Source organism: Thamnophis sirtalis, unplaced genomic scaffold, assembly GCF_051295495.1.
Source record: "Thamnophis sirtalis isolate CommonGarterSnake01/CBP01778 unplaced genomic scaffold, rThaSir2_p1.2 scaffold_7, whole genome shotgun sequence".
NCBI classification, from domain to species: Eukaryota; Metazoa; Chordata; class Lepidosauria; order Squamata; family Natricidae; genus Thamnophis; species Thamnophis sirtalis.
In genome coordinates this window covers 7,050,779-7,111,726 of record NW_028261387.1, presented here as the reverse complement: position 1 = coordinate 7,111,726, position 60,948 = coordinate 7,050,779, and the positions used below count along the sequence as shown (strand labels likewise).

The window sequence follows — 60,948 nt, the reverse complement described above, 5'->3', positions numbered from 1 at the left end:
CCCCTAACCCTTTAGGGAAAAAAAACCCAGGCAGGGGTGTTGAAACTTGACAGCTTTAAGACTTGTGGACTTCAACTCCCAGAATTCCTCCTCTCGCTCTTCATCTTGATGATGTGCAGACGGGCGGGGGGGGGGAGGGAGCTGGAAACAGCCTTGTAGATTTGTCGAAGCTCTTCTATAGAAGAGCTTAGAACTGGCACAGAGGTGGGTTCCTACCAGTTCGCACCTATTCGGTAGAACCGGTTCGTCAAATCTACCGAACCGGTTAGAAGAGGTTCCACCAGTGGACCCGGAAAGCAGGCCACACCTACAGAAGAGGCTCCAACATTTTTTGAAACCCACCACTGGTCCTTGGATAGGATTATTCTACACTATCATGCTCATATTTATAAAACTCAGTGCCTCTGTGAAAGGTAAGGATGACTACTGCGTTTGTGGTGCAATCAGAACATTGTGTGTGTTGAAGTTGTTTTAACGCAAACCAAAGATGCCTTTTAAAAAACAAGTTTACATCATATTCTTATGCATGCCGGTGCTGTGTGTGAGGTAATTTAAGGTGGTTCTGACAAGTGTCGTCGGCATCTTCATATCCAGTCACATGGGTGGCAGCCACTCCCATCCGGTCACATGGGTGGCAAGCCACTCCCACAAAGGAGGCCACACCCACAGAGTAGGTTCGAACAATTTTTGAAACCCACCACTGAACTGGCAGGACCCCGCCCCTGTTGAAAAGTCACTAAGTGAAGTGTAAGCCGAGTATACTCCAGTGTTTCTCAACCTTGGCGACTTTAAGTCCTGTGGACTTCAACTTCCAGAATTCCCTGTTGAAAAGTCACTAAGTGAAGTGTAAGCCGAGTATACCAGTGTTTCTCAACCTTGGCGACTTTAAGTCCTGTGGACTTCAACTCCCAGAATTCCCTGTTGAAAAGTCACTAAGTGAAGTGTAAGCCGAGTATACCAGTGTTTCTCAACCTTGGCGGCTTTAAGTCCTGTGGACTTCAACTCCCAGAATCCCCCAGCCAGCATAGCTGGCTGGGGGATTCTGGGAGTTGAAGTCCACAGGACTTAAAGTCGCCAAGGTTGAGAAACACTGGAGTATACTACCTGTGTGTACAAATACGAGCTTGGGTGGGTGGTGGGGGGAAGAGGGAGGTAAGAAACGCCTCCGGCAACCGGCAGGGGGCGCTACTCAACGCTCTTTCCCCGCCTCCCGGGAAAGCGGCGAGGAGGACCCGTTGCAAAACCCGTCGCAGCAACCACGGCGCATGCTCGGGAGGTTCAGGCATGCGCCGACGGGCGAGGCATCGTCGGGGGCTGCGCTTTCTCTCGGGAGGAGCTAAGCAGCCTGGCCGCTGGGCGCTCGAGGCTCTTCCCGGCAACGCGCCTTCTCCGCTGCCCGGAGCGCCGCTGTTGCTGCTGCTGCCGCCGCCTCCGCTCCTTTGACCCGCTCGGCCACCGGCCCCCTTTTGTCCGCAAGCCATGTGATTGCGGGTTGACCGGGCGCTTTTCTCTGCTTAGTCATCCCGCTCCGAGGAAGCGGCTCGCGGGCGCTTATCTACCTCCCCCGACCGAGCGAGCCCGGTGGAGCAGCGGCTCTTCCCCCGTCGAAAGAGAGGCAGAAGGGCTCCTTCCCGGCATGGGCACCGAGAGCGGCCGGGCGGCCGTCCTGCTGAGACAAGCGCGCACCCTCAACCTGCAAACCGGCAACCTGCTCAACTGGGGCCGCTTGCGGAAGAAATGCCCGGCCAGCCCCAGCGAGGAGGTGAGCGGGAAGGAGAAATCGGGATCGGGGGGAGTCGTGTGGATGTGGGGGCCGGGGAGGAAGAGGCGCCCCGTGATGCTTTTTTTCCCCGATGGGCGAAGGTGGAGTCCGGGTTGCACGGAATCACATTCCGCCTGTATTTTGGGTTTTCCCCCCATGAGCTTCGGGTGAATGTGGATGGATCTACGGCAGAAATCAAACCTCGTGTTGTGACCGACTTCACTGTTGTCAATAATAATAATAATACTCATAATAACACTAATAATACTAATAATAATCATAATACTAATAAAAGTAATAATAATCATAACACTTATAATAATACTCATAATATTAATACTAATAATCATCATACTAGTAATAGTAATAATCATAATCAACACTAATCATAATAATAAGCATCATAACACTAATAATAATATTCATAATAGTACTCATAATACTCATAATATTAATACTACTAATAATAGTAATAATCATCATAATCATAGTAATCAAAATCATAATAGTAATAATAGTAATCAGCATAACACTAATAATAATCATAATCAATCAATAGCAATAGCAATAGCAGTAGACTTATATACCGCTTCATAGGCCTTTCAGGCCTCTCTAAGCGGTTTACAGAGAGTCAGCATATTGCCCCCAACAATCTGGGTCCTCATTTTACCCACCTCGGAAGGATGGAAGGCTGAGTCAACCCTGAGCCGGTGAGATTTGAACCGCTGACCAGCTGATCTAGCAGTAGCCTGCAGTGCTGCATTTAACCACTGCGCCACCTTGGCTCTAATAATAATTAGAGCAATTATCATAATAATACTAAAATAATAGTAGTAATAATAATAGTAATCATAATACTAATAATAATACTAATAATAGTACTACTAATACTCATAATAATCATAATACTAATACTAATAATAGTAATAATCATCATAACACTAATAATCATAACACTAATAATAATACTCATAATAATATTAATACTAATCATCATCATCATCATCATACTAGTACTACTAATAATGATAGTAATAATCATAATCAACACTAATAATCATAATAATAAGCATCATAACACTAATAATAATACTCATAATAATATTAATACTACTAATAATACTACTAATAATAGTAATAAATCATAAGCATAGTAATAAAATCATAATAGTAATATTAATCATCATCATAACACTAATAATAATCATCATCATATTACTAAAAATAATAGTAATAGTAATCATCATAATACTAATAATAATACTAATAATAGTACTACTAATAATAATCATACTAATACTAATAATAGTAATAATCATCATAATAACACTAATAATAATCATCATAACACTAATAATAATACTAATAATACTAATTACTAATAATACTAATAATAATACTATAATAATAATAATAAATGGGTGGTTTGGAGTCCCCAGAATTATAGCAATGGTTACCGTACTTTGATTTACTTAAATTGGAAGCACTGAAACAAATAGAACAGTTGAGATAAGTTTGAAGCTCAACCGATCTTCATCTCCAGCTAACTTTAAATTAATTAAATTAATTTAAATGAGCTAAACTCAGTTTCCAAAGGTTTGTTCCTCTCGCTAACTGCAAAACCAGCTAACCGAGTCTCTTTAAGCCTGAATCTAGCGAGCCATCTATATAAAACGCTGCTTTGTAATATACAGTATTTTTGCTGGCCCTTCCCTATCAAAAGAACTCTGGACTTAACTATGACACAAAATGTTTGGTGGGGACAGTCAGGTAGAGTTCAAAGGTAAGAAACAAGCTGAAAAATGGCTGTAAGGGCTAAAACGCTTAAAAAGCTGGGATATGAATGATTTTTTTAAAAAATCCATCATTCAAATGATGAATAAGATATATACCGTATACAGATTATATTTATATTTATGTTGTCTTGGTTGTGTAATAGATGTATACAAACTTTCCAAAGATCTGATTGTGGTATCTGTCAGAATAATTCAAGGCCAAAACCTTGAATGGATTGAAATTAAAACTCTCGGATACCACAAAGATTAACATTTATAAATGGCATAAATATTCGAAGAAGAGAGTCCAGGTTCATAAAGTGTTCTACTAAATTACAGGAATGTGGGAGTGTGTACTTGTCTGTACATAGACATGAGTGTGGACATAAACAGTGCCATAAAAAAAATATAAAAATAGTAGGGAATATAGTAAGGAGTACAGTAGTACTAAACTTCTTAGCAGTATATATTCATTGTATGGTTGTAAAACTGATTGCATGGGGTGTAATTAAAATAGTTTATCCCCTGTTCAGGTCACAAGAGATAAAAATTGAACCTCTTGTTAAAACATAGTGGGGGTATTCCATATTGCAGCCTCCACTTGAAGCTCTTTTGCTGCTCCTGCTAGTGACAAATGTTCTCAGATATTTGAGGTGATAAATAAATATTTAAATGTTGCTGTACTATTGTTAAAAGAAATACAGAGGCTTGGCTTTTGGCACTGCTGCAGGATACACGGGGACGGAGAGTTGTAGCATGTTAATAGTAGTTGCTTACCGGAGGGATCGCTTCAGAAGTGCAACCAGCCCATTGTTCTTGAGATATAAATTTTTGCTGCATGAGGAAACGCATAACTTATTCTCATTGGGAGAACATAGTTCCAATTCCTTTGTTTCCTCTTTCTGGCTTGTCCTATCGTAGGTTATATCTCATACTGTACACATGCGTAACATACCTTCTACAAGAGGTGTGTAGGGTAGTTTTTTTTTAACTTTAAGAAATACTTGTTATAACCTGATGAATCTTAATTGTGGTGGTCTTAGAGTTTGATTGAGTTTGTGATAAATGGAAAAATTTCTATTATTAGGCGGTGCTTTTGTACACCGGCAAAATAGAATCCACAGTCAACAATGTTCCATAACTTTGAGGTTAAAGTTCTAGTAAAACTTGAGCGGTGCTTCCTGCCCATGAAACAAGACTTAGAAAGGTGCCTTCAAGGTATTTCTGGTAAAGGGAAAACGCCTTCAGGAAGAGAAGGTAAAAGAGTATTTTCGTCCAGCCACAGAAATAGTGGCGTGTTATGGAACATGGAAGGGCCAAATTGTTGGTTTGGAATTTTATATTTCAAGCCAGGAATGCGAACAGACTAAAATTTGATCAACAATTATAATGAAAGTTTAAAAAAAAAATCTGCCTTAATCTGGGGCTCTATAAACATTGCCAAAGATAATTCCTAGTATCATGGTCCATTGTATAATAATAATAATGATGATAATAAGGATGAGGATGAAACACAGTTCTCTGCCTTTCTTTTAAGACCCGGCTTAGATTGTTATACTCAAAATAAAACCTGCAAAGATATTTTTTTCTGGTTTATTTTTTCATTTTAAAATGTTCTAATATACCTCTAGCTTAATATAAAATGAGTGCAGATTTGTTGCAGCTTGTATCTGCTTCACCCTTGTTCTAATTGCACAATGGAATCCTGATATAATTAAAGCAGGAAATCACATTCTACCCCTAGGTCATATGTGGAAGTATGACCTACTATGAGATGTTAACATTTGAGACACTTTGTGGTGTTTTTTTTTAATTACCTAAATATGGCATGTTTTAGTTAAGAACAAAAACCGCAAACAAAATTGGGTCAAAGTTACTTGATCAAATATGTTCAAGTATCTTATATTTACTGCAAACTTCCTTTGGTCCAGTGTTTAAAACTCATTCATTAAAAGTTTAGCTTACTAATCAAGAAGATTTTGAAATTCTTATTTTATAATATCATAAAGGTTTGTGAACCCTTTTGCATTTTCAATATTTCTGCGTAAATATGACCTTAAATGCAGTCTGCTTTCCATGCAAATCCTAAAACTAGTTAAAGAGAATTCAATTAAACGTCTTAAAAACCATTGCACTTGTTCATTTATTTATTTATTTAGGAAAAATGATCCAGTGATATATTACCCACATGGCGAATTTTCAGTAACTTTTGGCCAGCAATAACTGCAACTAAACATTTATGATAAATTTTAATCACTCCTGCACATTGGCTAGGAGAAATTTTAGCCTATTCCTCTTTGTAGAACAGCATGAACTCAGAGGTTTTAGAAGAGTTCCTTAGGTGAAGTTCTTTCCTTCTTTTACATATAGGATTAAGCTCAGGACTTTGATTTGGCCTTTCCAAAATATTGATTTCCTTCTGCTTTAATCTATCTTTGGTCTTATGACTTGTATGTTTTGGAATTTGTTAATACAATTCCGAATTCCTAGTTCTGTTAGTGATATAGCAAGTCAAGAGGCAGCAAAACCATGATATTGCCATTATACCATGTTTCAAAGATTGGTTCTTAGGCTGGAATGTAATATTTACCTTTTGACAAACCTTAACATTTTACCTTCAAGGCAAAAAAAAAGTTCTATCTTAGCCTTATCTGTCCACAGAACATTTTTCTCAATAGCCTTCTGGCCTATTCCTATAATCTTTTGCCAACTGTGGACAGGCAGTAGGGTTCTTTTTGGGGTTCCACCACAAAACAGCGTTCAACTAAAGGGCGCTCGACGAAACCGCGTAGCTGACGTCATCACAGCGTGACAACAGCGCGGAGAAAAAAGCACGCTGTAAACGCTAAACCTAAAATTAACCCCTAAACCTAAACCTAACCCCCCTAAACCTAATCCTAAACCTAACCCTTAACCTAACGCTAAACCTAAACCTAATCCTAATCCTAACCCTAAACCTAAACCTAACCCTTACCTTAACTTGAATCGGCTTGCTTTCAAAGCGCTATTTAAAGCGCCCTTCTTTCTCCACGCTCGCTGTTGTCGCCCTGTTGATGACGTCAGCGTCGCGGTTTAATCGGGCGCGCTTTAGTCGAGCGCGGTTTTGTCGTGCCACGCTTTTTGGAGGGCAGTAGCTTTCTGCTTACAGCCATGTCATACACACCATTATTGTTCATTGGCTGTGTCGCTAATGCAAGAGAGGTCTTTCATTTCTTAGACAATATCTTTGAGACTTGCCAGTATTCTAATCTTGGCCTGCATATGCAGTCTTAGGATATGTTTCTTTTTTGGGTGTGTTCTTTCAGTTCATGAAAGCTAGTAATGAATGCTAGCTGCTTTGTCCAACTCTTCAAAAGCTGAGCGTAATCCTGGAATTGTTTTAACACGTTGAAGCTTCTCAGTAGATAACTGCGTGGATGGAAGATTCTCCCAAATTCAATATTTAGGAAAAAAAATCACTAGTCCAAACTGGAAGTATTTTCAACAGATAGGAGAACTATCCATGACCACATTGAATTCTGTGGGTATTAATGCACATTATAAAGCCCTTCATGGTATTGGACCTGGGTACTTGAGAGACCGCCTGCTGCCAATCACCTCCAATAGACTGATCAGATCCCACAGATTAGGCCTCCTCCAAATTCCATCCGCCGGCCAATGCTGACTGGCGACTACCCGGAGGAGAGCCTTCTCTGTGGCTGCTCCGACCCTCTGGAACGAGCTCCCCGTGGAGATTCGAACCCTCACCACCCTCCAGGCCTTCCGCAAAGCCCTTAAAACCTGGCTATTCCGGCAGGCCTGGGGCTAAAGAGCTTTTGCCCCCCCCCCCTCGAATGGTATGGTTGTTGTGTGCTTTTAAATTGTGTATTGTTCTGTTCGTCTTTTTTATCCCTTATCTGTACCCCCTTCCCTGACTTGGATTGTGAGCCGCCCTGAGTCCCCTTCGGGGAAAAGGGCAGCATATAAATGCAATAAATTCAATTAATATTTAGAGACTTTATAAGCCAGTGCAGAATGGTTCGATTGGAGCCACATTGTGAAGTGGTCAGCCTCGTAAGGTTGATAAACAAACAGATAAATGCCATGCATTAGAGCCAGTTAAAACAAGGGAGGACACATGAGATATAACTCAAAAGTCCAGAGGTATTATTTATTTATTTTTAATGTAGTTGAATCTTGGTAGGAACCGACAATCAAAGAGACACTTAGGTGAGATAGGTGGTATAGAAATGTGGGGAATAAATACAATAAAAACAAAGAGGAACAGCCTCCAACCTACCTGTGGCTTCAAGTACTATTTATTCGTTTCCTATTAAAGGAACCTACTGAACCCAAAGTGCCATCATTAAATAATAGACAAATGTGCTGCCTAAAATGAGTTCTTCTTATTGTCAATTTACCAATTTGAAGCTTAGGATTTTTATTTATTTATTTATCTATCTTATCAAATAATTTAGCTGCATCATTGGGAACTCTGGGCAGCAAGCGAGAATTAATAAGCACAAGAAATAAAAACAAAAAATTGCAATGTTTAAAAAAAAAACTTATTAAAAAGTGAAAATACAACCCATAGGAAAGAGATGATAAAACACCTCAACAACATGGAGCCATCCGAGTAGGTCCCTAGCAGAGATGGTATTCTACCAGTTTGGACCGGTTCACCCCAACTGGTAGCGGAAATCACGGGTAGCCCCGCCCACCCACCCTGGCTCTGCGGCATCCCATTTAGGCCCTTTTTTAAGGCATGGAAGTCTGTGTGCATGCACGGGGGTGGCACATGCGAGCGTGCTCACCTTTGTGAACCAGTAGGGAAGGGAAGGGAAAACCAGAATACCACCCCTGGTCCCTAATTTGTGACACACACACACACACAAACCCTGGACTGACAACATAGTGAAGACTTAAGGGCTTTGGGGAATACAATAGCAATAGCAGTTAGACTTATATACCGCTTCCTAGGGCTTTCAGCCCTCTCTAAGCGGTTTACAGAGTCAGCATATCGCCCCCAACAACAATCCGGATCCTCATTTTACCCAACTCGGAAGGATGGAAGGCTGAGTCAACCTTGAGCCGGTGAGATTTGAACAGCCGAACTGCAGAACTGCAGTCAGCTGAAGTAGCCTGCAGTGCTGCATTTAACCACTGCGCCACCTCGGCTCCTATAAAAGAGCTATTCTCATTTTGGAGGGAAGAATATCCCATAGGGCGGGGCACCACAGCAGAAAAGGCAGGCCTCCTGGGACCCATTAAGTGAAGGTCCCTGGCCAACGGTACCTGCATTATACCTTTATTGCCAGATCTAGTGGAGCAGGCTGGCATAACCAGGGAGCCCTGTTGCATGTCATGAAGAGTTTTAAAGGTTAAACCCAGCACTTTGAATCGAAGCAAACTGGCATCCAGTGCAGATGCAGATTGGATGTATTTATGAAACCCATGAACTGTTCTTTGACAACAATTAGTAGCAAGGAGCCGAGGTGGCGCAGTGGTTAGGGTGCAGTACTGCAGGCCACTTCAGCTGACTGTTATCTGCAGTTCAGCGGTTCTAATCTCACCGGCTCAAGGTTGATTCAGCCTTCCATCCTTCGTAAAATGAGGACCCAGACTGGGGGCGATATGCTGACTCTGTAAACCGCTTAGAGAGGGCTGAAAGTCCTATGAAGCGGTATATAAGTCTAACTGCTATTGCTAAGATAAGTGATAGGCCTTCCCCTCTTTTAAAAAGAGACATCACAATTCATTTTGGCCTGTGTCTGTCAGCTGAGAATAAATAGCTTTAGCTATTAGAAATAAACTTAAACTTGTCTTCAGATACGCCGCAGTTTGGGGGGCATCTAGAAAAATAAGCCAACTACCATGATTGACTAATGAGGTTAAGATATTATGTTCTTAAGAATGAATGCATACTTAATAGGTAAGTTCTGACATACATTGTGGTTAATCATGATTTTACACAATGAAGTTTCTGCTTCTACAGTTTCTCCAGTATTATAGTGAAGAAGAGATCAAATAATTCCAGTTCCCTAGTTGTTTGTCCTTTGATAAACTCCTCAATTTGATGGAGACTTTAGAAATGTAAGTAGAGTGGTAATAGATCAGGCTGATGGCCAATTTGGTTCACCGACAAATGCGCGCTCGACAAAAGCGCGCCTACGAAACCGCGGCGAGAAAACCGCGAGGTCGAAATCGCGCCGACAAAAGCGCACCTTCAACAAACAACTAATAACAACCTAATAACCCTAAACCTAACCCTGAACCTAACCCTAACCCTTACCTTAACTTAAATCGCGCTTTTGTGGGTGCGGTTTTGTCGGTGCGTTGTTGTGGGCGCGTTTATGATGTCGCGGTTTTCTCACCGCGGTTTTGTCGTGTGCGCATTTGTTGGGTCACGGGCCAATTTAGTCTAGTTACACATCCATAACTAACCAGATATGTCCAGGAAGTTCACAAGGATGGGCTTAACGTTGATGAACACTTCTTGGGGATAACAATGGAAGAGTATTCTAGAAAGCAGCATGCTACCTTTGATTCGGAACGTAGTTCCCCAAATGGACAGTTTATCTGCTCCCTTTTTCTAAAGTTTTCAGTCAAGTTCAGCCTCTTATAATTTCATAGATGTATTCATGCCATTTTCTTGACAACATTACCTAAGTGAAATGCCCTTTCTTTTGCCAAGAGCGGATTCCTTTGTTAAGCCCAGAGCCCTGGTATCCCCAAGTGATTACCCATTCAAATAGTAAGCAAGTACCATACCTGTTTTATGATTACTCACTTTGCTAAGTGCTGCCCCCATTTGGCACTAAAGAGAATATATCCAATTTATTAATAAAACCTAGGAATACCAGTTTAGAAATGTACCATCTCCTGCTTGCTCTTGTTGGTTATGCTATGTAAGTTATGATATCCATAATTCATACGCCTAAATGGTTCACCGACAAATGCGCGCTCAACAAAAGCGCGCCAACAAAAGCACGGCGAGAAAGCCGCGAGGTCGAAATCGCGCCGAAGAATACGTGCAGAAGTGCGCCGACAAATGCGCGCCAACGAAAGCGCGCCATCAAAAAACAACGAAAACAACGTAATAACCCTAACCCTTACCTTAACTTAAATCACGCTTTTGCGGGCGCGGTTTTGTCGGCGTGTTGTGGCCGCGTTTATGACGTTGTGGTTTTCTCACCGCGGTTTTGTCAGCGCGCTATTGTCATGCACGCATTTGTCAGGTCACGCGCCTAAATATATGGGCAGAAGGAATATATGAATACTGGAAAGTTATTTTTACACTGTTTTTTGTTTAATTTATTTCTTACATTGGATAACAGAAACCAAATGTTAATATCGGAATGTTATTTACAGCTGCGGGATTGCATTCAGAAAACTTTAAATGAATGGAATTCAAAAATCGGCCCGGATCTGATGCAGGTAAGTGATCCTTTCATATTTCTTTAATCATTACCACCAGCCTTTATTATAAATATTAACCAGTACAAAGAAATTACAAAACAAATAAAGATCTTTAGGCCAGACAGATAAGATTAAATTAAATAAAAAGGTAACTGAAAAGAATATTAGGAACAGAAAAAGTTAAAACAAACAAGTCAAAATAATATAAAAATGAAACCTAAAAATTAACATAAGAGCTAATAAATAAAACAGCTAAATCAATTGAAAAAGATTTAGGGGTTGCTGACTTCTACAAATATGCTTCTTACAAATTCAGCAGAAATATTGCTACTAAAATAAGAACAAAATAAATTACAAAATAATTATTATTTAAATAAATAACATTTCACTCACTGGAAATAGAATAATTTGCTTTTTATTTTAAAAAAACCCAGCTGTGGTGTAACATTCATCAGTTTTGAATTGTTACTACTAGTAGTCAAGATTTACACGATAAAATGTAAATAGAAAGTACCTCATTAAGGAACATGCATGAAAGTATGTCTGTCTTCACCTATCAGCAGTGGGCAACCTGAAGTAAGGTTTGAGGTTTGAGGTTTATTGGGATTTATATGCCGCCCTTTTCCCTGAGGGGACTCAGGGCGGCTTACAACCACAGGGGAGGGGGGTGCAAGGTCAAAAACAAAACAATATGTGCACAAAGAAAAAATAATAAAACACAACTTTCATTCAGCAATCAAACACTCGGGTGGGTAATTGGAAACCTATCCCCAGGCCTGCTGGGAGAGCCAGATCTTGAGGGCTGCGCGGAAGGTCTGGATAGTGGTGAGGGTACGGATCTCCATGGGGAGCTCGTTCCACAGGGTCGGGGCAGCAACAGAAAAGGCTCTCCTCCGTGTGGTCGCCAGTCGACATTGACTGGCAGATGGAATTCGGAGGAGGCCCAGTCTGTGCGATCTGATTGGTCGATTTAGGGAGGTAATCGGCAGAAGGCGGTCTCTCAAGTACCCAGATCCACTACCATGGAGTGCTTTAAAGATGGTCATCAGTATCCTGAAGCGCACCCGGAGACCAACAGGTAGCCAGTGCAGCTCGCGGAGGACAGGTGTAACGTGGGCGAACCGCGGTGCGCCCACTATCACTCGCGCGGCTGCATTTTGGACTAGCTGTAGTCGCCGGATGCACTTCAGGGGCAATCCCATGTAGAGCCCATTGCAGTATTCCAGTCTAGAGATCACAAGGGCTCGAGTGACTGTTGTGAGAGCCCCCGGTCTAGGTAGGGCCGCAACTGGCGGACCAGGCGAACCTGGGCAAATGCCCCCCTGGTCACAGCTGACAGCTGGTGATCAAAAGTCAGCTGTGGGTCCAGGAGGACTCCTAAGTTGCGGACCCTATCTGAGGGGTATAAAATTTGACCCCCCAGCCTAAGCGTTGGTGTATTAGCCAAATTATTGGGGGGGAAACACAACAGCCACTCGGTCTTATCCGGGTTGAGTACCAGTTTGTTAGCACTCATCCAGTTCTTAACGGCCTCCAAACCCTGGTTCATCACGTCCACCGCTTCATTGAGTTGGCACGGGGCGGACAGATACAATTGCGTATCGTCCGCATATTGATGGTATTTTATCCCGTGCCTCCGAATGATCTCGCCCAGCGGTTTCATGTATATGTTAAATAGTAGGGGGGATAGGACCGAGCCCTGAGGTACCCCACATGTTAGGGGCCTCAGGGACGATCTCTGCCCCCCGACCAACACCGACTGCGACCTGTCCGAGAGGTAGGAGGAGAACCACCGCAGAACAGTGCCTCCCACTCCCACCTCCCGCAGTCGTCGCAGAAGGATACCATGGTCGATGGTATCGAAAGCCGCTGAGAGGTCAAGGAGAACCAGGATGGACGCATAGCCTCCATCTCTGGCCCTCCAGAGATCATCGGTCAATGCGACCAAAGCGGTTTCTGTGCTGTAACCAGGTCTGAAGCCGGACTGGAAGGGGTCAAGATAGCTAGCTTCCTCCAAGGCCCGTTGAAGCTGAAAGGCCACCACCTTCTCAACAACCTTCCCGATAAAGGGAAGGTTGGAGACAGGACGAAAGTTGTTTAAGATGGCTGGATCTAACGATGGTTTCTTCAGGAGGGGTCTCACCACCGCCGTTTTAAGTACGGCGGGGAAGTGCCCCTCCCGAAGGGAGGCGGTGACAACCGCCTGGATCCAGCCATGTGTCACCTCCCTGCTGTTAGCCACCAGCCAGGAGGGACACGGGTCCAAAATACAAGTGGAAGCACTTACAGCTCGAATGGCCTTGTCCACATCCCCAGAGGCAACTTCCTGGAACTCAACCCAGAGCTGATGTAACAAGTGATCCTCCTGTGACTCAGCTGGACCTACTGCGGTGGAGTCCAAGTCCGATCGAAACCGAGCTACTTTGTCCGCCAAGTAAAAATAAAAGAAGAAATATCAAGTGTTTGCTCCTAGTTGTTTCAAAATTGTTTCAGTGTCTATTGTATGTTTTTGCATCTATTTTTGAATCATTGAAGATACAATAAGAACATCAAGTCTGTGTGGAGCAGGAATTGGCAGTGTTTCACATTTGAAACACTATTATGCACTCTGGATATTTTTCTCCTTGTATCAGTGGTGGGTTTCAAATATTGTTCGAACCTACTCTGTGGGTGTGGCCTCCTTTGTGGGAGTGGCTTGCCGCCCATGTGACCGGATGGGAGTGGCTTGCCGCCCATGTGACCGGATATGAAGATGCCGACGACACTTGTCGGAACCACCTTAAATTACCTTACACACAGCACTGGCCTGCATAAGAATAGGATGTAAACTTGTTTTTTAAAAGGCATCTTTGGTTTGCGTTAAAACAACTTCAACGCGCGCAATGTTCTGATTGCACCACAAACGCAGTAGTCATCCTCACCTTTCACAGAGGCACTGAGTTTTATAAATATGAGCATGATAGTGTAGAATAATCATATCCAAGGACCAGTGGTGGGTTTCAAAAAATTTTGGAACCTCTTCTGTAGGTGTGGCCTGCTTTCCGGGTCCACTGGTGGAACCTCTTCTAACCGGTTCGGTAGATTTGACGAACCGGTTCTACCGAATAGGTGCGAACTGGTAGGAACCCACCTCTGCCTTGTATCTAAAGAGGCCAAAGGTTAAATCTGAATAGATTCTGGTAGTTTTACAGATTATACTAAAGAAGCTGCAAAATTATCAAAATCTGATGAGATTTGGTAACTTTGGAAAATTAAAATTTCTAGCTAATGGGGAAGTTACAGATTATTTGCAGCATCCATATGTACACGTGAGGTAAGGATGACTACTGCGTTTGACAATCTGTTGGTATCCCACCCTGTCCTCATTTTAAAAAAGCAAACTTGTGAATGGATTTTAGGGTCTTCAAGGCCTCTTTGTGTTCATTAAAAAAACCCCAGCAACACAGATCTGTAGAAAGTACAGAATTATTGGAAAGAGAAATTGCTGCCTATTTACAGTACGGTACGTCTGTCTTGGATCTGTAAATGAGATGCATATCAAGATACAATGTGTTGCTTTTCCTGACTAATCATGCCAGTTTCACATAAAAGCATAATCAAATTGGGGGTGAGCCCCTCTGGATCAGGGGGATAACCTTAGACCAAGGGGAGTCATAATTTCTATCTTGGATATCCCCTTGGTTTTATAAAAACTGAACACAGAGTGAAAATATATTTTAAAGTGTCATTGTGCTTTTTGCAGCTGACAGTGTATTAGAAATGCTTAGCTGCCTCAAGACGAAAGCTGCTCATGTTTATTTATTTCAGGATACAAATAATATTCAAATATTTATTTCAGGAAATTCCAGACATTATTGACTGTACTCTCCCACAAGCAGTAGAAAAGATTAATTCTGAAGAAAGAGAAGAATTGAAAGTTTCAGGTAAAAATCAGTTTTGTGCTCAATGTTGCAGAAATGTGAATAATCTTTACTTGCTTTACTTAACTCGCGTTACTCCTTGGTTACAGAGCATCAAAATGTGGGATTGAAATGGACATTCATATAGTGAATTGGAGTTCTATTTAATATAGTTATGTCTAATAATGTCCCTACAAACTAGTGGCATTTCTATACAACATTAAATCAAAAGTTAGCCTGTGCAAGTCATCACAACTGAATATTATTCAGCCACCCAGAATGTGAGGGAAATGGGCATATCAAAATGTGATAAAATAAATAAATGATTGATTTTGATAGGTCCTATTACTAGGCTGAAAATAATATAAAAATAGGGGGGAAAATAACAGACAATATGCAAAGGAAATTCAAATTAGGGATAGGCGTAGAATGGGGGACTTCCGGATGGGAACAATAAATGGAAAAAGCATCTTGGAATTGTAATAAATCAAAAGCTGAAAAACCTGAAACAACAGCCAGAAAGACAAATACAATTCTAGACTGTGGCAACAGAAATATAATAATTTTGAACTATGAGAAGTAGTAGTTCTGAGCCCCACATTTTCAGAAGAATTTGGAGAAACTGGAACAGATACAAAGAAGGTTAGAAAAAATATCTAATGGTAAGTGCAGTGGAACCAAATATATTTGGATGTGGTTGGATTCAAAACATTTTTATCTACCTTTCACTGAAGATATCAGGAACACTTTTCTTCTTTTACAAAAACTGTAATATGCCACTGAAAATATATCTCTCAATACAGTGGTGGGTTTCAAAAATTGTTTGAACCTACTCTGTGGGTGTGGCCTCCTTTGTAGGAGTGGCTTGCCGCCCATGTGACCAGATGGGAGTGGCTTGCCGCCCATGTGACCGGATACGAAGATGCCGACGACACTTGTCAGAACCACCTTAAATTACTTCACACACAGCACTGGCATGCATAAGAATATGATGTAAACTTGTTTTTTAAAAGGCATCTTTGGTTTGCGTTAAAACAACTTCAACACACGCAATGTTCTGATTGCACCACAAACGCAGCAGTCATCCTTACCTTTCACAGAGGCACTGAGTTTTATAAATACGAGCATGATAGTGTAGAATAATCATATCCAAGGACCAGTGGTGGGTTTCAAAAAAAATTTGGAACCTCTTCTGTCGGTGTGGCCTGCTTTCCGGGTCCACTGGTGGAACCTCTTCTAACCGGTTCGGTAGATTTGACGAACCTGGTTCTACCGAATAGGTGCGAACTGGTAGGAACCCACCTCTGAATACAATACATCCTTGAGCTTTTATATTTAGGTAGAAAAAAACACGATCTTGCATTTTGATTGGCGTCCTTGTTAACGATCACCTTTTCATTTTCAGCAAAACTCTTTGTCACAAGATCAAACTCCTCCTCAATCAGAGAAGCAGTGAATATGAGTAAGTTCAAAATCTAAATTCGAGGGACAGCCCAGTTTATGCTTCGTATGTTTTCAAAAATGCTTTTATAACTAAAACAGGTGACAGATTTATCTCAAGTTGTTTTTTTAAAAAAGGCTTTCATGTCCTTGCTGTCCTTGAACTACAGCTAACAAAAAAGCAAACATTGTTCCTTTTATTCTAGACAAGTAAATTCAAGCTCGTGTTACTAAAAGAAACAGTGGCTTTGTAAACTCAAGTGCTCTTATGGTAACTTGCAAAGCAAATTAGAAGTCTCCTGTGTCCCTTGACAATAATTAGGCTTTTATTTTTTCTTATAACACGCTAAAATTGTTTGGGGCTACTGAGAAAGAAAGCATGGATATAGAAAGGAGAGAAGTATATATATAAGGGAAGGTATGGGTGACATGTTAACTTTTCAGTTAGCTTTGAAAGTAACTTTTTTTTAACAGCTGAATTTCAAAGCCTATTTATAAAATATAGAGGGTTTCCCCCCCCCCCATACTTCAGAATATTTCTCTCCTCATTGTAGAGATACTTCATTGCAAGTTAAAATGATTTTGCTGGATATTTACAATTCTGAAGATCTGGAGATTCACAGGCCTTATGGTAGCATCTGCAATCTACATCATTTTACCGTGTATTTTATGACGTACCTCTTACAGCTGTCAAAATGCTGTATATGTATGAATGCTGAAGGAACATGCAAATATTATTGATTTGTGAGTGGATTACATTTGAAGAGCTCCAGGTCATACCATACTGAATGTGATATAAAATAAATGTAACAGACTGAATACATGAATTGCAGATAAGTTGTTTCTGCTTTTTAAAAGTATATATAAAATTGTTCCTTGTTTAATTTTTTTGTTTTGTTTTGTTTATTTTTAGCATGTTCAGCCCTTGGTGTTGACCAGTTAGATTCTGTGATCATTTCTCCCCCTGCAACTGAAGATGGAATTAATTTTTCTTTAGAATATTTACAACCTTACTGGACAGAGCTTGAAAATTTAGTCCAGAACAAAAAGATTGTTGCCATAGGGACTTCTGATCTAGATAAAACATTGCTAGAACAGCTGTTCAGGTGGGCACAGGTAAGAAACAAGCTGCTCGTTGTGAATTCAACTCCTATTAAAGCACAAACTTTTTATCACCTATTGAATGTTTCATTTATTTTAGGTGAAACCGAGTAGTAACCAAGTGAATCTTGCTTCCTGTTGTGTCATGCCACCAGATCTGACTTTATTCGCAAAAGAATTTGACATTCAGCTGTTAACTCATAACGACCCAAAAGGTAATGTCATCTTAAGAATCTGAGGATTGCCTTGTTAGAATAAACAAGAACAATTCTGTTAATGATAAAAAAAGACTTTAAAGACTTTCTAAAGCCCTCTGTCTGTGGGTTGATAGGTTGAAAACAAGGCCTGGAAAACCTTTGAAAAATTTGAGTGGGATGGTGGCAAAATATCAATCCACTAAATGAAATATATTACATGAGATGACACCTACGAGACCGTCTCCTGCCACATACCTCCCTTAGACCAATAAAATCACACAGGATGGGCCTTCTCCGGGTGCCTTCAGCAGGACAATGCCGGCTGGCGGCGCCTAGGAGTAGGGCCTTCTCTGTTGCCGCTCCGGCCATATGGAATGAGCTGCCCCCAGAGATCCAGGCCCTCCCCACTCATGGCCTTTCACAAAGCCATTAAAACCTGGCTTTTCCGGCAGGCCTTCTGATTAAGTGTTTGTTGTATTCCTTTTTAACTATTGTTTTTAAGTTCCTTTAATTTCTTTTTATTTCTGTAAGCCACCCGGAGTCCTCCGGGATTGGGCGGCATAGAAATCAAATAAATTCAATTCAATATTTTTTGATCAATAGAGAAGAGGATTTTAGTATTGAAAAGGCCCCAGCATTGCCTCCGGTGATCTGGTTATTTTCAATTACAGAATTCCAACCTTAGAAGTCTCAGATGAGGCTGTAGCCTCTTGAAAATATCAGCTCTGTATTACCAAGAATTCTGCCCTAATTTGGGGGGGCGGGGGAAATGATATTAATTTTAAACACTTAAAATATAGATAGTCCTTGACAATAGAGGCCAACATTTCTGCTGCTAAGTGAAACAGCTAAGTGAGCTTTGTCCCATTTTTATGACCTTTTTTGCCGCAGTTATTAAGTGATTCACCGAAGTCGTTAATAACATAGTTGATGAGCGAATCTGACTTCCCCATTAACTTTGCTTATCAAAAGTTCGCAAAAGGTGATCGCTTAACCATCATTAATGAGCTAGTTGCCAAGCATCTGAATTTTAATCGTGGGGACGCTGCAGCATTCGTAAGTGTGAAAGTCACTTTTTCAGTGCCATTGTAACTTCTGAGGATCGCTAAACTAAAGGTTGTGAGTCAAGGACTACCCAATGTGTTATGAAGTGTGTTTGGGAATGCACATTTGTTTTTATCAAATAATACTGGTAGCACATATACTAAAATACTATTCTTATCGTCTGTTCAACTCTTAGAACTGCTTTGTGAAACAGGTTTCCAGGAAGCTCTTCAGGAAAGCCTCCCAGATTGCCGGGGGCACGAATGGACTCCCCTCTGGCTTCTGCGGTATTCGGTCATCGTTAAAAGCAGAGGGATTATCAAATCCAAGGGCTACATCTTGCAAGCTAAAAGGATCCCATCATCTTAACGCCGATCTTGAAAACTGGATACTTTGGAGAGACCCTATCTCTACTTTATATTGAACCTAGGCAGTTGTGGTTTTTTTAATTGACAAAGTTATAAAACCCAGATTGCATATGGGATGGTACTCTTGAGCCCATTCTTTCAATTTCATTTACTTTCACATACTTTATGGTGATCTGTGTTGAGAACAGTTGGCTCGCCTATATGATATTGTTTTTCATTAAGATTTACTAATCTAGGGATCTTGTATGTAATCTTTAGAATATTTTAATGACTAATATAAATTCAAAATCTAGCTAGCTATATTTTGATTGAAGTATTTTTATTTGTAAGGCATAATAATTGACTTGGTATAGTTTATGGCCGCTGGGCTGATAGAAAACTAAGTAAACCACATTTTGGTGGAATAAGGTGACTTCACAAGTGGTAAAAATATGTGAAATATTTAATAGAGTCATTAATTTATATTCAGTTCACTACGCCTCAAACATCTTACCAGAGTTTGACTAGCCATGCACAATTTTTGTTACGTTTGTTGTATTTTTCTCTTGGCATATGTTCAGAAGATTTTTTTTTTAACTCAGAATTATATGGCTCCAGTGAAGAGTAGAATTAACTTTTTGAAAATTGGTTTTGCTGAAGTTAAAACATACTTAATATTTTGAAAAAGATAAAAAGTTGTATATATAAATTTCAGCATTGCACTGAGTATAGCTTCTCAGACATTTTTAGGAATTTTTTAAAAACGACCAGAGGTGAAGATAAGTTACTTTTAAGTTTGTGGGTTCTTCAAAAGAAATTGATTCAATACTCTTAAGCACTTAATTTAATTAGAAAACTGCTGCAGTTAAATGAATATTTTTATTCAGATTATCTCTAAAGAGGTTTGCTTATTGAGATTTCAGTAGTTTAACAATGTACATTTTTGCCATTTTAATGGATATTTCTGTGTTATTAATGCACATATGAAAGTTATGTAAGAGATGCAAACTTTATCTGGATTTTAAGCTATTAATTTATAAATGAAAATGTTATAGGTAACTTTACTAAAGGTTTTATTATGCTTTTCATACCATATTCATATACTTGGATCCATTCCGACATGGAAACCTCTTATACTTTATATTAAAATAATTTTGCATTAGATGATTTATTAGGTGATGGTGTTTGGATTCCACAATATATTAAGCATGAAAAAGTATTCTTAATTCAAATTTCAGTCTTTACCAGGAACTAGGTTCTATTGAGCTCATTGAGGTGTTAGTGAATTTTAATGCAATGAGGCCATGTTTCAGGTTAGTTGGGAAGAGTCCTTAAAAACTTGAGTACATCACTGAAATAAAATTTATCTGACAACATTCTGGAGTAAATTTTGATGTGCTGCTTGAAATTATACACACAAACACACATACATACAGATAAAAAAAAGTTACTGAATATACAAAAGAACTATTGTTTTTGCAAAATTTGGGTTGGAATATAAAGTGCATTGAACAGTAGGAAGCAGCTGTTTTCTGTAGTTTTGTCAGATGTTAAATTTCTGTAATGAATGAATGTTTTAATAGTTTGCGGTTATTATGGATTAAAAGAAATCTTGATCCAAAAAATGCAGATAACTATTTGAATCTTAATGAGTTTGGGGAGATAGTTGGGGAGATTTTATCTAATTCTCCACTAGTCTTTCATAAGTTCTGTGTGCTGAAACTTTCACATAAAATATAGTTTTATTATTATTATTACTATCTTTGTAATCTGTTTTTAAAGTTTTTTTGTTTAAAAAAATGCAATGCACTGTAATAGTGAAAGCAGAACATGTTCCTGGCAGGATTGAGGAAAGAAGGGATCTTTTTCCAGGCAGAGTTAAATCTCATGGAATAGGTAAAATAACTACTGTACTGTTTAATTTAAAATTAACTTTGTAATGGCTATGAAGTTTCCATTTGACATTCAGGACATACCGGTAGCTGGTAGTTTCTAAATCTCCTTTGTTGAGCTTTTTCCAGCAGTGCAAAAAGGATTTCTTTTTGGAAGTAACTGACCGTTTTACCTACATTGGGTAAAAGGGACTTTCTGATAACCGATTTGGGGTAATGAAGGAAAAACTTTTGAGAAGCACTGCCTTTCCATCATCTAAAAAAAGTTTGCCTTCCATGTTCAGATCTAGGTCAAATTATATTTATATAGAGTGATGGGCACCTCCGTTTCCATTTTATCGTGGAAATTGAAAGATTTGCCTGTGATTCCAGTATTCCCAAACCCATCTCCATCTGAATGCATCATCCAGGACGAGCAGCAATCGAACGGGTGAAGGCGATAGGAATTATAATTGTGGTTATTGCTGCTCTCCATATGCTAGCTTTGGGTTGAGGGGCAACTCTCTAGGCTGTGTTTTGAATCCAGGTTTGGTTGAGTTCTCAGATGCCATGTGGTGAGTTGGGGCCAATATGCTTTAATCCCATCCCCCCCCTGCAGCTGAAGTGGAGAAGCCTTTGTTATGTAAAGTGGACTAGCTTGGTCTTCTTAATGACCCATTGACAAAGTGGGGATGGGCAGGAAACTATTCTGTCTTTTAAAACATGTTTCTTTTCACATCCAGAGAAATATTCTGCCTTTTCAATATTTCCTAGGATATTTCATTTTTCTGGGAGAGGGCTGGGTGATAATTTCCTACAGAAGAAAAAACACTTTTGGCACCCTTTGAATGTTCTTCCATTCTCATTTCATTACTTATTTATTTATATTACACCTTTATTATTTTTATAAATAATTCAACTCGGCGAACATGCCTAATGCTCCTTTCTCCTCCTATTTTCAATGCGCTGTTTGTATAATTTCCTCATCTCTCATAATCAATGTGAATGTGAGAATCTGAATTCATACATTTCTTAGCAATTATTTGTACTGTTTATCTGAGTTGGGGCCAATATACTTTAATCCCATCCCCCCTGCAGCTGAAGTGGAGAAGCCTTTATTATGTAAAGTGGACTAGCTTGGCCTTCTTAATGACCCATTGACAAAGTGGAGATGGGCAGGAAGCTATTCTGTCTTTTAAAACATTTTTCTTTTCACATCCAGAGAAATATTCTGCCTTTTCAATATTTCCTAGGATATTTCATTTTTCTGGGAGAGGGCTGGGTGATAGCTTCCTCTAGGTTGAGGTGAGCGTACTCCCGAATAACCCGAAATACTTCCCCGCATTCTTTTAATTGCTAATAACGCCTAGTTGCAATAAAAGGTGGACTTTGCACAGAAAACTTCGCTCTTTCTCTCCGGCTTTGTGCCTTTGCGAACAGCTTTCCATTCGCCAATAGCTCGCAACCTTCCCTGCCAAGAACTGGGCGGAGGCAGTGCAGGAAGTTTCCCGGGCGGACCTCTTTCGGTGTGGCAATGCCACCCCCCCCCCGGAAGTGAACCGGAAGTGATCGCTTCCTTCTGCACACGCGTGGGGGGGGAAAGATGGTGGTCACCAGGCGAGTAACGCGGCGGAGCGAGTCGAAGGCGGAATGGCCAGCTGCGGAGGTGAGAGGAGGAGGAGGAAAGAGAAAGAGAGAGGCGCGCGCCGCACTCACGAGCGCATCTCCCGTCGGGTCCGGCCAGCGCACGCGCGCCCGGCCATTCCGTTCCCGTTCGGGGGGGTGCGCGTGCGCCGCGTCTCCCTGCAACGTTTTTGAGTCGCGTTGGCGTTTAAAAAAGAGCCGCTTGAAGGCGTCGATCAACCGGGGGAGGTTTTTGAGGGGAGCCGGGGTGTGTTGCTGGCCTTTTACTGGACGCAAATGCTGAGAGAGTGGACATTGACGTCGGCTGAGGAAAGAGGTGGGCAGGGAGGGGCAAGCCTCGGGATGCAGCGCCTCGGTTTGTGACGGTGTTTCGTTTTGTGTGGGTGTGTGGGTGTGTTAGAAACTCATTTCTGGTTTAGGCGAAAAAGGTAAGAGCGACGGTACTATGGCCGCCGTTTTACTGACCTTGCACGCCCCTTGAAGACCTCTTAGGAATGGGGGTGATGTCAATATTGGACAGTCTTAAGGTTAAAGTGATGGGGATTTGAAGAGGTCTCAATCCTAATCCTAAAAAAAATATAAGTGCCTTTGTTGTTCCTTTTGGGATATAATCCCAAACATAGCAGTTAGACTTATATATACCGCTTCATAGGGCTTTCAGCCCTCTCTAAGCGGTTTACAGAGTCAGCATATTGCCCCCAACAATCAGACAGACAGATAGATAGATAGATAGATAGATAGATAGATAGATAGATAGATAGATGATAGATAGATAGATAGATAGATGATAGATAGATAGATAGATAGATAGATAGATAGATAGATAGATAGATAGATAGACAGACAGACAGACAGACAGACAGACAGACAGATAGACAGAGAGAGAGAGAGAGAGCAATAGCAATAGCAATAGCAGTTAGACTTATATACCGCTTCATAGGGCTTTCAGCCCTCTCTAAGCGGTTTACAGAGTCAGCATATTGCCCCCAACAACAATCCGGGTCCTCATTTTACCCACCTCGGAAGGATGGAAGGCTGAGTCAACCCTGAGCCGGTGAGATTTGAACAGCCGAACTGCAGTCAGCTGAAGTAGCCTGCAGTGCTGCATTTAACCACTGCGCCACCTCGGCTCCTAGAAAACCGTGAGTAGCAATACTGCAGAGTGCTCCGTCGATCTGACCGCTTTGGCCATGACGCAGACAAGATCACAGATCAAACATGGACTGTGATCTTGTCTGCGTCGTGGCCAAAGCGGTCAGATCGACGGAGCACTCTGCAGTATTGCTACTCACGGTTTTCTAGGTAGAATTTTGTCCACTGGTCAAACTATGAGAATTGTAGTTTCTTTGGGAATCTTAAAACACAATGGAAAGAAATGCGGAATAATATTTTTCCCCTCGATTTATAAGATAAGATAATATTTATGGTCATTTTTTTCTCTGTGGAAACATTGGCACGCCTTAAAAATGAAATTCTGATGCCCACTCTCAAAAGAAAATGTCCATATATACGTTATATAAGGGAAATATACAAAGAAAATTAAGTACATATTAATCTGCTAACTACAGCTAGAATAGCATTTGCCCAATGCTGGAAACAAAATAATACCCCCTCGGATGAATTAGTGATAAAAAAAAAACTTTGGATTGTGCAGAGATGGACAAATTAACACTGAAATTAAAAGATAAAGAAGAGTCGGAATATTATGAAATTTGGAACAATTGGTACAAATGGCTGCAAAACAAGAATAAAATTAATGAAGCCAAAAAACAATATATATAAATATATATAGAACTATGTATAAAGTGTGTAAATATAGGAGCGAAATATTATATACATTTCAGGTATGATGACATAACAATGTTGATGTAATGACTGTAAGGTGGTGTAGAAAGGAAAAAATAATTTAAAAAATCTGCTAATAAGAATGTTTTGCCAAGAAGCATAAATAAGTTTTTCCCCCATTGTTCATTTCTGTCTGCCTTTCTCCCCTTAGCAGCAAAATCTCTGAATAGGTTTGTCATTATTTTTCTCTACTTTATTTTGTGATGGATTTTTGAATAAGAGGACTGATTGATCATCTGTTTTCTCTCCCTCTCTCATTTTATTCACAGGTTCTCTTTCTTAGAAACTACACTGGTAAAATTCAGAGGGCGCAGGGCTTCTGCAATGTTTTTCTATCATACTGCATGTGTTCACCAGTACAATAGTTATCGGCCTCACATCTCACCTATCTATCCTTCTAAGATGAATCAGTTTTCAGATAGCAGACATGATCATTTATCCATTCATTTGAGAACTAGGTAGAGAGACTAATCAGTGGGCCTTTTCTCATTGCAAAAATTGGATTACCGTATATACTCGAGTATAGGCCGGCCCGAATATAAGCCGAGGAACCTAATTTTACCACAAAAAACTGGAAAAGTTATTGACTCGAGTATAAGCCTAGGGTGGGAAATGCAGCAGCTACCGGTAAATTTCAAAAATAAAAATAGATTCAATGAAATACTTCACTCACCTCATGATGCTGATGTCCCGCTGTGATGATGATGTCCCGTGCAGCCGCGGGAGCGATGTCCCGTCTCCTATGACACACGGCACAGTGATTCCTATCATTGGATCACTGTACCAGAGGAGGAGGTGGGACATCGCTATGTGGCTGCTTGCCATAACAAGGAGGAGGTGGGACATCGTTGCAGAGCGGCAGGAGGGGGAGGAAGGGGAATCGTAAGACAGCCCTGCATTACATTAGAACGTGAGGAGGGGGGATGGTGCGGTGCGCGCTGCGCGGCAAACTGACACAGAGGGAGGGGAAACTCACAGGGGCACTGGGCCATTCACGAGCGTCACCCAGCGGCATGGCCCCGCCCCTTTTTCTCCTCCATTTCGGGCAAATTTTTCACTGACTCGAGTATAAGCCGAGGCGGCTTTTTTCAGCCCAAAAGTGGGCTGAAAAACTCGGCTTATAGTTGAGTATATACGGTAGTAAAAGTTCTCCTCTTAAAATTCTTGGGGTGGGGGCTAGTTGGTTTGGGTTATAACATAAAGTGACACATTTCTTGTTTTATTTTTCCTTAGTTTTTCTTCCTCTGCAAATGAATTGTTTTTTCTTTTAGCCAAGTAACTTTTTCTTCAGCACAAGATTGTGATTTAGTAATCTGCTGCAAGTGTTCGGGGAGATAGATGAGTATTCTCTCTAACCTCTTTTGGCAAGAAATGTAGAATAGCAAATGGAATACTTGGAAAATGGAGTAGCAAACCAAATTCACTTTCCCTTGTCCATGGCAATTCCTGCTGGACCATACCCCATAAGCTACTCTGCGCACAATGTATCTCTCATTATAGTTACGAAGTAGGAAAAATAGTTATTAATTTTTTAAAAAGTGTTAATTAACCTTGACTTAATGTTTTCAGTCCAACAAATATAAAATCTATAAAGCAAGTATGTCAGAAACTAGTACTGTTCATAAAGAAGCTGACGCATAGAAAATCAGCTTTATGATGCCAGGCGTAACTTTGTTCCTTAACTACAATAGATAATTAATAATCTGTTTCTCCAAAAAGAAGGCCGGGTCTTATTTTCTTTTGACCCCCGAAAAAAGGGCTAAACATAATTATTGACTCACATCATGACAGTGGCATCAACTCTGCCCAGCAGGAGCCCGCTGCTGGCACATTTCTGCAGCCCCTTGCTGCCACTCGCACCCCATCGCCCCGGCCTCTGTTTTGTCTTTAGATTCTGGAAGGCATCTGCAGCTGAAAGCAAAGCTCTGGATTCATCTGGAGCTCTGTTATCGGCTGTAAATGACTTCTGGAAAGGCATCTGCAGCCGATAATAGAGCTCTGGATCGATCCGGAGCTCTTGTTACTGTCTGCAGATGCCTTCTGGCAGAAACGGAGGCCAGGGCAATGCGTGTGAGTGGCGGTGCGAGGCCTGGTAAGTAGGGCAGCTCCACCACCCCCCTCCCCACCATAGTTTATTTTTTACCTGTGTGCCTTGCCCCATCCCCTACACCCCAGGGTGGGCAGGGTCTTAATTAGGGCTAATTTTGCGGGTGGGGCTTAATTTGATCGCATGCGCGCAAAAACGTGATAGGGCTCCTTTTCAAGGTGGGTCATCTTTTTAGAGAAACGTCGTAGTTCAGAACTTGTGAGTTTCTCACCTAGCATGGATTTATTTATGTATTTTTATTTTTGCTTGTTACCTGATATCCTTTTCATTCTTACAGCAGACTGCAGTGGAAGATAGCCCGTCTGTAAGGATAACTAGAAGCAGAATCCAAATGATTTCCCCTCCCCGAGTCATATCTGAACCTCAGAGTGAAAAAACGAAAGCTTCTGAAACAAAATTGGAGGCGGAAGAGCCTTCGGAAGCACGCACAGTCTTGAGTAAAAGTAACGCTGAGCCCCTGGCAGAATCTCAAGTCGATGGAGATGTTTCAGAAGCGGAATCAACCTGTTCTTCCATGTCTGGTCTTCAAACGCCATTATTTCTACGAAGAACCAGCACCAGAATAACCAGGCGGCAAATTGTAATTCCTTCTACCCCAGAGATTTCAGCTAAAAACAGACCAAGCAAAAGAAACGTTACCCATGAAAGTAGTAATTATCAAGACCACGATGATACATCTGAGGCAGAGTCCTGTTCGTCTGTTGTCTCGGCAACAAGGACCTCAAAAACTCTGAGAAAGTCTAGACATCGACAGGTCAAGGGTAATGTGTCGCCGGTGTGTGAGGTTCAAGATGAAGAGGTTTCCGATGCTGAGTCTTGGTGTTCGGGTATTTCCTTTAGCCCGTTTAAACGAATGACCAGGAGTATGGCACTGAAATTGCAAGCCAAACCGATATCCAAGACTGAAAGGAAAAGCAACGCATTAGGAGAGGATACGGAAACACCCGAGTGTATAATTCCATCTGAAACAATAGTAATCCCTGATTCAGACGCTTCTGATTCAAATGCCGAAGAAGCAGATTCTCTTCCTTCAAACTGGATAAAAGAGCACCTTAGCCCCAATAAAGAAAAGTGTCTCCCTAAATCTGTTGCCAGCAATGATCTGCAACAGATTTTCTCAGGCAGTAATGAGGAAGTAACAAAGGAAGATAATAAAAACTTGCCTAAGCAAGGGAAATTAAAGAACAATGATGATGAATTGGAGCATTCCAGTTCAAAACGAACAGCAGCGGATATAATTGATATAACTCAGACTCCAGAAGAAATGCATGATCAATCTTCAGAAAAACCCATGCAGGTATCTGAAAATCAGTTGCCTTCAGAGAATTCAAGAAGATCTCCACCCGATCCAGAAAACCTTGAACAATCCATTGAGTCCTCGGGAAAAGCAACAGCGAGTAAAAACAAGAGCTTAACACCCGAAAATGTTAGAGAGACCCGTTTACATAAAAGAGAAGAAATAATAGATAGTGATGACGTTTCTGAAGTAGGTAGCCTCACCAACAAAACAATCACATCACCCATTGTTAACAGAGATGACTGCAGACCTTTGGTTTCAAGCATAGATAGTGATGGAAGCCTAGAAGAGGAAATTGCTGAATCCTCTTCGTGTGGAACCAAAGGCAAGGAAGATAGAAAAGACCTCTCCGTGTCTCTTACAAGTCAGGAATCTGAATATAATAACTTACGAAAACGGAAAAACAGCAAAATAGCTGCTGGATACGTCGAAGAAAGTACTGAAAGCCCCTTGAGAGAAAACCAGTCCAATAATCAAGAGGTGTTTGTCATTGATAAAACTCCTGGCTTAGATTCTCACAAAGATTATTATGTTGAGGAAACACAAAGTGAAGATTCATCAGAGGTGGAAGAAAGTGAAGAAGAGTTCGTGGATGAGGACGAAGAGGAAGTAAAGGCAAACAGAGGATTGTACGTTCTTTGAAGGAACTTTATATGCTTAGTAAATGGCTTGGTTGGAGTGGCTAGTTTTGTGCTAAGGTATAGTGCAGTGATGGCTAAACCTTTTTGTCCACATGCCGAAAATGCGTGTGCGCACAACAGTGCCGGCGCATGCCCACACCCATAATGCAATGCAGGTGTGCCCCCTTCAGGCCTCCCTGAAGCCTCCTGCAACCAAAAACGGGCGGGGGTTCCCCCATGCGTGCCTACGCTGTTATAGATGCTATGTCTGCCTTGTATGCAGCTTTATTCCTCTCTAGCATTCATCTCCATTGTCATGCCTCTCTAGGATTTGCCTTTATCTGCTCCTTTGAGGCAATTCCTGTTCCTGTTGGATGTATATAGTTATATTGTTGATGGCTTGTATAGTGTTTTAACTGCATTTTGATTAAACAACATGCACTGCAGAGACCTGAAAATCAGCTGGCTGGCAGGAGGCGTGCGTGCATGCGCAGGGAAGCTCAGCTGGGGCGATGGCTCCCGTGCCAGCAGAGAGGCGGCACACATGCCATAGGTTTGCCATCAAGGGGATAGTGGGTACAAAACCTTTGGGTCCTAAAGACCTAAGTTCCAACCACAAAAACGCAAGTTGGCCACCTAAGGTGTTTCTCTAACTTCTAAGAGCCATTTGCCAATTGATTATGAATCTGGCAAAGAATAAGATAAAGTATGTGTGTGTGTGTGTATGTATATATGTATATGTGTAGATAGATAGATAGATAGATAGATAGATGATAGATAGATGATAGATAGATAGATAGATAGATATAGATATATATGTGTGTATGTGTATGTGTGTGTGTCTGTATATATATATGTGTATGTATATATATGTATGTGTGTATATATGTGTATATGTGTGTGTATGTATGTATATATGTGTATACATACATACACATACATACATACATATATATATATGTTTTCTGAGGTTTTCGCGGGTATTTGTAGGTCTTTGGTTATTCGGGTTTTCTCCCGCGTAAAATTGGAAGTGTCTTGGCGACGTTTCGACGAAGTCTCATTCGTCATCTTCAGGCTTGTTTGCTCCGATTGGTTCTTCCAGGAGCAATGTGAGATCTCGGCTGTTTCTTCCTTTTAACTTACCTCCCCCCTGCCAGCCATTTGGAAGCCCGCCCTTATTGATAAGTCCCTAACATGAGGAATGACACCAGGCCCACACTCACAATAGCCACACAGGATGTCACCACCAAACATCCACGAAGAAAGCGGACAAAAACCCACATTGATGATGAGGCACGACCAAGGACCAGAAGCCAGACCGCAACTGCACCACGAGCCACTTTAAACCCCTCCTATCCTTACATGAAACACAAATCCCCAACCAATCAGAACACACCTTCACCCAATCAGAACACAGCCAAGCTCCCACCCAATCAGCTCAAACCCCCACTGGCAGTTAAAAGGAAGAAACAGCCGAGATCTCACATTGCTCCTGGAAGAACCAATCGGAGCAAACAAGCCTGAAGATGACGAATGAGACTTCGTCGAAACGTCGCCAAGACACTTCCAATTTTACGTGGGAGAAAACCCGAATAACCAAAGACCTACATATGTGTGTGTGTGTGTGTGTGTGTTGTATTTGTGCTGATAAATAAAGGGAGACTAGTATAGATCTATTTCAAGTTATTTAGCTCTCATCAGCTAGCCATACCCTTACTGGGATTAGAAGCTGATGAGAGCTAAATAGCTTGAAATAGATCTATACTAGTCTCCCTTTATTTATTTATCAGCACAAATGCAACACAAATGTAACAAAGGCAACAGTAAAAATATTGGGTTTCTGTCTGGATGGTCTCTTACGACGAGCCGATGGACAGAGAATGGAAGCAGTGAACTTCCTCCCATATTTGGGCATACCAGGGGTTGTGACTTTAAATATAGATATAGATATGTATATAAAGTATTTTTAGATAATCAGTTCTTTCTCTTTCAGAGTATCATTTTCAAGCAGTATTGATCCTGGACTAAACATTAAACAGTTTGGAGGTTTATATATTAATTTTGGCTTAGGAAAGCAGAAACCCGGATCTCGTGACGTTCCACCACTAAAAGAGAAAAAAACAGATGAGGTAAATTGCCAAAATCTAGCAATTAAATTGAAAACTAGAATGAATAGTAAATCCTAATTGTCATTCTAGCAGCATTATAACTACCTGGACTATTTTAAAAGCAAACATTTTGTATGTTCTTTTGTAAGAAGATTTCCTTTTGGTCACAATTCAGCCCGTACGATTTTTAAAAAAAAAATTATTTAATTTATATATACTTACATTTAATTTATACCTTGTGACACTTAGTGGTTCACATCAACTACAGAATGGAGCAAAAAAAGTTGTTCCCAGTAAATTAAATTTAATATTAAGTTAAATATTATGTTTGTAAGCCACCCAGAGTCCCCTTATTGTTGAGAGGGGCAGCATATCAATTTAATAAATAAATGAAATATTAAGATGAAACAATATCACTTGAATTAAAATAGCACAATGCAACCTTACATTGCAAAAGTGCTCTGGGATAATTCAGATTTCATTCATTTCTGGAAGACCGTTAATGATGGGACCAGTCTTGCCTCTAAACAATGGATGTCCAACCTTTGGCCTTCCTTGGGCCCGTGGCCCGTCAAAAGCGCGTTCCACAAAAGCGCGGTCGACGAAATCGCGTATGTGACGTCATCACAACGTGACCAAAAAGATCAAAAAATTGAAATAAAAATTAAATTACAGCAAGCCGATTCACATAAAGTTAAGGGTTAGGGTTAGGGTTAGAGCGTTAGCGTTACGTTTAGCGTTCAGTTAAGGCTTAGCGTTAGGTTTTTCGTTACATTAAGGGTTAGGGTTAGGTTTGGGGGGGTTAGGGTAAGGTTTTCGCTTTATTTTTACATTTTTCTATCTTTTTCGTCGCGCTGTGATGACGTCATATACGCGCTTTCGTCGACCGCGGTTTTGTCGTCCGCGGTTTTGTGGTGGAACCCCTTGGGCCACATGAATGAAGAGGAATTGTCTTGGGCCGCATATGAAATATATAAGAAAAGTGATGTCTATAAATAACAAGCGTCCTTATTGTGGAGCAGCCTTACTAGCTGTCCACAGTTGCATGTGTCCCATGGGCTTCAGGTTGGACATGCCTCTCTTAAGGGCTGGAGGCCTTGGTCTCCCTCACTTCCTGGAAATAGCACTATTTACAGATGCTTAATGTGGGTCAAATCTAGCCAGAAAAGGCAATGCTGAAGGTACTCAGATGCTAAGCCAAGAATAAATTCTTAGTAGTCCCAAACTTCCTTATACAGCCACCCCTTCAAAATGACTACACCATTACTTAACCTGTTCTCTATATCAGTGTTTCTCAACCTTGGCAACTTGAAGATGTCCGGACTTCAACTCCCAGAATTCCCCAGCCAGCATTCGCTGGCTGGGGAATTCTGGGAGTTGAAGTCCGGACATCTTCAAGTTGCTAAGGTTGAAAAACACTGCTCTATATTTTCTAATATCATTCTTTGAGCATTTTTAGGAATCAAGTACAGTTGTCCATACGTACCGTCACTCTTCACATCAGGTTTCGTTTGTGCTGCTTTTATTTTATTAATTAGTTTGTACGCCGCCCGCTCTCGGAAGACTCAAGGCGGCTTACAAATAAAAAGGGAAGGGGGAATATATTAAAAAAAACAACAATTAAAAATGTCAACAACATTCATGACTGAGGATGGGGCTGGATAAATCAACAGGCCCAGGCCTGCCGGAACAGCCAAGTCTTGGTCGCTTTGCGGAAGGGTAGTAAGGGTCCGGATCTCAAGACGGGGAGATCGTTCCATAGGGCCGGAGCAGCTATAGAGAAGGCCCTCCCCCGGGGGGGTCGCCAGCCGACATTGGCCGGCAGATGGAATCCGGAGGAGGCCTAGTCTGTGGGATCTAATAGGTCTTTGGGAGGTAATTGACAGGAGGCGGTCTCTCAGGTAACCAGGTCCGATACCATGTAGGGCTTTAAAAGTAACGACTAGCACCTTGAAGCGAGTCCGGAGACCAATGGGAAGCCAGTGCAGCTCGCGGAGGATAGGTGTATTTATTGACACGTCAGTAGCTGAGTGGCTATCCCTGCCCTGCTCATTAACTAAGTTTGCCAGGCCGTCATCTAAGAATTTCCTAATGAGAGTGTCTTGAAAACCTCAGCTTGCAAGCAACTTTTCCAGAACTACTTGAGCGTTGGGTCAATTTACTAACTCCGTGTTTTCCAAAAGGCCTTTAGAGTCCTATTTGCATTGTACTTGTAGCTGTGGCCTAGCTTAATGAAATCTCTCTCGGCAGCTTTTGCAGAAAAGTATTATAACTCCTGATTTTGAGAAAAAGGAAAGTGTGCCACCTTTACGAGAATCAGTCCATCAGTTAAAGAAGCAACGTAAGGTAAGTGAAATGCCATTGCGGTATCGATCGTGGTGTAGGGTCTCCTGCTTGGGGGGGGGGGTTGGATTAGAAGACCTACGAGATCCCTTCCAACTCTGTTAATCTGACACCCGGTTAATGCCATATTTAAAGTCTGTCTTTAAAAAAATTCTCTGCAAAGATGTGTATCTACTGGCTTATTCCTCACTGTTTACTAGATTCATCAATAGTTATAAAATGGGATGATAACACGTGGTCCCCCATGCTTTGTGGCCTTTTGGGATGAAACTGAAATATAATAGAAATAAATGCACTGCCACATTCTGCCACACTCTGGACCAGTTGTAGCTTTCCATGTTGGTCTTCAAGGACAGTCCCATGTAGAATGCATTGCAGTAATTTGATTCGATTTTGATTTGATTTGATTTGATTAAACTTGTATGCCGCCCTATTCCCCGAGGGGACTCAGGGCGGCTAACAAACCAAATAGGGAAAGGGGGAGTACAAAGGACACAAGACAAAACAAATATAAAAAACAAATTAAAAACAGATTAAAACTCATCAACAGCCACAACCATTCGAGTGGGGTTGGGAACTCATCAGCCCCAGGCCTGCCGGAACAGCCAGGTTTTAACGGCTTTGTGGAAAGCCTGAAGGGTGGTGAGGGTCCGAATCTCCACGGGGAGATCGTTCCAGAGGGCCGGAGCAGCCACAGAGAAGGCCCTCCCCCGGGGGGTCAACAGTCGACACTGGCTAGTTAATGGAATCCAGAGGAGGCCTAATCTGTGGGATCTAATTGGTCGTAGGGAGGTAATTGGCAGGAGGCGGTCTCTCAAGTACCCAGGTCCGATACCATGTAGGGCTTTAAAAGTAACGACTAGCACCTTGAAGCGTGTCCGGAGACCAATAGGCAGCCAGTGCAGCTCGCGGAGGATAGGTGTAACGTGGGTGTACCGAGGTGCACCCACAATCACTCACGCGGCTGCATTCTGGACAAGCTGAAGTCTCCGAATTCTCTTCAAGGGCTGCCCCATGTAGAGCGCATTACAGTAGTCCAGTCTTGAGATCACAAGGGCATGAGTGACTGTTCTGAGTGCCTCCCGGTTCAGGTAGGGGCGCAATTGGTGCACCTGGCGAACCTGGGCAAATGCCCCCCTGGTCACAGCTGACAAATGGAGTTCTAAAGTCAGCTGTGGATCCAGGAGGATTCCCAAATTGCGGACCCTGTCTGAGGGGCGTACAATTTCACCCCCCAGCCTGAGAGATGGAATACAAGGCCAATTATTGGGAGGGAAAAACACAAGCCGCTCGGTCTTGTCGGGATTGAGTGCAAGCTTGTTCACACCCATCCAGACCCTAACATCCTCCAGGCACTGACCCATCGCGTCAACCGCTTCACTGAGTTGGCACGGGGCGGACAGATAATCTTAAGTAATCTAAACAAAGAGTTCCTTTTCCCTATGTAGTTGCTTCCCTAACATGAACTTGCTTTCAGAAAAGCTGTTGAAGAAAATGAAAAAGTCCCCTTTGTAAATACATTTGGACGTGCAGTAGTATGTGACAATATCTCTTCCTGACTCCAAAGTACAGGTGGTCCTCAACTTACGACCCCAATCGAGTCCAAAATTCCTCTCGCTAAGCGAAACATTTGTTAAATGAATTTTGCCCCCATTTTTTGAACTCCCTTGCCACAGTTAAGTGAATCACTGCATTTATTAAGTTAGTCACAGGGTTGTTAAGTGAATCCGGCTTCCCCATTGACGTTGCTTGTGAGGAGGTCACAAAAGATGATCCCACGATCAACTGCAACCCTCATAAACACGAGTCAATTGCCAAGCATCCACATTTTGATCGCATGACCCTGGGGAAATGCCGCTACGGTCATAAGTGTGGGAAAATGGTCAGTCCCTTTTTTCCAGTGCCATTGTAACTTTAAATGAACTGTTGTAAGTCAAGGACTACCTGTAACATGTCATTGTGATCTCTCAGGATTTCCCTGGTAAAATTAATCTTATTTAGACCAGTGATGGCTAACTTTTTTGTCGTTGTGTGCCCAAAAGCGCATGCCCATAATGTAATGCGTGCATGACCCCAGCACATGTGAGCGAGACCCCCGCCCCTCGCATGCGCACCTGGAAAGCCACATGAGGCCCCAAAATGCAACGCGAGCACACGTGCCCCCACCGCATGCATGGCAGAGATCTGAAGACCAGCTGGCTGGCGGGAGGCGCATGCACAGTGGAGCTGGGTTGGCGCTATGGCTGGTTCGCCATCACGAATTTAGACCTTTCAGATAGAAACAGCTCCTCGAAGTACATTTTAAAGTGGTTAAAACATTTTAAATACTTCGAAAATTATCCCACTATAAAGCTAGAAGGCTCACATTGCGGGAGGGGAGGGGTATTGCCCTCTTCAGTGCCGGATTAAAAAATCTGGTCTCGATCCACTGATTATTGGCCTAATAATTGAATAACCCTGACGAGTTTTGAAAGAATGCTTGTAACTTTTCCCCCAAAACAGATAGACCGAGCAAAAACAACAGGTGATGGTTGGTTTGGTATGAAAGCTCCAGAAATGACCGAGGAATTGAAAAATGACCTTAAGGCTTTGCAGATGAGAGCCGCCATAGATCCTAAACGCTTCTACAAAAAGAACGACAGGAAAGGTTTTCCCAAGTATTTTCAGGTAAGAATGTTGACAGTGTTTAATACTTGGCATATAAGGTGTGTGTGTGTAATATGTTTACTATTCATTTCACACCAAAAGAAATATCAAGCTTGCTTAAAAAAAATAAGCATATTTATCATTAAGATGTTTCTGTGAAATCCAGGCAACTACGTTGAGTAAAAGTGGCTTGCACTCCACAGAATTAAAAGTCTTTTTACCGATTACTACAATTTTCAACTTCTGCTTCAGTTAGTAATAATGCTTGTGGCAATTATAAACAAACTGCATAATAATTTGTGTTTTTTTTTTTCTTACAAAGTTACAAACACTTGAAAACATTGTACAATTTGCTGGTGTTTTACTAGAAACATATCTTGGAAATACTTTACAAGGGCTTGGGAAATAGTTTAGTTTTTTTTTTTTCTTAACTGTTCATTTGCTTACTAGCTTATATTGTTTACTGCACAGCCTCTGCTGCTTTAGTAAATTTTTTGTGTCCTGTTTGAAGATGGCACATGGATTGCATCTGGTTGTGTAGTTGATGGCGAAGCACTAACACGGCATAGAAATAAGGGCGTTGATTTTCATTTTTCAGTTTTTTTCATTTGTACCTGCTGCAAAAATGTTTTGGGGAGACCCTCCAAAATACTGTAAGAGGCAGGTCAAGAGGAAGGTAGAATGGACCCCAATTGTGTCATTATCTTCCCCTGCAGGTTTTAGTATTATTTTTACAAAATATTGTCAACATGTTTAAACGTATGCTAGGTTTATGAATGACTACTTTAGCTAATGCTACTTAGAACTGGCTGGTTATTTTCTGTTCATTTCTGCCTAGATGTTTTCTTGGAATGTTAAGTTCTTTGCTATTCTTTGTATTTTTGTACAAAATACTCTTTGTACAGTATTTTGGATATAATATTTAGCATGGCAACATAGAGTGCTCCTGCTTAAAATAATGGTTAATGTTTATTTTTAGAACAGTATGTTCTAAAATTCTATGTTTTTTGTTGAGTTTTTTCTCCCTCTCAGCAGTAAATGAGGAATTCCCGGCCTTTGGATTTTCTCTGTAAACTGTATTTTGATTCCCTTTCCCATTATTATTTTTTTTGTTTTCAAAATAGTTTTTGTTCTTCTGCAATATTGCTGAAATTGTTTTTAGTCAATAGGGCTGATGTAAGTTTCTGTACAGATAGCCCTCAACTTAAGATCACAATTGAGGCCAAAATTTATGTGGCTAAGTGAGACACATATAATGTGTTTTTATGTTATCCCATTTTACAACCTTTCTTGACACAGTTAGCAATAGCAGTAGACTTATATACCGCTTCATAGGCCTTTCAGGCCTCTCTAAGCGGTTTACAGAGAGTCAGCATATTGCCCCCAACAATCTGGGTCCTCATTTTACCCACCTCGGAAGGATGGAAGGCTGAGTCAACCCTGAGCCGGTGAGATTTGAACCGCTGACCTGCTGATCTAGCAGTAGCCTGCAGTGCTGCATTTAACCACTGCGCCACCTTGGCTCATATTGCTAAATGAATCACTGCAGTTGTCACCCTAGCAACACAGTTGTTAAGTTAATTTGGATTCCTCATTGACTGCCCTGGGACATTGCGACAGTCATAAATATGAGAGCCGAGGTGGCGCAGTGGTTAGGGTGCAGTACTGCAGGCCACTTCAGCTGACTGTTTTCTGCAGTTCAGTGGTTCTAATCTCACCGGCTCACGGTTGACTCAGCCTTCCATCTGTCCGTGGTGGGTGAAATGAGGACCCAGACTGTGGGGGTGATATGCTGATTCTGTAAACCGCTTAGAGAGGGCTGAAAGCCCTATGAAGCGGTATCTAAGTCTAACTGCTATTGCTATATGAGTCAGTTGCTAAGCATCTGAATTTTGATCGTGTGACCTTGGATCATAACTGAAAAACAGGCATGTGTCACTTCTTTCAGTGCTGTTGTAACTTTGAATGGTCACTAAGCGAACTGTTGTAAGGCAATAGCAATAGCAGTTAGACTTATATACCGCTTCATAGTGCTTTTACAGCCCTCTCTAAGCGGTTTACAGAGTCAGCATATCGCCCCCCCCACAGTCCGGGTCCTCATTTCACCCACCTCGGAAGGATGGAAGGCTGAGCCAACCTTGAGCTGGTGAGATTAGAACCGCTGAACTGCAGATAACAGTCAGCTGAAGTGGCCTGCAGTACTGCACCCTAACCACTGCCCCACCCCGGCTCAAGTCAAGGATTACCTGTACACTAAAAGATGAGGCTGAGCACTCCAAATGAATTTGGTATTAATACATGTTATCCTTAGATTAATTCTCCATCACCTCTTCAAATAAAAACAAACTCATCGTGCGTTTTCTTTTTCAGGTTGGAACTATTGTGGATTCTCCAGCAGATTTCTACCATGCTCGTATTCCCAAGAAAGAGAGGAAGAAAACGATTGTGGATGAACTTCTGGCAGATTCAGAGTTTCGACGGTATTTACATTTTCACTTTATTTTTTTTTAAATTTATTTTATCAATTTCATATATACATTCACAATTATATGATCTCATAACTGTTATTAATAATATGTATTTATAACAATTTTTCCCTACTGTTGACAATATACTTGAAGATTGCTTTTTTATCATCCCATAGATCCATCTTATCTTACAACGGTCCTCCTTCTTCTTCCCTCCCTCCCTCTTTCCTTCCCTCATTTCTTCTCTCCTACTCCCCTTCCTTCCCTCCCTCCTTCCCCTTCTCTCCTTCCCTCCTTCCTTCCTTCCCTCCTTTCTTTTCTCCTTCTCCTTCCTTTCCCCCTTCCTTTCCTCCTTCCTTCCCCCCTTCTCTCCTACATTCCCCCCTTCCTTCCCTCCTTTCTTTTCTCCTTCTCCTTCCTTTCCCCCTTCCTTTCCTCCTTCCTTCCCCCCTTCCTTCTCTCCTACATTCCCTCCTTCCTTCCCTCCTTTCTTCTCTCCTTCCCTCCTTCCTTTCCTCCTTTCTTCTCTCCTTCTCTCCTTGCTTCCCTCCCTCCTTCCCTCCCTACATTTTCACTTTAATGTAGTCATTTGGGTGGTTGTAAAATGAAGTGTTTCATTGCTGTTGGGCGTAGCTGAATGAGTTCCTCCATCCTATACGATGCAGTTCATTCCATATGGAAGGCCCTGTGATGTGTTGCAATGCCTCTTAAAATGCATGATTGGGTGATAAGATTTTTGGGGGGTGTTGTTTTCATTGCAGTATTGAGATTAAAAAATGCCTTCCTTGGAGCACGATGGTTGTCTGCCTGTCTTCTCAATTTTAGATGAGTTGTCACCTTGATACTCCTTTCATTTGAAATACATTGACCGTTTTTTTGTTTATATATTATTTGCTGCCTTTTGTGATTTCTGGATTGTTTTTATTATTTCCTGATAGTTAACTGTATATGCTGTTTTGAATGTTTTTGTTTAAAGAAAGCAGAATAGAAGTGCGCTCATATGCAAGAAAGCAAAACAAATCTTTTTCTCCTCATTCAGATGATGTGCAGGAGGTGTTAAGGATCACAGGCCTTCTTGTTTTATTGCAATAATTTAGAGTACAGGAAGACAATCCCATTCCAGTCATAAAAGACTCGATGATGCTTAAACCTAATATACTAATTGGATTGAAAATAGGGGGGGGGGGGAATTTAAAAATCCAAAATGGCCTTACGTACAGTTGATGTCAACTCAAATATTCATATTCCCTGTTACATCCAGACGCCAAAAGCTAGGTTTTTATAGGAGTATGGGGGATGATCATATTTCTGAATGAACTTTGTTCAAGATAGGAGGGGCATTGATTGAAATCTGATGACATTGCATAGCTGGGACTTAGGCAGAGCCGAGGTGGCGCAGTGGTTAAATGCAGCACTGCAGGCTACTTCAGCTGACTGCAGTTCGGCTGTTCAAATCTCACCGGCTCAGGGTTGACTCAGCCTTCCATCCTTCCGAGGTGGGTAAAATGAGGACCCGGATTGTTGTTGGGGGCGATATGCTGACTCTGTAAACCGCTTAGAGAGGGCTGAAAGCCCTATGAAGCGGTATACAAGTCTAACTGCTATTGCTATTGCTATTGCTAGTCCCATTTTAGGACTTTTTTTGCCACATTTGTTAAGTGAATCACTGCAATTGTTACATTAGTAACACAGTGAAATGAATCTGGCTTCCTTCCCCATCGATTTTGCTTGTCAGAAGGGTGCAAAAGGAGATCGCATGACCTTGGCACACAGAAGCAGTCATAAATGTAAACCAGTGGCCGGGCATTCAAATGTAAAACACCTGGCTATGGGGATGCTGCAATGGTCACAACTGTGAAAATGGGATTGGATTCCGTATTTGGTTGCATTTATTCTTCATAAAAAAATTGTTTCTCTTATTCAGGTACAATAAAAGGAAGTACCAAGACATCATTGCTGAGAAGGAGGCCCTCTCCGCAGGAAAGAAAAACCGGAAGAAGAAGAAATTTCACAAATAGATTTTTGCTGGAACATAGTTTTTTAATGGTGAATTTATGAGTTGGAATTTCGCACAAATGGTCCTGCTAGGACTGATCACATTAACAGCAAGAAGAAAAGAAGGGGTGTAGAGCTTTTTTCCAATAAGATTTTGGAACTGAATGTGAAACCCTTTGTCACGTCCTGATGAAAATATGCAGCAGAGAGGATGACGTTAAAATGTTTTTAGAAGAAACAACCTAGTTTAAAATCAAACTGTCCGTTTAAAGTAAAATGGGAATGAGCGTAACTTTAAAAAAAAAAAAACAATATGAGATTATATTTGAAATGTGGCTGCTGTAGAAGTATATGCCTCTTTGTATATCTATTAAAATATTTTGTAAGAATTAATGGGCTTTCTTTAATATATACCGTGTTTCCCACAAAATAAGACCCAAACAGAAAAATAAGTTCTAGTTAAGATCATCATCAACCCCCGGGGGGTGGGGGTAACTAGCACAAGTGGTGGCACGTGCGCACGGGCCGACAGTGTGTGCCAGCAGCTGCAGCCTAATGGCCCCTTGGCCAGCACACACTGGGGTTATGCAGTCCTCACAATGCAGATGGAGTCCGAGCGCGGCTGCCACCATGCCATCCGTCCAAGCAGGAGGCAGAGGGGTGAGGTGGGGAGAGGAATCCTGTTGAAGCTGTTAACAGCTGCAAAGGGTGGACCGACGTCATATTGAACCCTATGGATTAGGAATGGGAGGTCACAGTAAGTTCATATGCGAGTAAAGGCAGGTGAGCGAATACTTTGGGCAATATAGTGTACATTGAATACAGCATTTTTTGCCCTCTGAAACACCGCCCCCTTTACCAAAATGGCTGTGCATAGCTTGTAGAAGGCTTTTAAAGAGCTGGGGGCTGGGGAGGGCAGAAATGAGCAAAAAATGGCCCTTTTTTGCTCAATTTTGCCCCCAGGAGCATTCTATAAGCTTCCTAAAGACTATCCATGCCCCCTTTTTAGCAAAAAACAGGCTGTTTTTTGCTCGTTTTGCCCCCACCTCCCCAGGAGTACTCTACAAGTCGCCTAAGGGCTATTCATGACTTTTGGGGGGGGGAAATGGGGCTATTTTTTGGGAGGTTTGCAGAGTGCAAAACCTTTTTAATTTGTGTCTTCAAAACCTTGGCGCGTCTTATACTCTGAAAAATACGGTTCTTTTCTACGCTTCCTCTGAAATTCATTCAGCTTCCACCTTACTGGTATTTTGAAGGCTCTTCACAGAGGCCATTAGGGAGAACGAGTGACCCCTCTTTCTTCGTTTTTGTTCCTCTCTTAAGTTTGTTTCCTTTGCCACAGCTCTTCTCTCTCGTGCCGCTTTTGTGTTTCCTGTATTCTGCATTCTTAAATACTTACAGCAATTATAAAACACCCACAAATCACTGAGAATTGTGCAATATTATATCCCACAGCATGAAATCACAACTGCTTGTTCTTCAGCTGATGTTGGTCTTCACTCACATCTAATTATTTCCAAGAATCTAGGATGTTGTAATATATCAATGTAATATATGGGCGGATCAAAGCAGTGTGGCATTTTGCAATAGAGAAATGGAAATCTTGTCAATGCAGATTTCCTAAGTTGTTCGAGGCTTTTGGCACGCCACCCAATGGGCCCATAATCCCTGGGATCACCCCTGAAACACAAATATAACAAGGATTTTAATGATAAATTACATACGGATACAGGCGAATATATGTGTCCAAGGATAACGTTGCAGGATTGGTCCCTCTGATCAGAGGTTCCGTCTTTTAAGCTTTTGGACTCAAGTTGCAGTCCATCTTCAGGGAACTTCTCTAAAGATAGAAATTCCCTGAAGATGGGTTTCAGCATGACTCCAAAAGCTCGGAAAACACCTCTGGTCCCGGTGATCGACCCAGATTGGATCCTGAATAAAATATATACAATAGAAATAATTACAAATAATATAAAGTAAAATATATTCTTCCACAACTGGAAAAAAAATGCTGCTTCTATCATTATTTAATTTTAAAACACTTCAATTAACAAAAGTAGGATGTTTGCATACGGCATAATGTGTCCTAACTCCAGCATCATCTTTATTAATCCATCTGGACCCACAATGGCCATCTTAAAACAGAGTTCACTTTGCTTGGTAGTGTTTTCATCTGGGAAGAAACTCAGCCTTATTAATTTTTTTGCAGTAATAAATTATGCCCACCCGCTAGGAGTAGGGGAGAGGTAAGGGAAGAAGGAGGGAGAAGGAGGAAGGAAGTAGGGAAGGGAGGGAAGAAGGAAGGGAAAGGAGAGGAGGGTGGAAAGGAGAGATAGTAGGAAGGGAAGAGTAGGAAGCTTTGCTGGCTGAGGAACTCTGGGAGTTGAAGTCCACAAGTCTTAAAGTTGCCAAGGTTGGAGACCACTGCTTTATAGAATAGAATTCATTATATAGAATAAATAGCTTTTTTTGGGGGGGGGGGGCAAGTATCAAATCTTGTAAAAATGTCGAATGGTCGGTGTAAAATATTTGATGAATGCTTGGTGGTTGAACAGCTCAGGCACAGGACTAATTGCGAGGCGTATTTCAGAGTGAGATCGGAATAAAATTACTGCAACCGATGCTGGAAATGTGGCTTTATTGAAAGCCCTCAGGAAGACAAGCGTTGCCTTCATTGTTCCCACCAAAGAACGGCTGGCACTGGGCAGCCATTCTTTCCCAAGACTTCACAGTCGTTAAGAGACTTCAACTCCCATAATGCCTTCAAGGAGGCCTTGCCGGCTAGGAATTCTGGGAGTTGAAGTCCACGCCTCTTCAAAGTGGCTGAGGTCACGACGCGCCGCTCTCTCTCTCCCGGGTCCCCACCTCGGCGGCCCCGAGGAACAACGATTCGCCAATCACGGTCGTCCTTCCCGTCTAGACCCCGCCCCCTCAAACCTTTCCCCGCCCCTCAGGCCCGAGCGCCTCCCTGCCGAGTCACCAGGCGGCGCGCGCCGAGGGGAAGAGAGAGCGGCCTTGCAAAAGGGGAGGGGGGGGATGACGGGGGGGTGGGAGGTTCCACGTCGTGCTTTGCAAGCAATTAAAAAAAAAAAAAAACCCGCCGCTTTTCGGCGGCTCAGCAAATAATTGACTGGATTCCGATCATCCAGGAAGCACTTTTAAAAATAAGAGGAAGGTAAATAAAATTGGGGTTCCCGACTCCGCCGGGACTCGAACCCGGAACCTTTGAATGTCTTCAACCTCTAGAAGTCCAATGCGCTATCCATTGCGCCACGGAGCCACCTGTTGGATTCTTGGCACATTTGCTATAGGACTTTGGAGTTCGACTTTTCGCCCGGGCTCCAGGAGCAAAGGATCTTTCCCAGATCTGATTTTAGAGTTGCCAGCGCTGCTCTTTAAAGATTTCCGACTCGCTTCCGGCAAAAGCTGCTGATTCCCGCCCGTGTTCAGCTCTTTCTTTCATTCGAGTGGCATTTCCAAGCCTGCTTTGCCATCCTTTTAAAAAAAACCCAGGCTCATTTCCATAGTGGACGGTGACTGAAATCTAGAGGTTGCATTTGATAAGAAAAGGGGCTTTGCATGTTCTGTGAAACATGCATGTTCTGCAAGAAAAAAAGGGTATAAATCCTGTGCATGTTCAGCTGAAGGAAGCAAGCACCGTTGCACTAAGAGGGAAACTGTAAAGAGTGAGTTAAGATTTGCAGATAGTTGCAAGGTATTGAATTTCCAATAATTTTTGAAATGGGAGCTAATGATTGCCATCATTTTCGACTCCTAGTTGACCACATACAAATATTTCCCTGAACTAATTTCACCATTTTAATTTGATCAGTTCTTTGCATTAACATCTACATCATTCTGGATTGACTTGTGCCTGCTGGTAAGTGAGCTGGGTTTTTTTCTTTTATTTTTTTAATGTATTTTAAAATAATATTTTGTTTATTGTGCATAGGATTTTTTTAAAATAGCTTTATTCTGTGTGGATTCTTTTTTTTAAATTGTCTTAGACTATTTAAAAAAAGATTCTATCCAAAATAAATTGAAGGGGAATGGTTTTTAAATGGGAGGTGCTACGAATTGAAGCTGAAGCCATTGTATGCAAAGTCTGTTTGCTCTATCACTAAATATAGTTGACATTTTGTCCCCCCCCCCTTAATAGATCTTCCCAAAGATGAATATATCTCCCCAGAGATCCACTTGCAATCGTCATCCCTTTTAAATAAGTGTGAAGGAGGAGCTGAGAACCAGTAAAAACTCTCTGGGAACTTGTGGGATGTCAACATTGGATACACAGCTTGTAGATCAGTGTTTCTCAACCTTGGCAATTTTAAGTCCTGTGGACTTCAACTCCCAGAATTCCCCAGCCAGCTGTGCTGGCTGGGGGATTCTGGGAGTTTAAGTCCGCAGGACTTCAACTCGCCACAGTTAAGAAACACTCTTGTAGACCAACCACACGTTTCTTGGGATCAGCTCTCAAAAGTTCAAGTTTCGCCTTGAAATGTTCTGCAAATCTCTCCAAAAATTACTCCCAGCTGGTTATTGTATACTCTCGTCTCTTTCTCCTGCCACTTCGATCAATATATTGTATGAGGTCAGCATGTTTTGGCAAAAAAGGCAAGTGGACAATTGCAAGGGAGGGGGGAGGAAGGGAGTGTTTTGCAGAGTATATAACAAACAAGCAGAAAGGGTCTCCTGCCTCTTTTTCAGCACACGTGCATAAAACGGGCTAGCTGAAAGTTTCCCCTGCCTTGAAAATGCAAGTGGATGAAAACAGGAGCGAAGGAAGAGACGGCAGCTGGAAACAGAGGCGAACGCTTACCTTCTTTCCCAAGGCAGTGCTCTCTCTCTCTCTCTCTCTCTTCCCCTCCTTCATCATGCGCTCTTTGAACAGTGTGCACATACTAAACAGGGGACGGGATGGAGAGAGTGGTGCAGTGCGGTGAGCAAAAAGGAGTCGTTTGGATCAGCGATGTGAAAGGGGCGAAGCGAACAATCCACCATCAAACATCCTTCCTCTCAATTACATCTCGACTGAGGGCAGCATAAATCTCAGTTGGAGCATTTATTTCAGGGGAATAAAGGGAATCGACTGGGCAAATTCTACTCCAGGGAGGAATAGGGTTGGTTGCTGAAGTAAGACAGCTATGAGAGTTTATTTGTTTATATATGTGTGTGTGTGTGTTTATAGATATAGATATAAAATCTATTTTTATATCTATATATCTATATCTATCTATCTATCTATCTATCTATCTATCTATCTATCTCTATCTATCATCTATCTATCTATATCTATCTATCTATCTCTATATCTATCTATCTATCTATCTATATCTATATATCTCTATCTCTCTATCTCTCTATCTCTCTATCTCTCTCTCTATCTCTATCTATCTCTATCTATCTCTATCTATCTATCTATCTCTATCTATCTCTATCTCTATCTCTATCTCTATCTCTATCTATCTATCTATCTATCTATCTATCTATCTATCTCTATCTATCTATATCTAGATAGATAGATAGATAGATAGATAGATAGATAGATAGATGATAGATAGATAGATAGTTTTATTTGTGCTGATAAATAAATAAAGGGAGACTAGTATAGATCTATTTCAAGCTATTTAGCTCTCATCAGCTAGCCATAGATACCTTTCACCCTGGCTGGCTGATAAGGAGTCGAGCTCTGTAGCTCAATGATTAACACATCTGCCTAAGAGGCAATAGAGCACAGGTTCGATTCCCAGCAAGGGTATGGCTAGCTGATGAGAGCTAAATAGCTTGAAATAGATCTATACTAGTCTCCCTTTATTTATTTATCATCACAAATATAACAAATGTAACAAAAAGGCAACAGTAAAAAAAAAATATTGGGTTCTGTCTGGATGGTCTCTTGTGACGAGCCGAAGGACAGAGAATGGAAGTAGTGATCTTCCTGCCATATTTGGGCATACCAGGGGTTGTAAAATCTATCTATCATCTATCTATCTATCTATCTATCTATCTATCTATCTATCTATCTATCTATCTATCTATCTATCTATCTATCTATCTATCTATCTATCTATCTACACATACATACATACATACACACACATCCATTGCTCTATATATTGCTGCCAGTGTTTGTGAAGCTTCGGAAGCCAGCCTTTCTATACGGGTAGTCCTCCACTTACAACAGGTTGTTTAGTGACTGTTCAAAGTTACAACAGCCTTGAAAAAAGGGACTCGTGATCATTTTTCACAATTACGACTTTTGCAGCACCCCCATGATCATGTGATCCAGTGGTGGGATTCAAATAATTTAATAACCGTTTCTCTGCCCTAATGACCAGCAGGGTAGGTGGGGCTTGGTGGTCATGTGATCATGTGGGTGTGGCCAAGTCAAGGTCACTCAGGTCGATGGGCGCTTCACCTTAGCTGTGACAATGTAATAAGGGTTAACGGGAGAGGCAGTTTCTGTAAGCAGGGCAATAAAGATGAGGCTAGAAAAAACACCAGAATGTTTCCTTCCTGCCTTCCTTACAGGATTAGCCCTGTAAAGTGGGGAAAAACAAAAGGAGATTTCCTCCAACAATCAGTTCTCTGAACTACTTAGAAAGTTACCAACCGGTTCTCCCGAATAGGTGCGAACTGGCTGAATCCCACCACTGATGTGATCAAAATTCAGATGCTTGACAATGGGTTCATACTTATGACGGTTGCAAAGCCCCAGGGTCATGAGATTCCCTTTTTGTGATCAACCGACAAGGAGAATCAATGGGGAAGCTGGATTCACTTAACAACCGGGTTACTGATTTATCGGCTGCAATAATTCAGTTAACAACGGTGGCAAGCAAGTTAAAGTAAAATGAGGCAAAACTCACCACTCATTTCTCAATTAGCAACTTTTGAGCTCAATTTTGGTGACAAGTCAAGGACTGTCTGTATTCCCCTTCTGAGAAACTATCTCAGGTGGGAGAGAATGAGGAGAGCCCAGGAAGTACTGCCTACCTATCGGTTGCCATTTCCATCTGTTAAAGGAGGGTGTCAGATCTGCAAGCCATCTTTCCTTTTTGGATTTCAGGCCTGCCACACTTTCTACTAGGGAAAAATGGGTGGGGGGGGGGTAATTATACGGAGTTGGGTGATGTGTAGCCATAATAACATTCTTTCTCAGAAAGTCAAGGTCACTTTTGTCCCTGCACCTGGCCGGATGTAGATGGGAGGAATTTGTCTTCGTGGCATTGAAGGATTGGACCATGTGACGGACTTGTGGGTGTTGGGGGCGGTTCACCGACAAAAGGGCGCCCGACAAAAGCGCACCCGACGAAACCGCGATGACAAAATCGCGAGTTCTAAACCGCGCCGACGAATGAGCGCTGAAGCGCGCCAACAACAGCGCACCGACAACAGCGTGCTCTAAACCTAACCCTGACCCTAACCCTGACCCTAACCCTGACCCTAACCCTAACCCTAACTTAAATCGCACTTCTGTTGGCGCGTTGATGACATCACAGTTTTCGTGCCGTGGTTTCGTCAGTGCGCTTTTGTCGTGCGCGCATTTGTGGGGTCACGGTTGGGGGCAGGGTCTTGAACTTTCAACTGGGTGGGAAAACCTGGAAGCTTTCAGATTAGGGTTTTCCCAGATGTGCCAACATCACATCTCTAATAAAGTAGCCTCAGAGTTTTATTTCGTTGGGGGTGTTTTTTGGAACCCTGACAGAGGGTTTCCCTAGGATGCTGGCGAGGAAATTCTGGGATATGAAGTTCCCGCATCTTCAAGTTGCTGTGTTACAGTATAAAGCTAACTGCGCCCCGTGGATCGCGTGCAGACTATCCTTTGCTGCCTCAGCTAGTCTTTGTAAAAGATGTTCATCATACAATATTGATGATGAAATGCAGCCAAGCTTTTCTTGTGACGTTATATTGGTGAGAGGCAATGTCATCTTGCCCTTCAGTTCAAAAAGCTTATCTTTTGTTGGCCATTTTTATTTTGTCAAATAATACAAAAGAGGACTACAGTGACTACACAATCTAAAATTAGCCGGGGGCGGGAGAATGATAAAGGAAGGAGAAAGTCTTATAGGAAAAAGGATACATTTCTACAGATGCTCTTGTGCAGGTGTAAGTTTCATTTACGTAGAGTTATCAGGTATGTAAAACAGTCAAAGGAGGACAGAGACAACTGAAAAGGAAAACTGGGAGGGGGGGAGAAGGGCACACTTATTGTTTAGCTATCTTGTCACCCATGACAAAAATTACAACACGAAACACAAAAAATGTTTCTAGACCTACATCAGTGGTTGGATTCAGGCAGTTCGCACCTATTCGGGAGAACCGGTTGGTAACTTTCTAAGCAGTTCAGAGAACCGGTTGTTGGAAGAAATCTCCTTTTGTTTTTTTCCACTTTACAAGGGCTAATCCTGTAAGGAAGGCAGGAAGGAAACATTCTAGTGTTGCTTCTAGCCTAATCTTTATTGACCTGCTTACAGAAACTGCCCCCCCCCCCGCAGCTGGTTTTTGGTACCAGGAGGCTGCAGGAATGCCTGCTAGGCCCAAAACGGGGCCCGTGGGGGGCACGCGTGGATGTCCAAGTGAAAGGGCAAAGTTCGGGGGAGTTGCGCACATGTGCAGGGGGGTGGGGTGTTTCACATGTACATTGCATTATGGGTGTGTCCATGCATGTGTGCGATGTTGTACATGTGTGCAAGGTTGCACACATGTGCGTGCTTTTGGCCCACGAGGACAAAAAGATTAGCCATCCCTGCTATGGGTGCCAGAAAGTGAGCTTTTGAAAAGCATGATCAACAATATTACGTTGTAAGCCTCTTGAGTCGCCACGAAGCACCAGATGGGTGGCAGATACATTTAACAAAGGCTAATAAATAATCAATCAACCCTTGGTTCTTCTCCTCCCTCAGTATATTTCCCCCCAACAATCTGGGTCCTCATTTTACTGACCTCGGAAAGATGGAAGACTGAGTCAACCTTGAGCCTGGTGGGATTTGAACTGCCAAACTGCAGCTAGCAATCAGCAGTACTGCACTTTAACCACTGCGCGTACCCACTCTAACCACTGCACCACCTTGGCTATTATGTGTGGAAAGAAGAATAACTCACTGCACCAAGGATTGTGTAGAAAGAATGATAAAAAATGCCTTCTCTTCAAACAAAAAAACACTGAAATATTTATGGAAAGCTCCTTGTCAGTGGTGGGATTCAGCCAGTTCGCACCTATTCGGGAGAACCGGTTGGTAACTTTCTAAGTAGTTCAGAGAACCGGTTGTTGGAAGAAATCTCCTTTTTGTTTTTTCCCACTTTCCAGGGCTAATCCTGTAAGGAAGGCAGGAAGGAAACATTCTGGTGTTGTTTCTAGCCTAATCTTTATTGCCCTGCTTACAGAAACTGCCTCTCCGGTTAATCCTTATTACCATTGCAACAACTAAGGCGAAGTGCCCATCGACCTGAGTGACATTGACTTGGTCACGCCCACATGATCACATGACCACCGAGCCCCGCCTACCCAGCTGGTCATTAGGGCAGAGAACTGGTTGGTAAATTATTTGAATCCCACCACTGCTCCTTGTATATGGTTTCCTCCAAAAGAAGATTGAGAGATGCATAAAATATGCACGTGCTGTTCTGATATGATGCAAACTTAAGAAGAATGAATATAATTCAGGGAGGAATGTACTCCATGCAGTATAGCAGACTATACAGGGAACTTGCTGACAGATTTGCCTGCTCAGTCTACTTTTAAAGAGTTGTAAACTTTGGAGGACTTCCAGGCCTTGCTCCCCCTTATTATGATTCCTCATCTTTCGAAGGTAAATAAAAGAGGCCTTCAGGCAGATATCTTTCCTTAGTACTCCCATCAAATACAAGTTCCTCTGTGAAGTACGGCGCACAGCAACTCTTCTGGGATTCGCATTCTTCACTTTGTGAGGTGAATTTATAACCTTGCAATGTTCTTCCTATCCGAGTCCGCCAGCATTTATTCCAAATGCTTCCCTTTGTCCGGCTCGCCCACACTCTCTCCCTGCCTCTCCTTCCAACTCAGACAACACAACATGAAATGCATTCCTAGCTTTGTTTTACAATCCTCCCCTTTGCTGAGGAACACCAAGAGCACTTGTGAGAGCATGCGCAAGCATGGGAATTCTCCATCACTCAGATGCCCCATCTGCAATAACAAGAACGAAGACCTAATTTTGTGCATCCCAAAGAAAAATCAATTCGTAAGAAATTAAAAGTTTAAATGAAAGCTAATGCAGAAAGCACACTTTGTTTCCTAGGGACTTGATGCCATAAGGTAAAAGTAACCCCTCGCACATATGTGCTAGTTGTTCCCGACTCTAGGGGGCGGTGCTCATCTCCATTTCAAAGCCAAAGAGCCAACGCTGTCCGAAGACGCCTCCGTGGTCATGTGGCCGGCATGAATATATACAAAATATGTACCTCCTTATTTTATAGAGAGGCATTATTTCTATGATTTGGTAAAGTGTCTCCTATATTAAAAGAAGAAAATGTTCTTTTTTTCCAATCACTTTCCACGTTGTACCTGGAATATCCTCTCGCTGCCTCGTTCCCCAATGTGAAAGAATTGCTTTTATGTTGAATTCTGAGCAGTGCAAAACTTTTTCTTCATTTTCCTCCAGAAAAAAAAGAAAAATTAGAAATCCATTGGTCTGTGGAAACAACAATACAGTTCAGAAACACATTCAAAGCCTCTCTGTGTTGATAGCAATGCAACAAGGGCTTCTTTTTGTGAAATGAAAGGACTGTTTTTGTTTTTAATGTGCTCGCGGAAGGTCATATTTCTACATTCTAACATTACACTGAAATAAAGTGGCCCATTGTTCCTTCAATTGTTATTGTTATTTTAAAATGTGAACAGTCCATGGGCTTTGGTGAAGGGACAAAAGGATATTGTCAAGTCAAGTGTGTATTATAGGATATGCGTGACAGTAAATAAGCTGTGGATTTGCAAACATTGGCAGTCCCATTCAAGACAGATGATCATCATTCATGCGTATGATCCAAGGAGGTACAAATTGATGGGCCACCTTTTCCTGAGCCATCAGTCACCCTGAGGCCACTGTTCTTCAAAGGGATTTATGAGAATGAACTTGTAGGTAGGAATGGTTTATAACTTGTAATAAGCACCTGGAGCAGTGGTGGGTTTCAAAAAATTGTTCGAACCTACTCTGTGGGTGTGGCCTCCTTTGTGGGAGTGGCTTGCCGCCCATGTGACCGGATGGGTGTGGCTTGCCGCCCATGTGACCGGATATGAAGATGCCGACGACACTTGTCAGAACCACCTTAAATTACCTCACACACAGCACTGGCATGCATAAGAATAGGATGTAAACTTGTTTTTTACAAGGCATCTTTGGTTTGCGTTAAAACAACTTCAACACACGCAATGTTCTGATTGCACCACAAACGCAGTCGTCATCCTTACCTTTCACAGAGGCACTGAGTTTTATACATAGGAGCATGATAGTGTAGAATAATCATATCCAAGGACCAGTGGTGGGTTTCAAAATTTTTTGGAACCTCTTCTGTAGGTGTGGCCTGCTTTCCGGGTCCACTGGTGGAACCTCTTCTAACCGGTTCGGTAGATTTGACGAACCGGTTCTACCGAATAGGTGCGAACTGGTAGGAACCCACCTCTGACCTGGAGGAAATATGGAGTATAAATGTATCAAGTCACACAGTTTTCTATTTTTTCTGTCCATACGTTCAAGTGAGATTGTTACTCTGTTTGGTTACTAGGATTTTCTAGAGTGTCTCTTTTAATAAGAGATTATTCTGGTTTGAAAGATATAAAGCCCATTCAGACAACTGGAATATTTACTGTTGTAATATAGTTCCTTGTGTAGGTGTGTGTCCCCCATGGCCCAGTTCATACCAGGGCATGCAGAGCCACGCTGAACCACACAGGAGAAAACAAACTCCTAAAACGCCATAACATCCTGACAATGCATAACATAACATCCTGAGATGTGCCCTACCAATGACGCCCAGGGTTTGACCATATATAGACAGAACTTCCCTGAGAAACGTCTCCGTGGTCATGTGACCGGCATGATTAAATGCCAAAGGCGCACAGAACACTGTTACCTTCCCACCAAAGGGGTCCCTATTTTTTTACTTGCATTTTTGCATGCTTTTGAACTGCTAGGTTGGCAGAAGCTGGGACAAGTAACGGGAGCTCACTCCGTTATGCGGTGCTAGGGATTCAAACCGCCGACCTGCCGACCTTTCTGATCGACAAGCTCAGCATCTTCGCCCCTGAGCCACTGCGTCCTGAAAAATTACATACAAGTGCCCAATTTTTGATCACATGACAGTTGCTTCAATAGTCATAAGTGCAAGAACTGGTCATAAGTCACTTTTTTTTACCAGGGCTGTTATAACTTTGAATGATCATTAAATGTCTGCTTTTAAGTCAAGGACTACCAGGATTCTTACTGAACCCACTGGGATTTATTTCCAATAAACATCAATGGGACTAGATTTCAAGTATGTGTAAAGTAAATCCAACTGATATTAGTGAGATAAATAAAAGAATGTGTTAAACATGCTTGGTTTATATGGTGCATTTCAGATATATATATTTGGATTTCCAGCCTATTGCGTACAATAATTTTTGGTATATTGTATCTGAACTGTCAAAACATGCAAGATTAAGTTTGAATTATTATAGCCTACTGGCAAAAGCACAAGGGATTGTAAATATTTACAATTAAAATGGAAAATTAATTTTTGTATTTACTTGAAATGAAATGAAGGATAAAGGTCTCACAATACGATTCAAAAGATGGTGAAACCTCAGGAGGCCTGATTGTCTGTCAGTAAGAGATCTTTTAGTTCCAAAGATAAATTAGTGCAACTTGACAATTAATCTCATGCAATTTGACAATTAATCTCAATGGGAAGAAAATCCTGGATTTTTAATACAATGCAGTAGTGTGCAGTTATAAAGGGTATTATGAATTGGAGTATAATTATCGCTTTCAGGAGAACTCCTAAGCTAGCTTGTCTATTTTAGTGTTTTTCGGAATTGAGGGACTTAAAATGCTGCTTCAGGGGATCTTACCTTATTTCATTATTGTGAGTTTGAAAACAGAATGGAATATTAGCAATGTAGTTACTTTATAATTATGTCCTTTGTACTTCCATGCATTGTGCTATTTAGACGCAAAGCAATAATTTTGATGAACCACAACTTGTTCTTGCTTAGGAATCAAAATATCCACTTAAATCTCTGTGTATAAAGGAAATTACTTCTGCATTAGCAAAGCTGAACAAGTTGGAGGAAAATGTAGACATGCACACCATTTATTTGTACCTTTAAAGTTTGAATAGGCTTTGGTAAATCTTTTGCAAAAGAATAGCAGTGGATAGAGATGGTGTGGAACTAGATCAACTGTACGCACAAAAAGCATGCCTTTGGGTTATGATTGGAAGAAGATAGAAAGTGTTAATTGGAAGGGCTACCAAATCTGACTTGCACAAATCCAGGCCACAACACGATGGCAGGAAATTATGTTTTGGTTGCCACTCAGAAGTTATCTGGGTTCTTGTAACCCATATCTGATAACACTATATTGAAAACTATATTGCACTTGTACAACTAATGTATTTTTCATTGTTTAGACAATGGTGTGACTTACATTCTACACACAACATGTACATTATTTACAGGTGTGTCTGTGTATATTAATCTTGGTACAGTACATATATGTTTAAGGATCCAAGTCGAGAGAGCCGAGGTGGTGCAGTGGTTAGAGTGCAGCACTGCAGGCTACTTCAGCTGACTGCAGTTCTGCAGTTCGGCTGTTCAAATCTCACCGGCTCAGGGTTGACTCAGCCTTCCATCCTTCCGAGGTGGGTAAAACGAGGACCTGGATTGTTGTTGGGGGCAATATGCTGACTCTGTAAACCGCTTAGAGAGGGCTGAAAGCCCTATGAAGCGGCATATAAGTCTAACTGCTATTGCTATTGCTAAGTCAAAGGGATGTGTGTGCACCTTGCTTTATGGATCCGACCTCTTGAATGTGAAATATTAAACATTTTCAAAGCTATCTTATCAGTTGTATGTCTACAATACATGATATATTGTGTGCAATAAAATAATGTTTCCCCCACAATCACTGGAGTTGAAACCTCAGACTGATTCTTCCACACATCTCAATTGAATACTATTTCTTTCATAATGAAGTCAAGGAAAGAGATTTCTTTATTTCTCAGAGACATATTTCAATCCTACATCTAACAATTTCGTCCTCCTTGAAGACAATGTGCTCTCTCTCTTTCTCTCTCTCTTTTTTAACCAGTTATTCTTTTCTTGAATAATTTTCATCATAACACTGCTTGCCCACCACAAGGGGGAGCTGTGGTACAATATAAGCTCAAAGGAAGCAGAATATCCCTTGCAGAAATGCCCCCCTATTGTCACATAATGGGAGAAACATGTTCTCAACCACAGAACATGGTTAGAGCCATCTCATCACCTGGGAACTAAATTGCACGGTTGTGTGCAATTTGGGTGCAAGATAACTTATTGTGCATATCTCTTCTATGAAAGTAGTTGATGCTGCAATATCTATAATCATTTTGCACTTGAATGTCCATGTATATGCATGGTCCTCAGAGGTTTTATTGGCTGAAAATAATCAGAGTGAAAATCATTGGTGCCACATTAATTCTTCAAGGCAATTGACTAAGGTTGCCTGAGCTTAGTACCTTAAAAAAAGGTTTGAAATATAGAAGGACTAATAATGCTGTACTTGCTTGAGTTTGCATAAGGAAAGAGACTAATCTCAAATATGGTTTAGCTTCAAATATCATTTCAGCATTGACCAGACATTTCCAATTGCATTTTGCCATATTCCTGAATTTTTTTAAAATTAGATTTGGACAATCCACATTAATTCGTTTTTGCATCAAGTATTAATTCTTTAAAATTATTTTGAATTGTTTTTCCTATGAAAATGAGCAAAAAAATATATATACCCATGAGGATAACAAAACAAAAACATTCCTTCCTTCCTTCCTTCCTTCCTTCCTTCCTTCCTTCCTTCCTTCCTTCCTTCCTTCCTTCCTTCCTTCCTTCCTTCCTTCCTTGCCAGTGGTGGGATTCAAATAATTTACCAACCGGTTCTCTGTCCTAATGACCAGGTGGGTAGGCGGGGCTTAGTGGTCATGTGACCATGTGGGCGTGGCCAACTCAACATTACTCAGGTCGATGGGCGCTTCGTCTTAGTTGTTACAATGGTAACAAGGGTTAACCGGAGAGGCAGTTTCTGTAAGCAGGGCAATAAAAAATAAGTTAGAAACAACACCAGAATGTTTCCTTCCTGCCTTCCTTACAGAATTAGCCCTATTTTCCCAGCAAAACCGAAGACAATCTGGAAATCTCCTTTCTGGGTTACTTTCAAATATGTTTTTAAAAACCGGGAAGAAGCTGCATTTATGCAGCTAGAAAGTTTTTCTTCCACTTTGCTTGGTGATTTCCCCACTTGGTTCACTGTAAAAGAGGGTTGTTTTTTAATTGCTATACTTTATCATCTGTAATTGAGTCCAATATCCCCTGCAGGCAGTAGGAGGTCCCCCTAAGCTTCAATAGCCTTTGAATCACATTCCTAGCTGTTGAAATAATTTATTGAAGAACAGTTTTAGACTGCAGATGTTATTGAATGAGCTTATGGTATGTAAACAAGATGAGAAAAATATGATGACTCATAACATCATTCCCTCTAATTATTATGCTGAACCAATTAACTTAAGACTCACGGATTTTGGCGCGTCTCTTGTTCCAAGTATTATTTTATTTGGACCAGATCCAAAGATAATTGTTTATGTTTGCAAGTGTATACTTCGTTTTAGATGTAAAGACCTCAGTCTCCACATTTTTTCCATCTACTCTTCTTTTCCCTTCCTTTTTCAAATTAACCATTGTTTTACATCTACAATCTTGGTGAACTCAATTTCTAAAATGGGTTATGAAGTAACCAGAGCAACAAAAGGGCCCCCATACTACATTTAGATCTTGCTGATTCAATTCTGATTTAGTATGTTATGTGAACCCTGCAGAGGTGGGTTCCTACCACTTCTCACCTATTTGGTAGAACCGGTTCGTCAAATCTACCGAACCGGTTAGAAGAGGTTCCACCAGTGGACCCGGAAAGCAGGCCACACCTACAGAAGAGCTTCCAAACATTTTTGAAACCCACCACTGGTCCTTGGATAGGATTATTCTACACTATCATGCTCATATTTATAAAACTCAGTGCCTCTGTGAAAGGTAAGGATGACTACTGCGTTTGTGGTGCAATCAGAACATTCCGTGTGTTGAAGTTGTTTTAACGCAAACCAAAGATGCCTTTTAAAAAACAAGTTTGCATCATATTCTTATGCATGCCAGTGCTGTGTGTGAGGCAATTTAAGGTGGTTCTGACAAGTGTCGTCAGCATCTTCATATCTGGTCACATGGATGGCAAGCCACTCCCATCTGGTCACATGGGTGGGAAGCCACTCCCACAAAGGAGGCCACACCCACAGAGTAGGTCCGAACAGTTTTTGAAACCCACCACTGGAACCCTGTCTTTAAAATTTCAAACCATGATATACGGTTTGAATGTGGAAATCCAGTTTGTGGGGCATATTCGGCAAATAATGGTAAAAGTAAATCATGATTGCACCATCTGAAGTGCTACTCATAATGCTGTGTCCTGTTTAATTTTGCCTTTTGCTTTTTCAAGAAGAAACAAAAATCCTCTTCAGGAGGACACGAAGACCCCCAATGTTTGTGAATGCCAAGCAGAAAGGATAAAGTGAAGACTCTTAAGCTTAATGTAGGGCTGTCATATTTGGGCTACAGAAATCCAGATGACCCCTAGAAGGCATTAAAGATAAGCTTTGCTGCCATTTATGGTCATCCAATTTCTTGGAAAAGGGAACTTTAACAACCATTATGTTACAGCAATGCAGGGGGCAGTTATGCAACTTACTTATTTCACATATTTATTTGCAGGTTGCTGCAAAATTAAAGCTGCATTGAACAATATAATTATAAAATCAAAGAGAAGATTTTTAAAAAAGATACCGACATGAGACAACTGGTTTCTGCAAGAACTATATCACCTTGTAATTTTAAGGGATGTGATTCTATTTACAACTATTTTAAATAGGTTTGATTTGGGTGTCAAACCTTGGCAACTTTAAGACTTGTGGACTTCAATTACCAGAATTCCTCAGTCTGTATGACAGGCTGGGGAATTCTGGGAGTTGAAGTTGTCGAGGTTGGACCTCCCTGGGTTAGAGTAAGCCACAAATCAATCAGGAGACTTCAAGCCAAAGGTTGTTTTAGCAACTTTGGCTAATTTCTCAGCTGCATTTGATTTTAGAAAAAGGGTCTGTGGGAAGTTATCATCCAGCCCTCTCCCAGAAAAAATGAAATATCCTAGGAAATATTGAAAAGGCGGGAATATTTCTCTGTATATGAAAAGAAAGGAACGTGTTTCAAAAGACAGAATAGTTGCCTGTAGCTTCCTGCCCATCCCCACTGTTAATGGGCCATTAAGAAGGCCAAGCGAGTCCACTTTACATAATAAAGGCTTCTCCACTTCAGCTCCAGGGGGATGGGATTAAGGAACTTTACTCAACTGACCACATGGCATCTGAGAACTCAACCAAATCTGGATTCCAAACACAGCCTAGAGAGTTGTCCCTGCATGGCCCCATGGGAGTCTGACAACCAATCAGAATTTATTTCTTACACAGGAACAGGAAACAGAGAGGTGGGACTGAACAGGTTATAAAAAGCCTAGCAAGCCCCTCCCTCAGCCCTTCTCTTCTTCTCCACCAACATTGAAGCATGCGATCACATTTTCTGTTCAGGGCTCAAGCCATGTGGTCCTGTCCACCATTAAAACCATTTTTCCAAGCAGCCTCCATGTCTCCAGTGTCTTTTCCCCCACTTGGAGCCGAACCCAGAAGGACATTTCTTTCATCAGGTCTAAAAACAGGTACATCTAATGGCATAGTTTGGCTCTAAACTTGAATCCAGCCATGCATGCTGCCTAAGCCTTTTTATAAGTGGTCGAAGAATTTCAACTAATTCAAACTCAAAGATTTCAAAAGGTGGCAGTCTGCCTGCAGTCTCCAGAGTCACTTTTAACATAATTACTCAGGTATTAAAAACATTATACTGGCTGCCAATTTGTTTCCCAGTGTGCTAGCAATTATCTTGAAAGCCCTTAATGCCTTGAATCCAAGCCACTTAAGAAAATCTGCCATTTGGAATGCTCTCCCGATTGAACAAGGACTTGTGTGTAAAGTCAAAATGGGACCTGCAATTGTGTAATCAGAACCCCTCTTCTTTTTAAAAAAAATCATATGTCTAATATACTATCTGGACCAGAACATCTTCTACCGCCTTAGTAAACAATAAGTTAAGAGTTACAAACTTTATATCCAGGAGATATTGACAAGGCTGTAGAGAAGCCCAACAAACTCAATGGCGTAGAAATCTGGGCTGTAAGTTGACTTATTTGGGAACGTCTGTGGGTCTACCACATGCCAGCTGACCTTGGAAGAGATTGTCCTCAAGCTCACCAAGTTTACTTGGTGAACAAATATGGTTCTCTGTTCTGAACCCCCTTCTTCGCTTGTTCAAAGACGACAGGCAGACAGACTTAAAAGGAAATAACTTTATCAGTCCTTGGCTCAGACTGGCTGCGAGCCCGAAATAAACATAAATAAAGTCTCTGGCAAGAAGATAACAGAATGCAAAAACAAAGATCTCTTACGGCCAAACCAGGTGTACAGAAAGAAAACAAAACACTTCTCCAAGTGTCTCTTTGAATCAGGGTTACAGAAAGCAAATCACTTCTCCAAGTGCCTCTCACAAAGAAACCACGACCGATGCACGATGAACCACGAACGAACGATGAACGTTGACTGCTGCAACCAGGGCGTGGCACTATCAGTCCTTTTATCTCCAGAAGACCACACTAACGAGCCCCAGCTGCATTGTTATTCCTGCATCCCGACTCAACTCACAGCAAACTTCTGCTGAGTCACAACAGTTCACCAAGTAAAGTGTTGGAATTCATGTTGTCATCCCATGTTTGGACAGTCATATGTGTTTGAAAGTTGTTGAGGGCCGTTGTCTACTAGTCTACTACTTGGCTAGGCTCACACAAGCCATGATATGGCTGCCCATCTGGGCTGCAAAACTTTCAGTGACCACCAACTGGCAACAAAGGCAGTCTGCATTACTTAGTTGCCACCAGTAATGGCCATTTGGATTTGTGTAACCCAACTGATAGTTCTAGTCTTAGCATAGCCTATTTTTGAACACATCCATTTACTCAAGTATGTCAAGTATGAATGAAAGTTCTTGTGAACCTGTGTGATGGTATTTTATTGAAGAAACCATGGGCAAGCAAAGCATAGTTCCATGAGTTATATGCGCTCCGTCATTATATTCTTACAAGTAAGGAAATACTCTGGCTTCAAGCCTTATGCCAGCTTGTATTCTGATTTGTTTAATGTTGGCTTCATATATTTTAGAAGCCCCTTTAGTATGGCTTAGTGTTACATATGAGCCAGTCCGTGGCACGACAAAACCGCGAAGCCCTTATCCACGGAGACATAAGCGCGTCGCTAAAGCCGTGATGTCATCATCGTGCGTCATCACCGCCCGACAACAGCGCGGCAATAGAAGGGCGCTTTAAAACGGCGCCGCGGCAAAAAGCCGATTTCCATTAAGGTAAGGGTTAGGATTAGGTTTAGAGGTTTGTTTTAGGGTTAGGTTTAGGGTTAAGTTTAGGGTTAGCTTTAGGGTACTGAGGGTTAGGTTTAGGGTACTGAGTGCTTGGGAATGCACGGATTTGCCCTCCGCGATTATGTCATCGCGGTAGGGTCGCCTTTTTCCTTAGCGCTTTGAACGGCGCGAATTAGTCTTCGCGCTTATGTCTCCGCGGATAAGGGCTTCGCGGATTTGTGGTGGAACCGAGCCAGTCATCATGGCATAATCAGCAAATCTTGCCTCAAAGTAATCATATCTAGGTCTCAGTTATCTCTTAGAACTTTATACCTAAAAGTGTCTGTTTTAGATAATGACAAGGCATAGATGACCCATGAATTCTCATAGATGAATAAGAGCCGAGGTGGCGCAGTGGTTAGAGTGCAGTACTGCAGGCCACTTCAGCTGACTGCTAGCTGCAGTTCGGCAGTTCAAATCTCACCAGGCTCAAGGTTGACTCAGCCTTCCATCCTTCCGAGGTGGGTGAAATGAGGACCCAGATTGTGGGGGCAATATGCTGACTCTGTAAACCGCTTAGAGAGGGCTGAAAGCCCTATGAAGCGGTATATAAGTCTAACTGCTATTGCTATTGCTATGATGTCCCAAAAGTGATATGCACCAACTATATACATATGCTGAAAGAAAATCTGGAGTTGGCATTACTATTCCCTCTTCATTCTCTCTTCAAAGTGCATGTTATATACTGTATGTTATAAAATGATTGCAAAACAATACATCAATCCTTTGAATTATATTTGATGCTTACTACTTACTAGTATACACACACAGACACACACACACACCTCCCAACATGCATCTTCTGATGACGCACACAATCCATTGGGTTCTTGCAGGTGCCTTGGCAAAGAAAAATGTCCTGGGATTCTTACTTTGCTTCGTTAATGACAGAGTTGGGAAGGCAACTTTCAGTAGAGCAACTAGCCATGCTTGTACATGACCAAGATAAAGGGAGTATATAATATAACTCTTCTCTGAGACAAGTACGCAGCTCTATGATTACATCTTTAATTTTAATTGGGACATGGACTTGCTGATCCAAACAGTGCTTAATTGCTGGGCGGGTGTGAGCGTATTATTATCAAAATATAGTCCAGACACGCGGTGGGGTGCTCTGTGTTTCCATTTCACTTTGAAGAACAAAGCTTTTGCTGTAAATTGCAGATTCAAACTCAAAATGCCAGGATTATTCAGGGAATCCTGTAGTCCCTCTTTG

At 41.6% G+C, this 60,948-nt stretch overlaps 2 protein-coding genes and 1 non-coding gene across 5 annotated transcripts; 2 read left to right on the top strand and 1 right to left on the bottom strand.

Annotated features, from left to right (window-relative positions):
* The first annotated feature begins 1,449 nt into the window (after nt 1-1,449).
* GCLM (glutamate-cysteine ligase modifier subunit) lies at nt 1,450-20,339 on the top strand. Of its 2 annotated transcripts, XM_087719270.1 has the most exons (7): nt 1,453-1,762; nt 10,888-10,953; nt 14,774-14,858; nt 16,240-16,296; nt 17,188-17,390; nt 17,476-17,590; nt 18,813-20,339. In XM_087719270.1, exons 1-7 carry the CDS (start codon nt 1,637-1,639, stop codon nt 18,983-18,985), a joined length of 825 nt encoding a protein of 274 aa, XP_087575396.1. In that variant the 5' UTR covers nt 1,453-1,636; the 3' UTR covers nt 18,986-20,339. The 2 variants fall into 2 exon arrangements, with proteins under 2 accessions (XP_087575397.1, XP_087575396.1); XM_087719271.1 differs by lacking the exon at nt 16,240-16,296 and having other exon boundaries at nt 1,450-1,762.
* Nucleotides 20,340-22,393: 2,054 nt separating this feature from the next.
* On the top strand, nt 22,394-39,936 carry DNTTIP2 (deoxynucleotidyltransferase terminal interacting protein 2). 2 transcript variants are annotated; one of them, XM_087719268.1, is made up of 7 exons: nt 22,394-22,500; nt 26,708-28,356; nt 30,341-30,476; nt 32,706-32,801; nt 35,301-35,465; nt 37,815-37,924; nt 39,837-39,936. In XM_087719268.1, exons 1-7 carry the CDS (start codon nt 22,438-22,440, stop codon nt 39,928-39,930), a joined length of 2,313 nt encoding a protein of 770 aa, XP_087575394.1. In that variant the 5' UTR covers nt 22,394-22,437; the 3' UTR covers nt 39,931-39,936. The 2 variants fall into 2 exon arrangements, with proteins under 2 accessions (XP_087575394.1, XP_087575395.1); XM_087719269.1 differs by having other exon boundaries at nt 22,407-22,500; nt 26,711-28,356.
* Nucleotides 39,937-43,102: 3,166 nt separating this feature from the next.
* TRNAR-UCU (transfer RNA arginine (anticodon UCU)) lies at nt 43,103-43,187 on the bottom strand. Its single transcript is given in 2 exon segments — nt 43,103-43,138; nt 43,151-43,187. It is a non-coding gene; the product is annotated as a tRNA-Arg (tRNA).
* Between the last annotated feature and the right edge of the window lie 17,761 nt (nt 43,188-60,948).

Coding starts and splice junctions, on each gene's coding strand:
- DNTTIP2 (XM_087719268.1), top strand. CDS start 22,438: ATGGTGGTCACCAGGCGAGTAACGCGGCGGAGCGAGTCGAAGGCGGAA. Junction 32,802..35,300: donor AGTTAAAGAAGCAACGTAAG/GTAAGTGAAATG, acceptor CCCCCAAAACAG/ATAGACCGAGCAAAAACAAC. Junction 35,466..37,814: donor GTTTTCCCAAGTATTTTCAG/GTAAGAATGTTG, acceptor TTTCTTTTTCAG/GTTGGAACTATTGTGGATTC.
- GCLM (XM_087719270.1), top strand. CDS start 1,637: ATGGGCACCGAGAGCGGCCGGGCGGCCGTCCTGCTGAGACAAGCGCGC. Junction 10,954..14,773: donor TCGGCCCGGATCTGATGCAG/GTAAGTGATCCT, acceptor TATTTATTTCAG/GAAATTCCAGACATTATTGA. Junction 17,591..18,812: donor AACTCATAACGACCCAAAAG/GTAATGTCATCT, acceptor TTCAACTCTTAG/AACTGCTTTGTGAAACAGGT.